This window comes from Rhamphochromis sp. 'chilingali' (genome assembly GCF_963969265.1).
Source record: "Rhamphochromis sp. 'chilingali' genome assembly, chromosome: 1".
NCBI lineage: Eukaryota > Metazoa > Chordata > Actinopteri > Cichliformes > Cichlidae > Rhamphochromis > Rhamphochromis sp. 'chilingali'.
The window spans coordinates 22736587-22808675 of record NC_137929.1 but is presented as its reverse complement, the minus strand read 5'-3'; the positions used below and the strand labels follow the sequence as shown (position 1 = coordinate 22808675).

The window sequence follows — 72089 nt, the reverse complement described above, 5'->3', positions numbered from 1 at the left end:
GCCTCAGCTGAAAAAAGCTATTTCTCACCACTGTATTTATCTTACGGTCATTGTTTTTCAGGGGTAGATAAATCTGACAGTCGTCTGCATTAAAATTAAATGAGACTTTCTGTTTTTTAATAATATGGCCACGGGGAAGTAAATGCTAAAAAAGAAGGGGCCCGAGGATGGATCCTTGAGGTACACCACATGGGAGGGGGCGGAGGATAATTAAAATTTCCCAATTGAGACAAAGAAACTTCTGTCACACTGGTATGACTTGAATCACTCCAAGGGAGTGCCTCTAATTCCAACATGATGTTCTAGGTGAGAAATTAATATGTTGTGATCTACTGTATCAAAACCTGCTGTGAGACCCAAAAGCACAAGTAAGACGGAATTCCCAGATTCAGCAGTTAGTAAGATATCATTTAAAAACTCTCAAAAGTGCAGACTCAGCTGTGAAGTGCTTTAATACCTGATTGAAATAGAATAGAATAGAATAGAATAGAATAGAATAGAATAGAATAGAATAGAATAGACCTTTATTATCCCACAGATGAGAAATTTCGGTGTTACGGAGCTCTTACAGTAAGGGAAAATAAAATATAAAAGGAGGGCTGTTAATGGAAAATTGTATTTAGTAGTCAGTATAATCTTTTAGTGATATAAGTTTGCATATGGTAGAATACTGCATGTAGTTATTTGTATTAGGAAATATTCAACCATGTATACTTAGAGGCATATAATTAATTGTGTGTGATCTCTAACAGGCTGCAAAGGCTTGGTGTGTATTCCACACTAGAATGCACACCCACATCCTGGGAGCACGAGAGAGGTCATACCTTCTCTTATTGTTTTACGGCAGGATTAACGTAGCTATGTCTGTTTTAGTTTAAGTGCTTCTTTACATATAGATGAACTGCTGGACTTCCTCACCATGTTATTTAGGGTGAGGGGGAGACTACCCTTTCCTGACCAAGGATGTACCTTTTGTGCTTTTATGACCCTTTGATCAGCAGGACACACACACACACACACACACACACACACACACACACACACACACACCACTGAAGTATAAATAAAGACCAGGGCAAAGCTCAGCGCGAGTCTCAGTCTGGAGGCTGCCCTTGCTAGCAAGAAGTTCTGTGTGTTTCTCTTCTCTGAGTCTTTGCTGAAGAAGTGTTTTAGAACATTTTCCCTAACATTGATTTGGTCCTTCGAGCCGGATCAGAAAATATCAGAACTGTTATCTGTGACTCTGTTCCAAGATCCAGCACCGAAGCCTGTGCACAGCCCTCTTGGACGAGGAGAGAGCCCCAGGACATTAAATTCGGGTCTGGGCCGGTGTTATAATCTGGTCCACGGCGGTGGGATTCAGTCCAATGATCTGAATCACCAGTGGGACGTCAGGGGTGAGAAACACTATTTGTTATATAAAGACGGCCGCAAAAGTTTAAAGAAATGTGATAAAAAAAATTAAAAAGGGGTTTAAGTTCGCCAAAAGACCTGTGTTTTGACCAGTTTTAGAGGTAGCTGAAATTATCTCGTGACAAATTAGGTTTAAGTTCGCCAAAAGGAACTGTGTTTTGACCAGTTTTAGAGGTAGCCGAAATTATCTCGTGATAAATTAGGTTTAAGTTTGGCAAAAGGAACTGTGTTTTGACCAGTTTTAGAGGTAGCTGAAATTATCTCGTGACAAATTAGGTTTAAGTTCGCCAAAAGGAACTGTGTTTTGACCAGTTTTAGAGGTAGCTGAAATTATCTCGTGACAAATTAGGTTTAAGTTTGGCAAAAGGAACTGTGTTTTGACCAGTTTTAGAGGTAGCTGAAATTATCTCGTGATAAATTAGCGCGCAAATGTTTATGTGTGTGTATGTGTCTGGAAGTAAGTTGATTTTACAGCACAATACGCTGCTGAACTACTTCCATTTTTTGTTTTCTTTGCTGAGGCTCACGTGCTGGTGACAAAGGAGAACGGTTGAGTCTCATCTCATAAAACTGATACCGCTTCACCGTTAGGGTGAAGTCGAAGGCCGTATCAGTAAACCACTCTGAAGTCAAGCGTGCCAGCGACGGCCCAGCAAAATCTTTGAAAATGGGGGATAAACAAGTAAAATTAACACCTGATGAGAAATGTCTAGAAAAACAGCAAGCCGGAGCAGGACTAATCCAAAAGAAAGAGAGAGGAATGCATCGTGGAAGAGCAAGAGGTAGAAGAAACAAAGTAGACAGTAACTCAGAATAGGATAGCAGCTCAGGTGAAGAGAGCAGTTCAGACTAGGAAGAACATAATAATCCCTCACCCAGTGAAAATTAGAGATCACAGTAGTTTGAAGTTGTTTAAAAAAGGGTTGGAAACAGACCCGACTGAATAGATATAAATGCAAGAGGAGTAAAGTAAAATAAACAAAAAGCTAAATTACAACTTAATTTTAATGCATTCAAACCAATAATAAAAAAGATAACAACCTATAAACTGGTATTAATAATGAAAGCAGATAATTCACACAAACAGAACTATGATAACTGTGATAACTGGAGCGTGCAGCGTTTCCGTGAGCAGTTTTCCTGCATTTTGACGTGTGTGTAGAGTGTTCATAGCATCAGCATTATGTTTTTGTTTATTTGTTTTGTTGGGTTGAAAAATAGTTAAATAAACTGGTGATCATATTTACGGATCACCATGGCACATATCATCAGCCATGTGATTTATTTTTGCAGATGACAAAGTGAGTGTGAATGTGTTTGACGTCACAGTGTTTTTGTGCGCTGTGTAAAAGTAATTGCCTTTGATTGTGAGAGCGGTGATTCTGCAGGTCACCAGCTATTGTAAAGAGGAAAAAAAAGAGTGAAAAAGAGACAAAATTTACATTGTAGATGAAAAATAATCATAGGAAAAAGGTTTTGTGTTGATCAGCCAAGAACAACTACAATCTTATTTTCTGCTTTTAAGAAAGGACTGTTTACAAAAGCAGAGAGAGAGAGATGTGTGTTGATTAAGCAGTGATGATAATAATGAAAGTCTCTCAGTCTGTCGTTTACAGGTGGGGAACAGACCTGGATCAATTCTCCACGGGCAGCAGTCGGAAGAAAATTATAGGTAGAAATCATTAGAAAAAATTAGAAACGCCCAGCCAGAATTTTTTGGCTGAATTGTTTTGCACCTTCCTGAACAAGCAAGCTCCAAGGAAACTAATCTCTCCCTGAAGACACCGAGTGCAGTTTCAGAAGCACGAGCATGAACATCAACAGTGGACAGGAGTCCAAGGGACAATACCAGAGTTCTGAGCAGAGAGGTCCAGCAGCGCTGTGGGCAAACGGCATCAGAAAGAGAAGAACCACCATCTAGATTGGATGGATGGAGATGCGTTTCCAGCAAGCTGCAACCTCACTGTGTGTGAAGGACTTTTGAGAAGACTGTCTGAGTTTGACATTTGCTATGTTTGGAGTGAGATGGCAATGAAAGAGACAGTGGGACAAAGAGAGACACGGGACAAAGCTGAAAAAACTGACTGCCATTGGACTGAAAAGTGGGAGAGAAGGAAAGGAGCAGAAGAGGGCTGAGGCGGCTGTTTTAGTGTGGGCAATCAAATTAGGTTAAGGAATCCGGGGAGACAAGCGACTGCCTGGAAGTGGAGGATTGACACAGTGTCCAGACCACCACAAAAGGGGGAGGAAGACAAGCACTGAGGTATGCAAGAGTACTGTTACAAAAATGGAAAGGTGACACCACACATGCAGATAATATGCACCAGAAAAAAAGAAAATCATACACAAAGTGTTACACATTAAAAGAGGGCATTTGTAGAAGGGGTTAACAACACACAGTGTGGTTGCCGATGGTAACCTGCAAGCATTTGGGGTTTAGCTGTGCCTGACTATGACAGAGTTTTTCATTTAGATGTTTCTGAAACAAAATTTGGAGTGAACGGAGTCTTGTTTCAGAAAAAGGGGGGAAGGTACATGAAAGGATACATAAAAACAGAAAATGTATTAACCCTACTAATACAAACACAAAATAACTCATGAAGATTAGACAACATCTTAAGCGTGTGAGTCTGTTTATCATCTTGTCCAAGTCACTTAGTGTGATGCAAAGACCAGTGGACTCATAGCACATTAGTTAAGAAATGATCAAATAATAGTAGAGAAGTGTGTAAGAAAGGCAGCTTTTAAGAACATGCTCTGCTGGATATGCAGCTCCACAGACATGCATTAAACCTGCCTAATAACAGAAACACATGTAATGAAAATTAGCTTGTTATCTTTCATCAGTGTTAAAATAGTGTCAATTTAGCAGACACTTGTTATCAAATACTGAATTTGACAAAAATTTGACTCTCTAGGTTGCAGGACAACAGTTTAACTTTTGTGGGAAAAAAGATCCTGGTTTGACCAACCAGTGATCAGACAATAAATTTAGTTGTTAATATAGTAAATTGGGAGAAGCTTCCTGCTTGATTGATGCAGCACAAGTAATTTACTGTATGAGGGAAATTGTCTTTTGTGATACTATTTTGAACATGCTTTTCTGTCGTCCTGTCAACTTAGTGGGTTAATAGCTGATATGCAAATTAGTTGATCGGTTTTAGATTAATGAAAGGTGACTGAATTCTAGCACGAGTGAATGGGATGTTTGTTGTGTGTTGAGTGGAGACTCTAAAACACTGAGTTTCCTGTTTTGATGTGTGAGTGAATCCTGTATTTAGATACACAACTCTGAATACGTCAGAACAAACTTCTTTTGTGAAGTGCATGACAGCATGTCACATGTTTTATGATGAAGGGAAAAAAGGAAAATTGAATAAAATAGATCTGTGGCCTAAATGAGTGAAGAGCACAGACCTGGTGATTAAACTCATAAGTTAAAGAAGACATTAGGGTTATGTTGTGTGTTGTGCAGCTGATGGTTGGTTTGGAGTGAATCTAGCTGATGATTCTTCTCCTGTTGTGAAGTTGATGAGGAGTTTGTGTCATGACTTAACAAGGCCTTTTTATTTTGATACTTTCACAGTGCACTGAGAGTTTGGTTTGATAATCTCTGTTATTTTTCATTTTTCATTTTTGAACAGGCACTGATTTTGTTTGTCAATTTCTTTTCTTTAAGCAGATCTGTACGTCGGGAATTAAAAGCGCTATACGACTCGTCGTCGAGAAAACTGTTGAAAGGTGAGCTTCTCCAAAATTAAAATGGGCTCAGGAGAAAGCTACTTATTTGGGACAATATTAAATGAAAGTCCCGGCCCAAAAAGGATTCAGCGATGTAATCCGATTTAAAGTTCTTTTTCTTTTTGAAATGACGTCATTTTGCTGAAAGTGGAAACTAAATGCGACGACAGGTTCCACTATCAGCAAAGAAAGAAAGAAAGAAAGAAAGAAAGAATGAATGAATGAATGAATGGAAATAAAAAACAAACTGACTGACTGGTAAAAGCTGACAGGACTTGACCACGACTCAAGGTTAACCTCCACCTAGACAGGACAAAAGGGTGGATGAATTTATGTGTTTCCTGTTACAGGAGCAGAAAGATGATAGCAACATTCGAGGTTGCGTGATGGTTTAACCTTTGAAATGCCATTTTCTGTGTCTGTGCATCTACCAGGGGTGTTATTCACTGCCTTGTGTTGCTTACAGAGGTAACGGTGACAAAGTATGCATATGCCTGCGCAGCGCTAACATTTGCATTTTCTTTTCTACAGCATTGCAGTTTTTCATGTGTTTGATCATGTGATTTATAAGAGGATTAGTTAATGTTTTTTTTACTATAGGATTTCTGGGTTTATATGTGAATGACATTCTTTCTACAGCTAGGGTTGGCTAACTTTATGGTGTTTTTATGGCACCTCTGGAATGTGGATGGCCGACGCCTGCCCACCAGGATAATCAATGTGTGTTGCTAATGTTTGTTTTTTGAGACTGCATGTACAAGATTCAGCAGAAGCGGACAAGTGACATGAGACAAACAAATAAGAGATGCGGTGTTATGGAATAGTTAATATGGGCTCATTTGCTGGCCACTCTTGAGCCCATAAATAATATATGAGTGGAGTGACTTTGCTTACGAGAAGTCACCGATTACATTACTGTTGACTGAGTACATGGGATGATCCATGTCTGAGGCAAATTATGGTAATAATTGTAGTTTACTGATTTGAGAAAACCTGCACATGACACTTGTCTTGCTAGTGCTGAATGCTTATTACTTTTGTGATATAATTGTTTATAGGTGTGAAGTTTGATTTCACTTCCAGATTTTGCTTTCCAGGCCATGATGGTGTGTATGCAGGCTCCTGGCAGAGCCAGGTGTTATGCAAAACACACTAACATTTTTATTGCAGGATTATAGGTCCAGGGTGGTGCTGCTCCAGAGGAGGAGATGCCCTGATGTTACCTGGGATATGATCTAGCTAATCTTTTTCTTTAAGACAGGAATCTGATTTTTGATGAGTTGACTCATGGGAGTGTCCATGTGTCAAAAGGAGGGATCCAGGATTAATATGAAACAATGAATTAACATTAAATTTTGGAATTAACATTAAATTTTGTTTTATATGATTTTTGCAGTGATTTGTGTGATTAACAGTTCATTCAATGGGTATTAAACCTATGCAAGTGATGCATCCATGTTCAGATGAGGCTTTGATGGCCTATAAGTGAAGTTCACTGAACTAAGGAATGTGGTTTGATGATTGTTGACATGCTCTCCAAATAGAAGTTTTTCCTCCTAGCAAGGAAATACAGGTGCAGCAGTAATCTCCTGAGAAATCTTCAGAGGCCCAGTGAGAAGCGAGAACCATTCCAGGCATAACTGATAGCCCAGGCAGTGATTGAGGTCAAAGGTCGAGCTGGTTGGGGCCCATCATGAGATCAGATTTTGGAGCCACAGCAAGGACCATGAAACTGCGTTGGAATGAGAGCTGTGCCAAGGGGGATCTCCAGAGGCTAACAGAGGAGATTGTGGACAACAGACGGGCACCTGAAGGATGAGGGGAGCGTGCCAAGCTCCATCGACAGCGCAGAGGGAGTCTAAGGATGGCATCATGATTCTGTGAAAGCACAGGAACCAGAAGCTATGGTGGTGATGACAGCAGTTTCCTATGAACATCACCTAATGCTGTGTCACTATACTGTGCATACGCTGGCACATTGAAAACTGCTGGGATCATAACGCCAGTAAGATAACTGGACCCAGCACCCTTTCTACAAAGAGGTTTTTCTGCAGAGGATGGACAGTAGAAGAGTCATAAGTATTCCTACCGCAGGATGAAGGCCTGAAGTGAGGTGATGGGGGTTGATAGAAGCCAATTCAACTGCCTGCAAAATACCGGAGAGACCCTCCTGGATTTATCAGAGCCACTGCAAAAAGGTCGAGGTCCCAGGAAACCCCAGCACCCTCAAGACAGCACAATAGAGAAATCTCACACTTGGTTGTTTCAGTGGTGAGGGGGGAGTGCTGATTGAGCCCCCGTAGGGTAAGCTCGCACTTCAACCTCCAGCCTCTGATCAACTCTAGGGCAACCAAGTGCGAGGCGTGACGGACCTGTGTGCAACCATGGGAAGGTGGACCCTCTTGGTTACCTTGACTACGACGCTCACTTTTACAGGACCCCAGCTGGTGCCGGAAACAGCTGAACCAGGAGGAAGGCAGAGAAGATGGACACACGACAACTCTCACCTAAGGGATATGACGCAAGACCACATCCCTCCGTGGATGAACAATGCCTGGTACCGTTATATTCACGACAGAACAAAAGCAGAATCGGCAAATACAGACTATTATGTCTGTTCCCATCTACCCAGCACGTCAACACACCCCACACTATATATGTTCCTGGACCAACTCTCAGGGAAGAATTACTCTATGATACTAGCAGAGAAAGGGGACTTTGTGTCCTCTTCAACAACACATGCTGCACTTACATACCAGACGATGTACATTCATCAAACATGACTGACGCCCTGAATGCTGTGAGACAGATCCAGCAGGCCCAAAAAATCAGGACTATGTAAGTGATACAAGTGACTGGTTTTCTTGGCTTTACACTGGCTCCTGGTTACAGGTGCTAAAAAGACTACTCATCGGAGTTGGGATATTTTTACTTTTATTTTGTGTCTTTGTAATGTGTATATTGCCATGTATAAAACTCATGATTAACCGCGTAATATTTTCTACTGTTGCTGCATAAATAGCTGTGACAAACGATGATGATAACTTTGGCCTGTTGGAACATGAAGACTTTGTGTGATTAATGACGATGTGACAGAAAATGTACAACAAGATGTTACAAACTGGTATCTCACTTAAAGTTTTACTGACAACAGGAGGGAATGTTAATGGAAAATTGTATTTAGTAGTCAGTATAATCTTTTAGTGATATAAGTTTGCATATGGTAGAATACTGCATGTAGTTATTTGTATTAGGAAATATTCAACCATGTATACTTAGAGGCATATAATTAATTGTGTGTGATCTCTAACAGGCTGCAAAGGCTTGGTGTGTATTCCACACTAGAATGCACACCCACATCCTGGGAGCACGAGAGAGGTCATACCTTCTCTTATTGTTTTACGGCAGGATTAAAGTAGCTATGTCTGTTTTAGTTTAAGTGCTTCTTTACATATAGATGAACTGCTGGACTTCCTCACCATGTTATTTAGGGTGAGGGGGAGACTACCCTTTCCTGACCAAGGATGCACCTTTTGTGCTTTTATGACCCTTTGATCAGCAGGACACACACACACACACACACACACACACACACACACACACACACACACACACACACACACACACACCACTGAAGTATAAATAAAGACCAGGGCAAAGCTCAGCGCGAGTCTCAGTCTGGAGGCTGCCCTTGCTAGCAAGAAGTTCTGTGTGTTTCTCTTCTCTGAGTCTTTGCTGAAGAAGTGTTTTAGAACATTTTCCCTAACAAGGGCACAAAGTGGTCCTATAAACATAAGCAACCGAAGTTTGCATGCACAGGTATATACAGGTAACAATATACAGAATATCTATAGAAAATTTTTAAAAAATTGTACAGAGATATGTTTAAAATGTGCAGGGTTATGTATAAAACCTACAGAGCTATGTATAAAATGTACAGTAAACGAACAAGCTGGTGAGTAAGATGACCAAAAGAATGTTAAGCTGCATTATAGAGTCTGACAGCTGCTGGTAAGAATGACCTGCGGTAGCGCTCCTTCCTACACTGTGGGTGTAAAAGTCTACTGCTGAGCGAGCTACTCAGTGCTCGTACAGTCTCATGTAGGGGGTGGGAGGTGTTGTCCATGATAGATGTTAGCTTAGAAAACATCTTCTCCTCCCCAACCTGCTTGATGGACTTCAGCGGACAGTCCAGGACAAAGCTGAACCTCCTGACCAGTTTGTTGAGTTTCCCCCTGTCCCTCTCTGCCATTCCACCACTCCAGCAGACCACAACATAGAAAATAGCAGACACCACCACAGTGTCATAAAATGTCCTTAGGAGTGTCCTTAAAACAGACAAAAACGAATACATCCAAAAAGTCTCTGAGCATGTCATTCACAAGCTCCTGGAAGACAGCGGGAGAATTAATTAACCCAAATGGCATAACGAGGTATTCAAAATGTCTCAGAGGTGTGTTAAACGCTGTCTTCCATTCATCTACTTTCCGTATCCGGACGAGGTGGTAAGCATTGTGGAGGTCTAACTTGGTGAAGACATTGGCTCCCTGGATTGACTCGAAAGCTGAGTAAATGAGTGGGAGTGGGTATTTATTCTTTATTGTGATGTCATTCATCCTTCTATAATCAATACGTGGCCGGAGAAACCCATCCCTTTTAGGCACAAAAAAGAAGCCAGCACCTTCCGGTGAAGAGGACAGTCTGATAATTCCTGCTGGCAGCGACTCCTGAATGTACTTCTCCATGGATTTGAGACAGGTTGTAAAGTCAGCCAGACAGCAGCAGACCTCTGGGTAATAGGTCAATAGCACAATCATATGGACGGTGAGGTGGGAGTTAGAGCATTTTATCCATACTGAATACTTCCTGTAAAATGATACTCAGAGGGTATACAGGAAAGACCAGGTGGCTGTGAGATCTGTGGGAAGGAGAACCCTGTGTTTACGGGAACGACTGATCTTAGTGCGGTTAGCGAGACAAAAAGACTCCAGCTAGCAATCGTTTTCCTGGCCCAGTGAATCTGTGGGTTGTGCTTTTGTAACCCTGGGAACCCATTGATGAGCGGAGTGTCCGGGGAGGGGAATGTGAAAAAGGAAATGGTTTCATTGTGATTGCCGGACGTAATATTACTGATGAGGTCTGGTCTGCCTCTTTCTTTCTTAAGACTTATTATTATTTTTATTTTTTGCTTTTAAATTAAACACAACATGCTTATACAGATTCAACTGAGGGCAATTACTACATTTAGCATTTGTGAACTTATAAGCATGAAAAAAAAAGGAGAAAAAAAGAGGAAGAAAAAATTATAACAATATTAACTAAATAAGGAGTAAAATAACATAAGAAAATTCACGCGGAGTGAGGCATGAATTATGATCAGTTAATTTTTAAGAATTCTAGAAATGGCTGCCAAATCATACAAAAACTCGCCGGTTTCCCCTTAGTCTCCCCTATCAAATCTTATCTGTTCCACCCAGGCCACAGACACCATCTCATTAAGCCACCTTTTAAAACACGGGGCCGAAGAAGACCGCCACTGTAAAAGAATAAGTTTCTTTGCAGCCAGCATACCCATTGTAATTATCTGTTTTTGTGAAAAGGAAAAAGATTCGATAGATGCAAATGATCCAAGTATAGCCAGTGTACCATCAAGTGGTACTTTTTTCCTAAACCACGTAAAAATCTGGCTCCAAAAAGCTTTCAAGACAGGGCAATGCCAAAATAGATGTGCAAGGGAACCTTCACCGATATTACATCTATCACATAAGGGGGATACAGAATTACAGATCTGGTTAAGTTTAAGTTTAGAAAAATGTAATCTGTGAATGACTTTAAACTGGATTAGTTCATATCTGGCACTTATTGAGCCTTTCTGAATATTGGACAAACAGTTTGATCATTGGTCCTCAGACAGAGATTCTTTCTTAATTCTTTCGTAATTCTCAGATATCAAGCTTCAAATGGAAAAAATGCAGACAATGATATCTAGAAGCACCTTACAGTTACCCAAATAAAGGCCAGCATATCACTTCCTATCTATCCTATCTATCTATACTATCACTTCACTCTGCTGAGAAGGTGATTGGCTGCAGACTCCCATCTTTGCAGGACCTGTACACCTCCAGGACATTGCGGCGTGCAGCTCGGATCTCAGCTGACCCTTCTCACCCTGGACACAGTCTGTTTGACCTGCTCCCCTCAATCAGGAGGCTCCGGTCCATTCGCACCAGAACCTCTCGCCATAAGAACAGTTTCTTCCCCTCTGCTGTTGGACACATGAACAATAACCATATGACTGTCCCCGCCACTAACACATTGTATTGTATTGTATTGTATCTTTATTTGTTTCAGACATATAAAACAAAAAACAATATATACACACTACATATATTTTCATTTACAGATACGAATATATATGTAGATATACACACACACACGTATGTGTTCAGATAAACAAAAAATATGACCCTACGCTGTGTTCACTGTATCATTCCATGTTTGGCACTGATCACCACCTGCACTCATGTATATATCTTTCAACGTAGCACTCTTAATTCTTACTCTCATGTATATATCTCATGTATATCTCACGCACATATCTTTCCACGTAGCACTTTTAATTCTTATCCCTACTTTTATTTTTTCCATGTCTATTTAAGTGTTATTTATGACACCATGTTTGCACTGAAGCACCGCAGCAATTTCCTAATGTTGTAAACCTGCTCAACATTTGGCAATAAACCCCATTCTGATTCTGATTCCAAATTTAGTATATCTTATGGGTGACATCCAATGTTCCCTCTAATTTTTCATGTGTCTGAGCGAACACACAAACTCCCTGAGCGGCCCCTTGGACCACTGTGAGCAATGAGCAATGAGTCTGCGGTCTGGGAGAGAGTCCTGTAACACTCTGTCTGCAAAATACAGTATATAATGACCAATGTTGGGTAATTAATTATATAGTTACTTCTTCAAAAAAGTAACAGAGTTTTGCAAACAACAAAGTTTTTTACAGCTGTTTACTTAAAAATGCAGCCAAGGCGTTTTTTAAAATAAACATTTCAAACTATTTACAGAACAATCAGCTGTTCTGCATCAAATTTGATGCCACACAAATCATTTGTGTCACTCCAAAAAGTAATTTCTGTCCACTATGAGATAAAGGAGAACAACAGCCTGATACCTGCAGGCCTGACAGCAGGAGATGTATCAATCCTGTAACACCTGTAACATTCAGCAGTCGCCTCATTGTTCTGACACACACAACAAAACTATTGACTACACTACACACTAACTACACAAGATTTACACTAAACGTAGCAAATCTCACATCTCAAAACACCGCCATCACTCCTAAAACTTCCCCCTTCCTAAATGTGGCGAGACGAGGTAGAAATAAAGTAAATACTCTTTACAGTTTTAAAAAGACAACGCCACCCTGGGAATTTCACCCAGAGAATACTGAAAGTAACACTAAGTCACCAGAAAGGCACTTAGGTTCGCTATACTCAATCCAGAGACGAGGTTCAATGATCAACAAATTAATAATTTATTAATAATTATTTGAAACACCATATAAAAGCACAATCATAAATATTCAAGTACAAATATGCTTAAAAAGGTATTCAGAGCTGAGGCTTACCAGTGGAGGGGCAGGGATGCCACACACAAACTAAAGAAAGAAAACACACCAACACACAGGTGCATCACACTATCACACACTCACACTAATAAACTAAACAAGGCGGGTGTGTACACTCAAGGGATCCCACCACCAAGGCACCCTAGTCTCCTCCACGTCGGCACTCCGCATCTGAATAAAAGAAACAAAGAAAATTTTAATATATTACAACAAACTAATGTGTAGCACCGGGGGATAACCCAACTGCAGGACCACACTGGTGATCTACAGCTAGAAAAAGGGCCTCCCACCAGTGGTATAACAAAAATCCAAACTACAAATCAAAAGCAATAAAACAACATACAATCTGGATAAAACTCTAAAATCTGGAGCAAACGGAATCGCCGTACTGCTCCAACTTGCCGTCACACGACGACAAGTTAACAGTCAATCAATATGCACGCCAGCTGACTCCGATAACCGGCATGCATATGGCCGTTGTCCACGCCGACGTCCACTGTAAAAGCTGACAGCAGCAGGGAAAGAAATCTCACAACGGGAACAGACGATAAAAGCACAGCAAGGCAAAACAGCAGCACTTCAGTTCGCGTAGCTTGGCGCAAAACTAAGGCCCACACTTCCTGCGAAACATAATAAATAATTACTATAAAAGAACAATAGAAGGCAGAGAGCGTAACAAAAGTTGATTACGTACCAAGTAAGCCGTGTCATAGAACGTAAGCAGAATAGCTCAGAGGAGGCTTCTATAGCTGCGACCAGCCGCAATGGAGACTTCAGAGGAGTAACCCACAAACGATCTCTACCACACCGAGGAAGTCAGGTGACCAAAAAGGAGATCACAGGCAAGCGATGCAGAGACACTCAAATGGCCACTATTTATACTAGCGCCCCCTAATAGGCCAGGCTCAAAGTGGGTTGGACCGAGGGATAACATTCATCCTGCCACATAAACAACTAAATGCCATGTTGCCATATCATTTTTTGATTGGTCGATATGGTCCTTTTTCGACCAGTAGGAAAGGGTGGGGTTTTCTGGTTTTGTTTTTGCTCACAGGCGGAGAGTGCTTTCGAGCATTTTCCTTATTAAATGCTGTTTTTACCGTTTCTTCCCGCAGTAAATATAAATAACGATAGCATTCAGGAAGAAAACCAAACATTACATTGTTTTTTCCCACTATGTGATCATGTTTCCTTAAAAAGACATACTGTGTCACTTCTGCTTGGCCAATCAGGCACAGTCTTCTGTAAGAAGAGTGAAGAAAGGTTTGAGATTCTTTTCATTCAGCATGATTATTTCAAGAAGATGACATCTGCGAAGTTTGTCATCTGTCTCACATGTTTGTTCTCGGGGGAAATGGGTGAGTTTGATTTTGAAAGTTTCAATGTATTTTCATGCTTTAAAGAGTCCATAACCTGCATTTGGTCTGTCTTTTATTTCACTTCAGCTCAGACAAACAACCTGAGTACCTCTTCTTCTGTTCCTCAAGAAAGACATTTCATATCAGTTAAAACTGGGGACAGCGTGACTTTGCATTGTTACAGTAAAGGTGATGGAGCTCCATGGTTTTACTGCTATAAGCAAACTTTGGGAGAGAAACCAAGACTCATTTCTACCTTCTATGTATATGAAAACAATCCCACATTTTATGATACATTCAAGAGTGATCCACGCTTCACCCTGGAATGACTTAATAATCTCAGATGTGTGCATTTCTGACTCAGGAACTTACTACTGTATATGTTCCAATTTGTACACATCAACATTTTCAGAGAGCATTACTGTTGGTGTTAAAGATTCAGATTTGAACATCAAGGCTGTGGTCCAACAATCAGCATCTGAAACCATCCAGCCAGGAAGCTCTGTGACTCTGAACTGTACAGTATACACTGGGACTTGTCCCACAACTTCACTTGTATGTGACACGAACGCTACAACAAAGGTGGGAGTTGTCATGATCTGCAGCTGCAGATTGTGTGAAGCAGAGAGAGGACCAAGGCGCAATAACACAAGAGAACAGGAACTAGTTTTAACCAAAGATGTGCTGTTTATTAGGTTGAATGTAAAAGTACAAATCAGACAACCCAACTAATAGCTAATCGAAACTGGGAAACACGAAGGAATAGAGACACAGGGGGGTAAGAACAGATGACCTGACAAGGAACAACAGGGAAACCCACACAATATATACACAAAAGGGTGATTAGGGAGAGTGGAGGCACATGGGAGCACAGGAGGGACAAATAACGAGACAGGGGAAGCAAAACTGAATGCACTGAATACTGAATACAGGGCGAGACACTGTCAAAATAAAACAGGAAGTAGCACGAACACAGAGACTCAAAAACACACACAAGCTTGACACCCAGATGGGGATACATGAAGATGGAACATGGGGGGGAGGACGACACAGGACACCAACACAAACATGAAAAACAGCACATGACCTGGGGGGAAACAAATAAACACAGAGGAGACGGCAGACTCTCACTGGAGACATGGGGATGATAACAAGAACCCATAAACCAGAGTACAAATAAACTCAGAGACATAACAAGAACTAAACTGAAGACAAAATAAAACGGAACTTAAACCTATATAATCTTCCTCAAGCCTAGAATATGAAAAAATAAACTCAAAATGCTTGGTCAAAGACGCAGCACCGTGACAGATGTCACGGTGATTTTATACCTGCTGCTTAATCTGTGGTACCTGGTATCAAGTATTATTGCCTAATGGAAAATCCTAAAAACCGTGTGGAGCTGTGCTGAGCTGATTGAAGCAAGTACTAATGGCAGTCTAAAGAGTGTGGATAGAAAGCGACTGGAGTTCTTTAAGTTTCATGAAGACATTTCACCTCTCATCCAACAGGCTTCTTTGGTTGTAAAACCAAATGGGGGAGTGTTCCAGGTACTTAAACCCTAGTGGTGGTTGTCACATGAGCCAAGGTGTGAAAAAAGATGTGGATCATTATCACCATAGGTCTTGGGTGAAACCATTGTGAGACTTTGCATCACCCTATCATGTGACCCATTGAGGTCACCGGACAAAAGATATGAGTGGGGGTTTAGATACCTGGGACAGGATCTCAAGACTAAATTGTAGGTGGCGGACAGTTGGTGTCGTAAACCACCCCCTCTGTTCAATGATGGTTGCTTTATGTTGTGCTTTACTTCTGAGCAAACTAAAAGTAACATAGTGTATGCTGTGCAGTGCAGCGAGGAGTGCTCAGACATTGGAGAAACTAAACTCCATAAACACATAAACACAGGGCACCTCATAGAAAAGCCAGCTCTTGTGATGACATCCAGTAATAGTAGAAGTGAGACATTTTTAACCCTTTAAAACTGGTCGGAGCGGCACGCTCTGTTTTGCATAACTATTTTTAAATCCCCGTAGAACCGGAACCACGTAAGCGAGCACAATAATCTTTTTTGCACATGAAACTGGAGGAGTTGTACTTACATCTTATGCCATCAGCTTGTCCTAAGTCAGGGTTTCTTTCCACATATGGCTTGGCAAAAACAACATAAAAAGCATTTTGCTCGTGGAGTCCTTTGGTGCTGCAGAGAGGCACCATCCAGGTACAGAGGGAGAAAATGTGGAGCTGTTGGCGACATGCAGCACTGTTGCTGAATTTTGGAAAGCAAATTACGTCCAGGCTTAGGTCTGTGTGTTGATGTTTAAACAATGGAAAATCCCTGCATCCTTAAAACTACAGAATCCTATATGTTCAAATTTACATTAATAAATATGGTGTATCTGAAGTAAGTACTGAAATAAAAACATGCTACAATAAATAGCTGTAAGAGATTAGCTTGGAATAATATGTGTCCCTGATGTTTAAAAAAAAGCCACCTCCTCTGTTTGCCTGTGGTACATACGGTTCCTCCTCTTCCTCCTCTTTCTAGGGTTTCTGTTGCCTGAGGTATTCACTGAGCACGCGGTCAGTTGGGGCCATCTTCCTGATGTATTCGTGGATGTAAACTGTCTCATCCTGGACTGTGGTGCTGACTCTCACCAGTCCCCGGCCTCCTTCCTTCCAGTTAGCATACACCTTCAGGGCGCTGGACTTGGGGTGAAACCTTCCATGCATGATCAGGAGCTTCCTGGTCTTGGTGTCAGTGGCTTCCATCTCCTCCTTTGGCCAGCTTATTATCCCAGCAGGGTACCTGATCACGGGCAGGGCGTAGATGTTTATAGCTTGGATCTTGTTCTTACCGTTCAGCTGACTCCTCAGGACTTGCCTAACCCTCTGCAGGTACTCAGTGGTTGCAGCTTGCATATCATTCTCGTCATGGTTCCCATTTGGCTGTGGGATCTGCAGGTACTTGTAGCTGTCCTCAATATTTACAATGTTGCCTTCTGGTAGTTCGATCTCCTCAGCTTTGACTACCTTCCCTCTCTTTGTTATTATCCAACTATACTTCTTCTGTCCGAATGATATTCCGATGTATATCCTGCTGGTGTGGATCAGTGAATCAATGTCTCATTTGCTCTTGGCATACAGCTTGATGTCATCAAGCTGTATGCAGGAGGTGGCTGACAGCTGCTCCATTCCGTAGTCTGTATCTGTAGCCAGTTCTCGCTGAGGGTTTTCAGACCTATATAATTTATGCTGCACTTGAGGAGCTCTACCATGCACTGAAGATTTATATATGCAAGTAGATATTAGATTTAATGTGAGAGTCTGACAGTATAGAAACTCATCCTTGAATGAGATTGGCCAAATTTAAATCAGGTATGTTTTTTGTCTTTATTGTTTAAATAATAAAGTAATAAATAAATACATAAATTAATACATAATTACAATATTTACTTTTAGTGTGTTCCTTTTCATTAGCACATGTATGCAGAGATGAATATTTATTGACTTTAAATCAACAAAGAAACTGGTTGATTTATTTCTTTAAACCAACATCAGATTCTTCGTTGTTGCTTACCTGGCATTCAGTTGAAATCCACAGGTATAGCATCGCTAGCAAAGTGACTGACTGTAAGATATGTATATATGTCAAGAGATTACATTTTATATAGCTCTCACCATGCAATATTTCTGAGACACTGAGCTCAACACTATAGGTAGCAGGTGACATGTGATCAAGTTTCCTTAACAGGACATACCATGTCACTTCTGCTTGGCCAATCAGACTCACTCTTCTCTCTTAAAAGAGGGTCAATACTCTTTACAATGAGCAGAACGATATGAGCACAATGACATCTGCACAGTTTGCCTTCTATTTGACATGTTTGTGCTTAGGGAAAATGGGTAAGTTTTTTTTGTGTTTTTGTGTGTGTTTGTGTTTGTGCGTGTATGTGTGTTTTATAAAATGCAGTTTGAATCTTTTAAAATGAATGACGATGATTTCATGAGACCATAATTGTGTTTACTTTGTCTTTCATTTCACTTCAGCTCTGACGAAAGACCTCAAATTCTCTTTTTCTGTTCATCAAGAAAGACGTTTCATAACATCTAACAGAGGGGACAGCGTGACTTTGACTTGTTTCTATGAAGGAGATGTTGCTGCGAGGTTTTACTGGTACAAGCTGACATTGGGACAGAAACCAAAGCTCATTTCTACTCTTTACAAGTTTGACACCAACGCCACCTTTAGTGATGAATTCAAGAGTGATCCACGATTTACAGTTGATGCTGAAAAAGGAAAAATCTACTTAAAAATAACAAATCTCGACATTTCAGACTCTGCTACTTACTATTGTGCAAGTAGCTATTCATTTAAGTTTAAATTTGGAGAGGGCACTATCATCAACATAAGAGGTTCAGAGTTGGATATCCCAACTTTAGTGCAGCAGTCAGCTTCTGAGACCATCCAACCAGGAGGCTCTGTGACTCTGAACTGTACAGTACACACTGGGACCTGTGATGAAGAACACAGTGTTTACTGGTTCAGAGACTCTGAAGAGTCTTTCCCAAGAATCATTTACACCCATGGAGGCAGGAATGATCAGTGTGAGAGGAAACTCAACACACAGACACACACATGTGTCTACAACCTACCAATGAAGAGCCTGAATACGGCTAATGCTGGGACCTACTACTGTGCTGTCGCCTCATGTGGACACATACTGTTTGGAAACAGGACCAAGCTGGACTTTAAGGGTGAGTAACTCGGATGGCTTATATTATAATATTTCATAGGAGCTAGCTGGAAGATATATAATGTTTGCTGGTGTCTTAATGTCCACAGATGATGGGAATGCTGTGTACTTCTTCAGTGGAGCTTTGGCATTCAGCACACTTCTAAATGTTTTAATGGCTTTCTTATTGTATATGGCCCACAAAAGAAACTGCACCAAGCACCAATGCCCAGGTACTGCAACTGCTATTGTTATTGTCAACATCTAGTCAACCAACATAGCATAATAGTAAGAACACTTTATCATTTTCTTTTCAGAGTCTCATTCAAGAATTTCCCCGCCTTCAACAAATGCAGAGGTAAATTTTGGTGTTGACTTTTGCACACTATCATTGTAAAACATTATTAGCCTGTTTTAAGTTGTATATTGTTATTTTGCAATTATATTTTATTATTAGGTCAAGCAAAATGAAGAAAACCTCCATTATGCAGCTTTAAGGCACCACAAGGCTGACAGACCAAGAAGACAGAGAAACAACAGCAAGGCTGAATGTGTCTACTCAAGTATAAAGCAGTAGAAATCAGTGTGTGTTTTTGTGTATTATAGTTATCTTGGTAGTTTTTATACTTAGTATATTTCTTCAAAGCCTTTAAATGCTAAAGAATAAGACACTGACACGATATAAGCATTGCAGTTTTGTAACTTCATGTTGAGTTTTTTCACCAAATAAAACACTTTTTACTGTGTGTGCTGGAATTCAACCTTTGAAGCATTTGTATGAGATGGTATCTGTTGGAAGTTGTTGCTTTCTTGAGTGTTTTATCTTTCTATAACACAATACTTTTACAGTGACAATAAATTCGGACAAATAATGAGCAGACCTTTTACTTTTTTAATACAAAAAAACGAATCAGTTTCTCTACTGTTTCTACAGACTAACCATAAAGAATAACCAATTCTATCACTTATTTCAAACAGGTCATATCTTGTCACTAAGTACAAGTATTGGTTCCTAACCTAACAGTTTCCTGTTCAAAACCTCCTTATAACTGCTGCTTACAACTACTTTACTAAGAAAATGGATGGAATTACAAATCACTACAGCCATGACATCAGGATGCCACTGATTTTAGCCAACATCTGTACAATTTGGCATTACCTGAAAAAAAGAAACAAAACAATGAGAAATGAGTGGGGAAGGAAACAATTGGCGTAAATAAATGAATTCAGGCACATCCTCATTTGTCAAACTGCCATATGCACACAAGAAAAGATTCATGCATCTGTGTGCGCACACACACACACACTGAGTTCCCTGGCAATTACTATGTACCCAGTAGACCCTTTCTTCCATTGACCTGAACAACATCCATTTCTTGTAGCTTTAGTGTATGTTTACTTGAGGCCTTGCCCACATGTCACTGTGTGGCAGCTGCAGTGCAGTCCTTACCTTTAAATCTAACCTGTCTTCTTCCTCTATTGTTCTGTCTTTATTGTCTTTCTCTATTTCTGAGTGAAGTTGGCTCTCTTTATTTTCTTTCCCTCTGAAATAAAGCAGCTGGACCTTAACTAGCAACATACTATGCGACAAACTGCACACAGTTTTGGTATTTTCTGATATTTGTTGACATGAAAGAAGCTTTTCATCTGAAATTACCTGCATGTTGGTCTGGGCTGGTTCTAGACAGGCATATATGAGGGGGCAGACAGAAATGTAAAGGGGGCACATAGAGGCAATCCAGGCAGGTAAGGGGTGGGGATTGGGTGAGGTGCTCTGGATAACTGTTTTTGTCATGTAATTGGGTTGCACTTTGTCAGGCCTCTACCCTAAGACATGACAGACTTCCCACATACCAGACAGGTGTGGCCCGGATCTGGTGTCAAGCAGGCACTACTGGCTGACTTCTGGCATGGTAAGTAGTATGTCATCCAGATAGGAGCCAGGCCTGGTGTTGATGGCACTGCATGCCATATCTGGCCTGATTGTGGTTTGGTTTATGTGGCCCAGGCTTATAGAAAACAGGTCTGGGTCGATTCTGGCATCAAGCTGGCAATTATGGCACTGTTTATGTTCCTATTTTAGTTAGAAGATCCAAATGCCATGTTGCAATACTATACCGCTATGATAGCCAACTTACAAATGCAGTTTTGACAGGTTTGAGTGTACACTTTATCCAAAACCTAGTGAGGGTTTACTCATGTTTACCACTAGGTGGCTGTAGCTCAGGATTTAGAGCAGGTCACCTACTGATCGGAAGGTTGGTGGGTCGATCCCTGGCTCCTCCAGTCTGTGTGTCAAGAGCGTGAACGTATTTAAGAAGCACTGAGTTTAGAGATAGTGTGTGTGACTCGGTGAATGTGCCATGTTGTATAAAGCATTTTGAGTAAACTTGGAGAGTAGAAGAGCGCAATACAAGAATCAGTCCATTCACTGTCTGAACAAACATGTTTCTTTTACTCTATTATGTTCCGGCACATGTTGTTATTACATGGCTCGATTAAGGTACATACGCCTGGAAACGGCAAATCACGTCAGACTAAAAGACCGGAATCCAAGTTCACCAACAGGATTGCTCAGCATCGTCATTGTGAGAAAAAATTAAAATAAAGGAAGTTAAATTTAGGAACGTCACTGTATCTTAAACATAAAAATATAATGCTACTTTAGCTTTTCTTACATCTTCAGTGAAAGTAATCAACTTAAACCATCATGCAACATCGTTTGCAATAACGCTGTTATGAAATTAAACCCAGCAAATAAAATTGTAGAAACATAAATACCTGCTTGTTGCGGTTTCAGGGAGCTCAAATTAACATAGACACATTAAGAGCACCACATTGCCTGCTGTAGCGTTCTTCACAGCTGCACTTCATCTCAGAGGTAGGTTAATAAATTGAATTGAACACACGAACACAGTGTACAGTCGAGTCTTAATAGCTTACTTACAACTGCGCTCGTCAGGCACTCTTTTTGGCTGCATTAGTTATTATTTTTACATGCTTCCATCTCCCACTCGGTGACAACTTGTACTTTTCCACTCACTCAACACTGAACACAGTGAACAGAAAAATGTGTTTAATTCCTAAACAGTTAATGCAAACCCTGACTGAAGTTTAACCCTTTAAAGCCGGTCGGAGCGGGCACGCTCCGTTTTGTGTAACTATTTTAAAATCCTGGTAGAACTGCAACCACGTAAGCTAGCGCAATAATTTTTTTTGCATATGAAACCGGAGGAGCTGTACTTACATCTTATGCAATCAGCTTTTCCTAGGTCACGGTTTCCTTCCACATATAGCTTTGCAAAAATTGTATTAAAAGTACTTGCAGTAACAAAAACATAATATTACAGAAACACGCTTTGCTGATCCGATTAGCTGTTCATAACACTTCCTATGTTGGAATAGATGTCAGCGAGAACTATCGCATATCCGCTATTACCTGCCCGAAACCGGACGTTATGTCATTTTCGCGGAAATGTAGTTTTTTACCTTCAGGATCCTATAAGCCTGTACTGGTGTTTTTAAAAGTTATGTTTGAATTTATGACTTTGTTTTTGTTTCTGGGATCCTTAGAACTCAAATTGCACTGCTGGAAATAGTTTATTTTGTTGCACATGCTGTTTTGTTTTTGCAAATTTGCATTATAATAGTTGTTTTAAGTTTTCCTGCAGTATATAAAAATTGGTGTATTTTAAAAATAAAACTATAAAAACTATTTTGTGCAACTTTTTTGTATTTACAGTTTTGAGGGATAAAGCTCTTAGATTTCTTATAACCTCTTATAACTAGAAATATATGTTAAAAAAACCAAAACGATTTTCAAGTTTTTTGTAGTTTATTGTCCTTTTTTGCAATTTATGTAATTACTATCCACTTAATGCAAAACATATTATTAAAATTCGGGCTATAATGGTTGTATTGATGTATAGCAACTTGAAATACTCCCCAAAATGGCACTACAGCATGTAAAAAATACAATATAAGCTCTGGTGGACTTGGTTCTATGGTACGTCTTAAAGGATTAATTTAAAAATCAGAGGCAAAAGTACAAAAAAATTGTATTCGTCCAAAGAAGTTCTTACTATGAAAACAGACAATAATGAACATTATATTTCACGTTTACTAAAAGTATGCTGCAAAAGAAACAGGTTATAGCCTTCTTTTACCATCATTTATGTTGTTTCCTAACAGTCCAGACACTGAGCTTAAGATATATGTGTCAGCCGACACGTGATCAAGCTCCCTAAATAGGACATGCTGTGTCATTTGTGGTTGGCCAGTCAAACACAGTCTTCTTTTAATGCACATGCGCCAACCAGCGTGCAGCCTGTTACAATCGCTCCTGCTTTTCTCTTAGTTTAGCTCTTTTTTCTTACGTATTCTTTTTTTTTCTGACTTGTATTTTCCTCCGTTTTCTATCTCTTACTCAATCATGTGGATTGAGAGAGTTTTTGTTCTTCTGGTGGCCGTGGAACTGTTACTTTTATCAAGGAACGGGACCGCGGCACATCTCCTACACGCACGGACTGTTTACTCCAGAGATCAGCTGATCGCCCTGATGCCGGCCGGCTCGCTGGCCAGGCCCGCAGAAGTACCAGCTGAAATTTGGAGGAAAACACATCGGGGATGCAGAGGTCAAGGACAGAAGAGAAGAAAAAAGGTGACGGTGAGACAGCGGAGGCTCGAAGCGAGGAGGAGGTTTAAACCGTGTCTGCCGTCTATCGTGACGGGAAATGTGCCATCGTTGGCAATTAAAATCGACGAGCTCTCAGCACTGGTACGGAGTCAGAGGGAATACCGAGAGTGTAGCCTGATGTGTTTCACCGAATCATGGCTGCACCAGGACATTCCCGATGAGAATGCTTCCGTGGAAGGCTTCCACACTGTTCGGGCGGACAGGGACAGCATCGCTAGCGGTAAGCGTAAAGGAGGTGGGCTTGCTGTTTTAGTTAACAACCGGTGGTGTAACCCTGCCAACATAACAATCAAAGAAAGGATTTGTTGCCCGGACACTGAACTGTGTGCTGTTGGACTCAGGCCGTATTATTTACCCAGGGAATTCTCTCACGTCATCTTGGTGGCTGTCTATGTTCCCCCCTCTGCTAACCCCACAGCTGCATGTGACACTATCCACTCTGCCATAGCTCGGCTACAGACTCAGCACCCGAGTGCCTTTATTGTGATCTCGGGTGACTTCAACCATGTATCACTGGACAATACACTACCAACATTCAAACAATATGTGGACTGTCCCACCAGGGGAGAGAAAACTTTAGACTTACTGTATGCTAACGTCAAGGATGCATACAGCTCCTCCTCCCTCCCCCCACTTGGTAGGTCAGATCATAACCTGATTCACCTCACCCCCCGCTATGTGCCAATTGTGAGGAGGGAACCTGTGACCACCAGGACTGTTAGGAGGTGGTCAGAGGAGGCAATAGCGGAACTACAGGGCTGTTTCGAGGTGACCAACTGGGAAACACTCTGTGAGCCTCACGCCGAGGACATCAATGGGCTTACTGAGTGTATCACAGGCTACATAACTTTCTGCACCGACTCCATTGTTCCAGCTCAGACTGTTCATTGTTACCCAAATAACAAGCCGTGGGTGACTAAGGACATCAAAGCCCTCCTCAACAACAAGAAGAGGGCTTTCAGAGGGGGCAACAAAGAGGAGGTGAGGAAGATCCAGGTGTTACTAAAGGACAAGATCAGAGAGGCTAAGGACAATTACAGGAGGAAGCTGGAGTGGAAACTCCAGCAGAACAGCATGAGAGAGGTGTGGAGGGGCATGAAGACCATCACTGGATTCAGGCCAACCAACAGCAGGGGAGCTGAGGGAGGTGAGAATAGAGCCGACAAGTTGAATCTGTTTTTCAATAGATTCGACACCACAGTGTCTGCTCCCACCCCCACAACCTCACCTGCAGTCAGCCTGGAATCCAGAGCCACACCACTGTGCCAGCCTCTCTCTTCACATGTTGCCTCCTGTGAGATTCCTGACACCCCTCCCCCACCCATCACCTTCACTCAATACCAGGTTGAGATGCAAATGAGGAGACTTCACTCAGGCAAGTCTGCTGGACCAGACGGAGGGAGTCCCCTTGTCCTCAAGACCTGTGCCCCCCAGCTGTGTGGAGTCTTTCATAAACTGTTTATGCTGAGTCTGAGTCTGCAGAGGGTCCCGGTGATGTGGAAGACATCATGCCTCGTCCCTGTACCAAAGACGCCTCGTCCCAGTGGCCCCCAGGATTACAGGCCCGTGGCACTGACCTCCCACAATATGAAGACCCTGGAAAGGCTCATCCTGGACCAGCTGCGACCCATAGTAAGACCACATCTGGATCCCCTTCAGTTCGCTTATCAGCCTCGTCTCGGAACAGAGGACGCCATCATCTACCTGCTCAATCGTGTCTACACCCATCTGGACCAGCCAGCGAGCACTGTGAGGGTCATGTTTTTTGACTTTTCCAGTGCTTTCAACACCATCAGGCCGACCCTCCTGGGTGATAAGTTAGCAGCGATGCAGGTGGATGCTTCTCTGGTGTCCTGGATTGTTGATTACCTGACAGGAAGACCACAATATGTACGTCTCCCACAGTGTGTGTCTGACAAGGTGATTAGCAACACAGGGGCACCACAGGGGACTGTCCTCTCCCCCTTCCTCTTCACCCTCTACACCACAGACTTCAGCCACTGCACAGAGACCTGCCATCTTCAGAAGTTTTCTGATGACTCTGCGGTGGTTGGATGCATCAGCAGGGATGATGAGACAGAGTACCGGGCTGTGGTCGACTCCTTTGTCACGTGGTGTGAGCAGAATCATCTGCAGCTCAACGTGGCAAAGACCAAGGAACTGATCGTGGACTTCAGGAAGACCAGGAAACACTTGACCCCTGTTTCAATCCAGGGGGTCAGTGTTGACATTGTGGAGGACTATAAATACCTTGGAGTACACATTGACAATAAACTGGACTGGGCTAAAAACACCACAGCACTTTACAGGAAGGGCCAGAGTCGTCTCTATTTTTTGAGGCGACTGAGGTCCTTCAACATCTGCCAGAAAATGCTGAGGATTTTCTATGAGTCTGTTGTGGCCAGTGCGATCCTCTATGCTGTTGCATGCTGGGGGAGCAGGCTGAGGGTCGCAGATGCCAACAGACTTAATAAACTGATCCGTAAGGCCAGCAATGTTGTGGGGATGGAGCTGGACTCCCTCAAGGTGGTGTCGGAGAGGCGGATGCTGTCCAAGATAAAGACAATGTTGGATAACACCTCCCACCCACTCCATGACATGTTGGTCAGTCACAGGAGCTCGTTCAGTGAGAGACTGAGATTACCGAAAAGCACCACTGAACGACACAGGAAATCATTCCTGCCTGTGGCCATCTCCCTGTACAACGCATCCACTTAACACACTGTTTGCTGCTACAGCTACACATGTTTCTTTTCCAACTATTTATTTATAAGTGACTTATGTATGTATGTATGTATATATATGTATATATTGTACTATTCTTAGTTAGCGTATTGTCTGTCTTGTCTTAATGTTGGTTTAAAATGGAGCACTGTAACAAAAAATAATTTCCCCCAGGGATCAATAAAGTATTCTGATTCTGATTCTTTGAAAAGCAAAGACAGGTTCAAGAATCTTTTCATTCAGCACCAGAGTCTGAACACGATGACACCTGCGCAGTTTGTCTTCTATCTGACATGTTTGTTCTTGGTGGAAACAGGTGAGTTTTTTAAAACTGGAGCATGAAACTTTTACCGTTCTTCCTTGTGTCTCAAATGTTCATTTACGTTCTTTCATTTTATTTCAGCTCACACAAATGACCTCAAATTCTCCTTGTCTGTTCATCAACAAAGACATTTTGTATCAGCTAATACTGGGGACGATGTGACTCTGCGCTGTTTCTATGAAAGTAACGATGTGGCAAGGCTTTACTGGTATAAGTTACATTTGGGAAAGGAGTCAAAGCTCATTAGTACTGTCAACACAGTGGACAATCAAGCCATGTTTCATGATGAATTCAAGAGTGATCCACGGTTCACTGTGAATTTTGAAAAAGGAAAGATTGACTTACAGATAAGTGATCTGCAAATTTTAGACTCTGCTACTTACTATTGTGCAAGCAGCTATGGGTACAGGTTTGCATTTGCAGAGGGTACTGTCATTGATGTAAAAGGTTCAGGGTCGAACATCCCAACTTTAGTGCAGCAGTCAGCATCTGAGACCATCCAACCAGGAGGCTCTGTGACTCTGAACTGTACAGTACACACTGGGACCTGTGATGAAGAACACAGTGTTTACTGGTTCAGAGACTCTGAAGAGTCTTTCCCAAGAATCATTTACACCCATGGAGGCAGGAATGATCAGTGTGATAGGAAACCCAACACACAGACACACACCTGTGTCTACAACCTGCCAATGAAGAGCCTAAATATGTCTCATGCTGGGACGTACTACTGTGCTGTCGCCTCATGTGGACACATACTGTTTGGAAACGGGACCAAGCTGGACTTAGAAGGTGAGTCGCATTCAAAAATATATTCAATTCCATTCTCAGCTCATTCCTATAATACAGCTGAAGATTCTGCATGTTCTTCTTCTCTTTCAATTTGCAGATGAGGTGGGATTTCTTTACTTGGTGCATGTCCTGAATGGAATTGTTGCATTCACTTGTGTCCTTAGTTTGTGTTTGATGTCCATATTGTTTGTAATGACAAAAAAGAAAAGCATCCACTTCACAGGTAAGTGTTGTTGTAAAGTTTATTCATGCATTGAATGTCATGTGCTAAAAAGATTTTCTTCTGTTTTTCAGAGTCTCATGGAAGCTTTTCAGAGGTAACTAAAAAAATGAAGATGTAATTTCTGTTTTGGTTCAGCAATTTTTATCCTTCAAAGAAGCACATTTGTGATTTACTTTTTTCCTTTACTAGGATCACCAGAACATTTTAAGGGAGAACAAAACAAACAGATCAAGAAGAGAGCGGGATGACACCTGGAGTGAATGCATCTACATTACTGTAAAGCAGAAGAGCTGAAAATGTTTCATCTTTGCTGTGATATACAGAGACAAAGTACAGAATTCCTTTATCTATAGTTTTGGTTTTATGATTTCACCTAAACGTGGTAACTGAAGAGATGTTCTTTCCAATAAATCTACTGAAAAAGCTTTTTAAAAACAAACATGCAAGTGCTTTTCCAGTTTATACCCATCCCAGCTATTCTGGTACTGTTTTATAGACAGAAAAAAATGAACAAATACTGTTATTCACTGGCAAACAACTACTTACTTTAAATAATAAGCATGGCACACTGTCAAACAACATAGAGATGTTAGGATCATTCTTTGTTTCAGTGTCAAAAGCTGATGCTTGATTGGTTTTTGTGAGGTTTTGCAGATATTGAGAACTATCTCCATGTGACCCATCATACCTGTGTAGTCATTCATCAACATTAAATTAAAATAAAAAATAATAATTACGGGATAACAAAGATCAGCCTTCACACTTTAAATGTTTTAATGAAGTTGATGATCCATGATTTGACTTTTCCATAATGTAATGAGCAACTGTGATATCAGGCTGTAAGAACAATCATATTTTTAACAGTACTGGAGAGTAAAATTTTACCTCCAATTCTTTGCATCAGCTGTCAATGAAAGCCTCTTGTTCCAGTATATCATAAAAATAAAGGACTGTAAAGAGTACACCGCTGCTGTCTTTTTAGTTTTCCTGATAATAACATGTTTATAATGAGCCCGAGCTTTCCAACCTGTTTATTTAAATTGTTTTTGTGCATCACAACATCACCCTGAACAGGAAAGAGAGGGGGGGGGGGGTTTGGTCATCATGTGCTCTTCAGATTGAAAGATTAAAGAAAGACAGATTTAGTCTGGGATCCATGGTTCATGAGTGTTTATGGAGTATATTTGCTGATCTGCCTTGGGGTGGCGCTCTATGGGCTCAAATTGTGGTCATAAATATTTTGTACTTGTAAATCAAATGCGTAGTTGTGAACTGAGTTTTGTAACCATGTAAACTGAAAGTGTTATGTTTGTGCATCTACATACATCCTGTTTGTATGTCTTCTTTGTGTGTGTGTTTGCAAAAAATATTTACACAAGTTACAAATTATTTTTGTTAAGGTCTGGTTACAGATCCAACTTGCAAGTAGTGATGTGTCGGTCACGAACAAAACAGCCCGGGTCTTTGAACTGAACGATGTGAGCCGACTCGTGGGTTGTTTTTTTTTTTCTTTCTCTCACCCTCTATCTCGCACTTTTTTCCGCTTCACTCCGCACACGAGCCTTGTGCTTTGCACTGGGCAGAGGGGGGAGGGGCAGTAGTTACACTCGCAGTAGCACAGGAACAGAGTGGGAGGGAGAGAGAGAGAACGAGAGCCAGGGACAACCAGCGTTGCTAACTTAGCGACTTTGTCGCTATATTTAGCGAGTTTTCAGACCCCTTAGCGACTTTTTTTCTAAAAAGAGTCGCTAAAAAAAGACGTGAAAGCACGTATCGCTTTTACTCTCAACAAGTAGCGGGTGCTGTAACGCAGTCAGTTCTTCTTTTACTCTTATGTTGTTTTGTGGATCACAAGGTTTAAAACTACTTATAAACACACACACACACAAAGTAACTCCACCAGAGTGTCTATTTCGGGTCACTTTTGCCGGTCCAAGCCTGGGTAAAGGAGCAGGGTTGGAATTGTGACATTAAAAAAAACAATAATTGCTAAAAGAATGATTTGTAGTTTTAATTTTAATTTGTAGTTCTAAATAAACTCTAAATGCATTTAGGACGTTTTTTACTCACTTACTCAATTCTCTTCCATGTTATTTCTCTCTCCAACAACATAGGTTACAATTAGACTAGCATGACCAATTATGCAAATTAGGCGATGACTACATTTAGCGACTTCTAGCGACTTTTAGGACAACCAATAGCGATTTTCTTTACTGAGGAGTTGGCAACACTGGGGACAACAACGTCACATTAGAAAGGTATAGTAATCATCCACAACTATTTTCAGTTGCAGATGATAAAGGATTCAGAAAGTTTATCCATGCGGGCCTATATGACAGAGAATGTGCATCTTCTTTTTGTTTTCATATTTTAATTTATATTTAATTGTGTTGTGGTTTGCAGTGTTTTGAGTTGTTTCACTTTAAATTTGTTTCAAAGGAAAGAGCTGAAAATTTAAACAATTAAAAGTTGAAATGTGAATAGTAGGGGTGCAACGCTACACAAAATTCACGGTTCAGTTTGATTCGATACTTTGGTGTCACGGTTCGATATTTTTTCGATACAAAAAAGAATGTTCATGCCTTTTTAATTTGTCATTTATTAAAATTATAAATATATATTTTAACTCAAAAGTACAGTTTTTAAATTTAATGTTGCTGAAACAAAGTAATAAAAAAATTAATCTATCTGATCCGGAAATCACTCGTCTTTGGAAAAGAGAGTTTATTACAGAGAAATGGCTCTTTCCAAAATAAAAGCTATACTATACGCTTCTTCTGGACTATATTCTCAGCAGCATATTAAACATATCAGGTCCCCATAAGGAGAATCATGTGCTAACGGCTGTCTAAATGACTCGGGTAAAGTTTGTAGCATGCAGGCTTGTTGTTTTTGTCTGCTTCCACTTGTCTTTGCACTAGGATGATATCAGCGTAAATGTGCAGTCATATTCGTTGTGTTCCCACTAGTGCTGTCAGCGTTAATCTGAAATGACGTTAACGCCACAACACGGCAAATCTCCGTTAACAAGCTACCGCGGATCGCCCTGTGTGTGGGGCTGGACGGCCAACACGTTAACAAGCTAACTGCGCTAACGCACTAGCTCCCACCCATGTAATTGAACATTGCGTGGCACATCCAACATACTCTTTTACTTTTTTCCATGACGCGCTTACCTTCAGGGTCATACGTCACATGAAAACCAAAATAGTTCCAAACGCCAGATCTGAATGAGGGTGGGGGAGGTTCAATTTGCCATGTTGCAACAGAGAGCTTAACTTCTGTCTTGCAAGCTTGCCCTGCGCTCAGTGAATCTGCGTTCGACTACTTCGCCTAGGCTGCACTGTCGAGCGCAGATCCACTGAGCGCTCAACACAGACAGCATCGTCAGAAGGAAAGTTGATAAAATACATAAAAAATGTTGTATTGTTCGATGCAAAAGCACTGTATTGAACGGTTCAATATTGATACAAGTATTGTTGCACCCCTAGTGCATAGTTGGTTTTTGTATTATATGATTTTGTCATGCTCCCCGTGTCTGCCCGGCGGACTCAGGTTGGCTACATATGTTTCTTGTTTACAACTGCCTCTCTCACGCTTGCCCTGTCTCACCGGGGCAGAGCTCATTGCAAGCTCACGCTCCTGGCCCTCGCACCTGAGATTGTATTGTATCTTTATTTCAGACATATACAGAAAAAAACAATATATACACAAGTACACATACTTGCATTTACAAATACAAATATATATGTAAATACACACACGTATGTGCTCAGATAAAACAAAAAAAAGAAAATAAATAAAATAAAACAGAGTCTAAATGACATGAAATGACAATTATTAGGTCTGAAATGGAGTAGGAAGAAGTATAACATACTTATTAATCCCTACCCCATGCTCAACATTCTTTTGAATCCCACTATTCCCATCATCACTTACCCCACACAATAAACAAGGAGAACATGTATAAACATAGCTACAGTGATAGATATAATTTAGATACAAATTATATTGTGGCTCATTGCGTAACCTCATCGACTACTTAAGGCAGTAATAATAATAATAATAATAATAATACATTTTATTTGAGGGCGCCTTTCAGAAACCCAAGGTCACCTTACAAAAACACAATTAATAAAAGGAACAATAGTCATAAAATACATAAAATAAGTTAAAATTACAAAACAGAGCGTGACAACAGATAAAATCAGCATTAAAGCGAATAAGCCAGTTTAAACAGATGTGTTTTGAGCTGTGTCTTAAATACGGAGAGGGAGTCAATATTTCTTAGTGCAGGAGGAAGAGAGTTCCAGAGCCGAGGAGCAGAGCGACTGAAAGCTCTGTTGCCCATAGTGATAAGGTGTGAGGACGGAACAGTAAGATGAATAGCAGATGATGATCTGAGAGTGCGGGAAACAGTGGTGATATGGAGCAGGTCACACAAATATGAAGGAGCAGATTTATGGATACACTTGTATGCAAGAAGTAAGATTTTAAAATTTTAAAATCCAGCAGTGGCTGGAAACATCTCGTTGCTGGATTATTGAGTAACCTCGGTAGTAATCTCCGGAGTACTAGTTCCTTGTTGTCTTTTCACGTCGCTGATTGATGAGATTAATCGCTTATTTTCCGTGAACAGGAATTCCGTTTCCCTTGGAGCCCTGGGTGTGCAAGATTGGTGATGTGCTGTGTTTTGTGGAGTCCCTCGTGTGTGAAGAGCTCCTTTTCCGGATTCCCCTGTGCCCTGTATCCCCCTTGCCCTCTCACTTGTATGAGAGGGCACCTGGTGTTGTATACCAATAAACGGAACTGTATTTTAGCTGCCTCGTCTGCGCTTGAGTCCATTCCACATCATGACAGATTTATTTATTACATTTTATGTGGAGTGAATAGATAAAAGTATATTTACTGTGGCCGCTAGAGACAAAGCACGTACGAACTCCATAGTATGTAAAAACTCAGAAGCACATAAAAACTCCAAAATGTAAAAACTCAGAAGCACGTAAAAACTCCAAAACACGTACAAAACACAACAGAAGTGCTCCAGGATGCTAGGCACAGTGTTGAGCTTTTGTTACCTAGCGGCTACACAAGCCACGAAGTACCAACGACCGGATTTGGTGTGTGGTAGTAACAGGTAAATAAACATTTTTTTATTTGAATGTATATGAGTGCTTGTGTATAAATACACAAACCATACACATATGCTTTCAATTGTGTAATTTAAGTGATCTCGGTAGCTCTGTTTTGGAAGTTCAGTTAACACTACAAATGTGTTTTGGAGTTTGTACGTGCTTTGTCTCTATGGGCCACCACATATATTTATATATAAACATATCTAAATAAAACCATGTTTCTTTTTTACATTAGTAATTCCTTTTGTGCATATTTTTATATTGTTGTTAATAATTAATTAATTAAAGCAACAAAACAACCTGAAGAGCTCTTTTTAGTGAGCTGACCTGAAAGAGCCGGTTCTCTAAAAAGAGCCAGAAATTCCGTCACTACTTGCAAGTATGAATTTTGACCCAGTTTTTCTTCCTTGCTGGTGATTGGTCAATGTAATGTCAATCCCAATTTTAACAATCCAATCAGAGAACAGATGGGTGTGGCTGTCGAAGGAGTGCTTTACTGAGCTTCAGGTCCTGGGACGGTAAATGTCCTTTCACCTGTCAGCATTTTTCACACAAAATTTGAAGGAATATATATATATATATATGTTCATAAATCACACCAACTGTCATGGTCCTCTAGACCTCCTGCCTCTCTCTCTGTCTGTATGGATGTGTGGTGGGATCCTTCTGGGATCTCCATCCTCCTCCTGGACGCACCTGAAGCAATCAAGCTCACCTGTTTGCGACGTCAATACATGTTTCATTAAAGACTTCCTGGATTTAACACACTCCAAAGCTTCGCCACTGTACATCCCATTACTGAAAGTTATCATCAGAGTTCTTGCTTTCTCTCTGGAGTCCTGCCTTTGGGTCCATCCCCTGAGAGAGCCAGCCTGCAACACCATGACCTTGAATTGGCTTATGGATGGACATATGCTGACATCAGCATGCTTTCATAACCACATCACAATTGTTGCTCATGACAGTTCAACTGTCCTGTGTTCCTTCTCTCACCCCAACCGGTCGCAGCAGATGGCCCCGCCCCTCCCTGAGCCTGGTTCTGCTGGAGGTTTCTTCCTGTTAAAAGGGAGTTTTTCCTCCCCACTGTCGCCAAAGTGCTTGTTCATAGGGGGTCATATGATTGTTGGGTTTTTCTCTGTACCTATGAAGCGCCTTGAGGCGACTTTTGTTGTGATTTGGCGCTATATAAATAAAATTGAATTGAATTGTGCAAGCAAATGAAAATTCTGAAAAGAAGTAAAGAATAATGGATAAGTCAGGAAAACAATTGTCTCTTCTTCTGTTACACTGTGTCATTGAACTAAAAATTTTTAGAACAGACACAAAAATACCTGTAAAATTGGGGGTATTGCAGCATTGTCATCAAGAATGCCAGGTCTCTCTTGGAAATGAGATTTTTAATCTCAATGAGATTTTTTACCTGGATAAATAAAGGATTAATAATAAAGAATCCCTCACCAAGCATACTCACCTGGTAGAGCGTGTCCCACATACTGATGGCTGTGTCCTGACTGTAGACAAATTTGTATGCACCCATCACCTCATGAAGTTGTAGTCTGCATCCATATTAGTCCTCTAGTTCACACGTATGTGAAATATATGTATTTCATGTAAAATAATTCAAAATGAATAATGCTGCAAAAAGATGTGAATTTTAAGTGAAGATTCAAAATATTTTATTCAAAACCAATATTTTGAACAACAAATTAAGAGTAAAGATAACATTTATTTAAAGCCTTTTTTAATTTTTTTTAAAAAGTGGTCACGTAAAAATAAAATCTGTCCAGCTTTACATAACTATACATCTTCCTGTGTTTAATTTAAAATACTATTATCTTCTTTTTGCATGTCTTAGTGTGTGATTCTGTATAAAGAAATCACACTACAGGAGTTGGAGTTGTAAATCAAATATTTGATGTTCAAATGAAAAAGCGTTAACTTTGTTTCTCATCAATCCAGAATCAAAGCTTAACACTATAGGTCTCAGTGGACATGTGATCAAGCTCCCTAAATAGCACATGCTGAGTCATCTCTGGTTGGCCAATAAAATGCATTCTTCTCTCTTAAAAGTGAAGACAGGATTGAGACTCTTTCCATTCACCACAACATGATGACATCGACACAGTTTGCCTTTTATCTCACATGTTTGTTTCTGGGGCAAATGGGTAAGTTTCTCTTTAAACTACCGTCTGAACCTTTTTGCCATGCCTTCATGTGTCCTGTGTACTTACTTGGTTCTCATTTTATTTCAGCTCACACAAATGATTTGAAATTGTCTGTTGATCAAGAAAGACGTTTTATATCAGTTAATACTGGGCAAAGTGTGACTTTGAATTGTTTTTATAACGGTAACGATGTGGCAAAGTTTTTCTGGTACAAGCTGAACTTGGGACACAAACTGAAGCTCATTTCTACTTTGTACAAGTACGGCACCAATGCTACGTTTCATGATGAATTCAAGAATGATTCACGATTCACAGCAGCTACTGAGGAAAGAAAAATCTACTTAAAGATAACAAAAGTGCAAATTTCAGACTCTGCTATTTACTACTGTGGAGCTTATGGCTACATGTTTGAGTTTGGAGAGGGTACTTTTGTTGATGTAAAGGGTTCAGGTTTGGACATCCCAACTTTAGTGCATCAGTCAGCATTTGAGACCATCCAACCAGGAGGCTCTGTGACTCTGAACTGTACAGTACACACTGGGACCTGTGATGAAGAACACAGTGTTTACTGGTTCAGAGACTCTGAAGAGTCTTTCCCAAGAATCATTTACACCCATGGAGGCAGGAATGATCAGTGTGAGAGGAAACCCAACACACAGACACATACCTGTGTCTACAACCTGCCAATGAAGAGCCTGAATACGGCTCATGCTGGGACCTACTACTGTGCTGTTGCCTCATGTGGACACATACTGTTTGGAAACAGGACCAAGCTGGACTTTAAGGGTGAGTAACTTGGCAATATTATTATAAAGTACATAAGAGTATAGTCAAGGATCTTTAATGTTTCCTGGTGTCTGTCCACAGATGAGGGGAACTGTTGTGTCTCTGTGTATTTCTTGAGTGGAGCGTTGGCATTCACCACACTTCTGAGTGTTTTAATGGCTTTTTTATTGTGTGTAACCCACAAGAGAAACAGCACCACGTGCACAGGTACTGCAACTGCTATTGTTACTATCAATATAAACTGAATCAACCCAGCATCATAGTCAGAGAACTTCATCCGTTGTTTTTTTTAGAGTCTCATCCAAGAACGTCTCCTCTTTCCTCAGCAGACACAGAGGTAATTTTTGTGTTGACATTCAAATGTTAACAACTGACTCAATTTATTTTCAGTCTTTTAAGTAATTTTATGCAACTGTATATATTTTATATTTTATTATCAGCACAATGAAGGAGACATCCATTATGCGGCTTTAAGGGATCCGAGAGCTGGCAGACCAAGAAGAAAGAGTAACAACAGCAAGGCTGAAAGTGTCTACTCTAGTATGAGGCAGTAGAACTGGATGAGTTTCTTATCTGTTTTTGTGCTTTTGTTATTTTTAACAGGCTTCAGCATTTAAAGACCTAAAGACATTTGTTGTCTGTGAACTTCCTGATATGAGTTTTGCAACTTTATATTAAGATGAGTTTGATTTTGTTCCAAACAAAACAGTTTTTAGCCTGTGTGCTGGAATCTGAAATTCACAGTGTTTATATGTAGTAGATCCTGTACTCAGCTCTGCATTTGATTTAAATGCTTATAAACAGTGTCATAAAAAATAATTGCCACTTTCCTGATTTCATTTCTTTTAGCGTTAGTCTTTTAACATTAGTCAAAGATTTTTTTTAAAAGTAAATACAACAAAATACAATACAATACAAACATATTAACTATGATTAACCAGATTTTTTGGACAGCTGAGTGGGTGAGAGATTGAAGTCCCCGTGGCCGCCCCCTGCCATCACAGCTGAGGTGGTAAAACAACTTGACACCCAGCCTTACGTGTTAAAAATGAAAATGAGTGCTAAAACAAAGCTTGCCTATCTGCTACTATGTAGATAATCTTTTTTTAAATCAAAGATAAATCAAAAATATATGTCTGCTCAATATGTTATCAAAGAAATGCAGATTGAGTAGTGGAAATTATTTCTGTAATTTCTAGATTTTAGGTGTGTAGACATGATCCACAGTTTAACTTTATTCATGTCTGGGACTGAGAAAAGGACTGTGTCGCCAACCCTAGCATCACCCATACTTTTGAACAAAAAGAATAGTTTTAAATGTTGCGAAAAGTTACGAATGATTTTAAAGACAGGCTTAATTCAGTCTCAAATTGTGATTGACAAACAGTTTTAAAGAGAAAAAGTATGTGGATTAAAAGGATTATGCTAAAGTGAATGTGCTAATGGAATCTAAACTGGATAAATCGTCATGTGAAGCTTATTCATATATGACTGAATGTTCTAATGTAATGAAATTTTCCATGTTAAAAGAGAGAAAATTATAAAGTGTTGTTGAAGATCAGTGACTGGATATTTAAGGTAGAAAGGTGGGCACTTGACAAAGTATAAACTGAAACGTCCGGAGACACTCTGCTGTTCCCTTCGTCTTCTGCGAGATGAGCAGTTCAGAAGATTGGATCCCAGAATTTCACTGCTGGAAATTCTAGCAGGGACAACAGAGGGATTAACCAGCTGGGCAGACTGGTGCTGGACACTGGTCGTGTCCATGGTTACTGGATGGACAAAGGAAGCAGTCATTAATCTCAGTCATTAATTTAAGATTCAAGATTTAAGGTCTTTATGGTCAGTAAAAAAATATACACAGTATACAGCGTACCGAAATGCCGTTTCACCCCAAGCTCCGCATGGTGCATTTATGAGAATATAAAACAAATTATCTCCAAGAGATATAAAACTATAATAAAATAAGAGCTAAAAAGGTACTATTACCAAATATATCTATGTACAATACACAAAGACAGTAACTATGTGACTGAGGTGTGCAGATAAGCATATTGTTCCCACGTCCAGTTTGTAGTAAATTTGTGGAATTTTGTGTTGGTTTTGAGTCTTTTTGGTGAGTTTTATGACGTGTTTGTAAAACTGTTTGTGTTTTTCGGTCCTTTGGTGGTAGTGAGTTGAGGGCTCTGAGTGCTTGGGGGCGGAAAGTTCTTGCAGTGTCTGGTCGTTACGGTTTTGATGCTGCGAAACCGTCTGCCAGATGGAAGGAGGGAAACAGTCCATGTGAGGGGTGGAAAGTGTCCTTCACTGTGTTGTGACCATCCAGCCAGGAGGCTCTGTGACTTTGAACTGCACGGTACACACTGGGACCTGTGATGAAGAACACAGTGTTTACTGGTTCAAAGAAACAGAAACATCTCGTCCAGGACTGATTTACACTTATGGAGGCAAAAATGATCATCGTAGGACGAAAACTAACCCACAAGCAGACGCCTGTGTCTACAACCTGACGCCTGTGTCTACAACCTGCCAATGAAGGATCTCAAATTCAAAAATTCAAATTCAAATTTTTATTTGTCACGTACACAGTCATACACAGTACGATATGTAGTGAAATGCTTGGACAACTGCTCGTGACCTAAAGAAAACAAAAAAGGAAAAGGCTATGAATAAGAAAGGAAATAAATATGAAAAATTAAAAAGGGTAAATTTAACTAGGAAGGAATAAAATATAAATTAAGGTTAAAAATGAAATAATTGTACAACACAAATTAGAATGAAGGGTAAATTTAACTGGGAAGAATCAGATAAAGATAAATATATAAATTAAAGTTGAAAATAAAATAACTGTACAACAAAATACACAATACACAATATAGAACTATATAAGAATGTATGAAGAAATCTAAATCTAAATAAATATATACACAATAACAGCAGCTGTACAAGTATTAACCGGAAATGAAGAATATAGTGACCAGTGTTGTGCAAAACCAAAGTCCAGAAAGTCCAGTGTGTGTGTAAGAACCATATGTGTGGGTCAGTACTGTGTGGTGGTGTGATTGAGAGACCGTATCGCCTGCGGGAAGAAGCTCCTCCTCAGTCTCTCTGTGTTGGTCTTCAGGGAGCGGAATCGCTTTCCTGACCTCAACAGAGAGAACAGTCTGTTGTTGGGATGGCTGAGGTCCTTCACGATCTTCCTGGCCTTGGTCCAGCACCGCCTGCTGTAGATTGAGTGCAGGTCAGGGAGCTCGGAGCGGATGGTGCGCTCAGCTGACCGCACAACCCTCTGTAGAGCTCGTCTGTCCTGCATGGTGCTGTTCCCGAACCAGGTTAAGATGTTTCCCACCAGGATGCTCTCTATGGTGCACGAGTAAAAGTTCCTGAGCACCTTGGAGGGCAGTTGGAAGTCTCTCAAGCGTCTGAGGTGGTAGAGACGCTGTCGGGCCTTTTTCACCACGGTGTTGATGTGACAGGACCATGACAGGTCCTGCGTGATGTGAACTCCGAGGTATTTGAAGCTGTCCACTCTCTCCACTGGGCACTCGTTGATGACGGGGGTCTGGTAGTTCCTCTCCTGCTTAGTGCTGAAGTCCACTATCAGCTCCTTTGTCTTACTGACGTTTAGAAGGAGGTTGTTCCTCTGGCACCAGTTCTCCAGATTCCTAATCTCCTTCAGGTAGGCCGTCTCGTTGTTATCAGAGATCAGGCCCACCACGACGGTGTCGTCAGCAAACTTGATGATGGTGGTGGAGCTGGTAGTGGCCACACAGTCATATGTGTACAAAGAGTACAGCAGGGGGCTCAGAACACACCCCTGGGGGGCTCCAGTGCTGAGAGTGGTGGAGGCTGAGACATGTCCGCCCATCCTTACTGCCTGTGGTCTGCCAGTTAGGAAGTTGGAGATCCACTGACACATAGATGAGCTGAGTCCCAGATGCTCCAGCTTGGTGGTGAGTGTGGAGGGAATTATGGTGTTAAATGCAGAGCTGTAGTCTATGAAGAGCATTTTAACATAATTCCCCCTTCTAGTGTCCAAGTGAGTGAGTGATGTGTGGAGGAGATGAGAGATGGCATCGTCTGTGGAACGATTTGGACGGTAAGCGAACTGTAGTGGGTCCAGTGTGTCTGGTAGTGAAGAAATGATGAAGTCTCTGACCAGGCGTTCAAAGCACTTCATCACTACTGAGGTGAGGGCTACAGGGCGATAGTCATTGAGAGAAGCAGGGTGGGGTTTCTTCGGGACAGGAACAATGATGGACTCTTTGAAGCATGTGGGGATCACCGACTGAGATAAAGAGATGTTGAATATCTCAGTGAACACAGGAGCTAGCTGGTATGCGCAGTCTCTTAGGATACGACCTGGGATGCCGTCTGGTCCTGCTGCTTTCCTGGTGTTCACTCTCTTGAAGGCTCTCCTTACTTCATGCTCGGAGATGACGAGCACGTTTCCGGTGCTGGCAGTATCTTCCTGTCTGCAGCCGTTAGCGCCGCTAACACTAGCATTGTTGGAGACCTTAGCTGCAGCCTCGAAGCGAGCATAGAAAGTGTTCAGCTCGTCTGCCAGAGTTAAGGCCGCGTTCGTCATACCGGTTGTTGGTGCTTTATAGTCCGTTATTGTCCTTAGTCCCCGCCACAGGCTCCTAGAGTCACTCTGTTGGAGTTGTGACTCTAGTTTCCTCCCGTAGCGCTGCTTCGCCTCTTTCACCGCCCTCCGCACGTTATATGACGCGGCTTTGTACGGGTCCATGTCCCCCGTCATGAGTCCCGTGTTGTAGGCAGCGGTGCAGGATCTCAGAGCGTTGCGGATGGTTTTATCCACCCACGGCTTCTGGTTGGGAAACGTTGTGATAGTCTTTGTCTCCACGGTATCATCCGCTAGTTTCCCGATGAATCCCACATCTGAATCTGTCTCATGCTGGGACCTACTACTGTGCTGTTGACTCATGTGGACACATAGTGTTTGGAAACGGGACCAAGCTGGACTTTGAAAGTAAGTACATTCAGGAAGAACATCTACTCCCACTCTAAATTTATACAGCTGAACGCAATTTTATTTCTCCTCCTTTATCTGCAGATAACATGGACTCCTTTGTCTTGAAAGGAGCTGTTGCATTCATGACCGTTCTGACTATATCATGGTTTCCACTTTGTGTGTGATCATCAAGATAAACAGCTGCTGCTGCCCAGAATGTCATCCAAGCTTTTCAAATTTCTCCATGAAACACAAAGAGGTAACTCTTAGGTTAAAAAACAACTTTGTTTCATAAGTCACAACAGATTATGAATATGTGAATGTTAGAAACTATAACACTTGAACATCGAAAAAAGGTGCTTGTGTGAATGGGTAAGTGAGGCATGTTGTACAAAAAGCGCTCTGAGCTGCATTTACCATCGAATGTGTAATTCAATCTTTGTACTTTGTTGTTACCAGGAGAACAAGAGCAAGACTGGTGACTTCTGGAGTGAATGTGTGTACTTCAGCTTCAAGCAGTAAAACTGAAAATGTTTCATCTTTGTTTCTTTATAACAGAGCAGAACCTCATATTTTCACTTTTTAAAGTTTATCATGACTTTTCTAAAGTTTTATTTTTTAAGATTTCAGCTAAATGTGATGACTTTAGATTGCTGCTTTTCAATAAAACTCTTAAACAATTCATACAAGTGTGTTTGCAGTTCATATTTACCTCAGGATTTCTGATACTGACAGAAAAAATAAAAAACTTCTGAAATAAACTGGGTGCAACTGTATTACTCAAGAAAGTGTTTGCAGCTCTACCAGCTCCACTGCAGAATTAGAAATGTTTCGGAAAAAATTCTCTGCTCCACAAAATAGTGTTGGGGGCCAAACTACACAAAACAGGTGAGGAGGGCAGAAAGAAGGACACAGGAAAGTCTTAGAGAATATTTCAAATTATAGACCACATGCAGACAAGACCATCAGCTTCTTAAAAACTCCTGATTTGATTTGATAGAACAAAACTGTGTCAGAGACTAAAGTCACTGATATGAAAAGGTTGCTTTTTCACATCATTAGACATATGAGTACCATTCACTAATAGCAATCACATTTGCCATGGGTAGTTTCCAGACGCATCAAAACAAGTTTGTTTTTCCACTGTGGTTAGAGCATGCGGCAGACCTCAGTGTACCTCTGTTGCTAAAAGTCAGGATCCCGACTTCACTTCAGAAACTTCGACAGAAAAGCTGAGCAAGCAAGCCGGCTTTCTTGTCCTACTTTGTTGGTTTCAGTGGGTTTATGAAAATACAGATTCACGGGAGCTTCGCTTTTGTGCCACCTTACCTCGCTCCAGCTTCTTCACTGTACTTCTCTGCTAAAATGACTAATGCTCTATTGCTAACAAGTCCTTTCTTTTAAATGACTTGTTCTGTCGTGAGAAGTTGGATTTTATTTTTATCTCTAAGATGTGGCAGCGTGAGAATGAAGTTGCACATCTTTTAGGACTGTGTCCTGGAGACGGTTCATTTTGAGGCAGAACTGCTGTTATTTTTAAAAATACATTTTTATGCCACACTGTTCTCAGAAGCTCTTATATCAATTTTGGGATGATAATGACTAAAATCGGAAGCAATGAGCTTTTGTAAAGTGTTTTAATATTGTCCATCTGGGTCTGCTACCTCTTTTCTCTCAGATTTTCAAGAACCTTTATGTTCCACAATTAAACTAGGCAGGATCATTACTGTTGGAGCATGGAAAATGTGCGGATTGGAAAAAATGGATTATCTGTTGCATGAACTGCTAAGCTAACAATATATACAGTAACTTTTAATAACGAGCCTCCACTGTGTGTTTTACCTTGAATGCACAGAAAGCTGCCAGAAAAAGACTACTTGATGTTTGCCAGATGTGAAGTGGTCATCGTGCTGTTACTATGCATGTCCATACAGATTCATACAAATTTTAGACTTTCAAAGAATTCAGTTCCTGATCGCAATACCTTACAATGGAAAGTGAGAACACTGAGAAGCTCATTGGAGCCTCTCTACCTTCCATCACAGACACTTATTGCACCGGCTGCATCCGCAAAGCAAGACTTTTTGCACAATACTCAGTCTTTTGCACATTTCTACTGCACTGTTGTGTCTGTATCACGTGGTTTTGCACTGTCTTTGTTTTGGTTTTTTTGCGATTTTTGCAGATTGCACTTTATGCAGTCCTGTGTTGATTGTCTGTTATATGTCATATGTAGCATCATGGTGTTGGAGAAACATCGTCTTGTTTCACTGAGACCTGCTAACCGCCTTAACATTCTTTTGTTTTCTTCTGTTAGTGTGGCAGATGTGTGTGTGTGTGTGTGTGTGGGGGGGGGGGGGGGGGGGGGGGGGGGGCTTCACTGGAGGTGTGAGTAAACTCGTGACATTTTCTATATGGGCGCATGATTAGCTAACTATCTTGTGTAAAGATTTAATGGCAGTAAAATTTATTTTCTTTCAACACAGCAACACAGTGACATTGCCAGGCATAAATCTGAAATGTTTTATCTTTGGCAATATAGGTATGTTATGACTAGCGCTGACAATAAATAAAAAAAAATAACTAATGAATCTCACAATTTTCTATCATTAATTGCAAATAACTGCAATTACTTGATCAATAGCCTGGCTGCAATTACACTTTTTCAACTTTATACTTAAGCTTGTAACTGACATTCATGCAATACAGTGGCTTGCAAAAGTATTTGGAACTTCTGAACTTTTCCACATTTTGTCACATTACAGCCACAAACATGAATCAATTTTATTGGAATTCCACGTGAAAGACCAACACAAAGTGGTGTACACGTGAGAAGTGGGATGAAAATCATACATGATTCCAAACGTGAAAAAGTTCAAGGGGGGCGAATACTTTTGCAAGCCATTGTATAATGCAGTACATGGAGAATAAACACAAAGAATGTATGCTTAAATTCAAAGAGAATTTGAATAATTTTCTTTAATCTTTTAACACTGGTTATCTCCTGTGAAATACAACTTTTAAAAAAACTTATATACTAATAGGTAATAGGCATAATATATATTAGTGCTGTCAAACAATTACAATTTTTTAACAGCTCCATCACTGGGTTACTGTGGATTAATTTTGATTAATCACGATTAAATATCATTTAATTTTTATTCTATATTAATCACATTTCATTTTACATGAGCAAACAGACTAAAGAAAAAAGGGAAAATATACGCACTTAACATGTTTATTGAACATCTTGAACATTCATATTAACAAAAAACTCTGTAAACATTTATGCTCTCCCTCTGTCACTCTTGGAGGCACTTCTAGTCCAAGAAAGCATCCTAGAAAAGTCCTAGAAATGTGGAACCAAAGATATGTAAAGTGCGTGTTCTCAACAAAATTAACATGGATGCAGTTTGTCGCAATCCACTTGGCAATTGTATCAGTCAACATGTCTGAGGTACTTATTGAGCCCCCAATGCTCCGTGAGTGGTTTGTTGCAAGCTGGGTGACGCCTTAGCCAAAGTCCTAGCAGCATGCCCAACTAAAGTATGCTTCGCATCAATGGGATATTTTAAGCTGGAAGTGCTTTGGTGAAAAGAAAAATCCTTCTTACACAATGTGCGTAATACTTTAAACCGGTCGACCGTTCAGTCTTGTTTTTTAATACTCAAATTTCCCATCGAGAGGGCCAATGTGCATTTATCATCTTCCATATTGAGTTGATTGGTTCACCTGCCCGTCACTACCACTACTATCGTGGCTCAAGAGTTGGGAGTTCGCCTTGTAATCGGAAGGTTGCCGGTTCGAGCCCCGGCTTGGACAGTCTCGGTCGTTGTCTCCTTGGGTAAGATCCTTCACCCGTTGCTTACCGGTGGTGTTCAGGGGGCCCGGTGGCATTAGTGACCGGCAGCCTCTCCTCTGTCAGTGCACCCCCAGGGTGGCTGTGGCTACAATGTAGCTTGCCATCACCAGTGTGTGAATGGGTGGATGACTGGATGTGTAAAGTGCTTTGGGGTCCTTAGCGACTAGTAAAGTGCTATACAAATACAGGCCATTTACCAGATCAGCTGCCCATTTGCGCATGTGCATAGGTAACTCTACTTGGACAAACTGTCCAAAACGCGTTGACATAAACACTTGAGGGATTTCGAGTCATTCTGCACTCTAAATGCGTTAATAGTGTTAACATTTTTCATGATGACGGCTTAATCTGTGTTAACGCATTAATTTTGACACACACAAACACACAGTTGTGGTCATAGTTTATACAGCTCTTGTCCTCAACCTCAAACATTTGAGGACTATGACAAAAAGGCTTGAAAAAAAGGTGCATGGATACTAACCAATGTAAATAAACTATATTATGTGTGAGCGCTCAAATATCCAAACAGAATTATGCCTGTCTGTCTGAGCTTAACAGTATCAGAAGGGCATCATCAAGTTTTTTTTTATAAAAAGCATATCGTGTCAATTCTAGTTATCCAGTCAGTCTTAGTTTTAAAGCGAAAAAAGTATTAAGGATTTCTTCATATAGCACAGCAGTTTGAGTAAAATGACATCTGCACGATTTGCCTTCTGATATGTTTCTTCTTGGCTGTTGTCAGGGTGTGTTGTGTGGCAGGCAGGAGATTGGACCCAAATACACGACTCGGTAACAAAGGATAGAACTTAGGGTGCAGCTTTATTGCCGGATGATGATCTTCATGGAAATAAACACTTAAAAAAATAAACCAAAACCTCAAGTGTGAAACATAAACTAAACTGGCACTGGAAACTAGACACAAGGAAGCACAGACTTGAAACACAGCACAAAAAGAGGGTATGAAGATTAATGACGTGAGAACAGGCTATGAATGATGGAGGACTGAAATACACCACAGAGTAATCAGGGAAACCTGAGAAAAACAAACCCGAAGTGAGAGCAAGGATATTTCCTGGAACACGAGGGGGGAAAACACAGCACGGACAGAGTGTACGACGCGACAACAGACTGAGGACTAAACTACACAGGCAGGATAACGAGAGGATGGGGAACAGGTGGAAACATGGCGGGGACTAATCAGATGTAAAGAGACGCAGGAAGCAAAGCAGACTCCACTGACAGAGGACAAAGACTATCAAAATAAAAACAGGAAACACACAGACTGACAAGATGCGTACACTTAACACAGTAACATATTCTATGAGAAGGTGTGAAGTGGTTATACTGCATTTAACCCATACATTCTAATTTTATGTAACACATAAACTTTTAGATCAGAAGTTTATACCACTTGTTGTATGAGCACTTGTTGATGCATACCGCTTGTTTTGAGATTTAATGATTAGGATTATTAATATGTAACCTTGAATTATGTTATTGCTTATTGTGACAAGAGATGGGCAGAGTACAGTAACATGTTACTGTAATCTGATTACTTTTTTCAAGTAACGAGGATATTAAGGGATTAGAAAAGGTAATTGGATTACCGTTACTTTCCCGTAAGCACGCTGCGTTACTATGTTACTAATACCGTGATTTTCTTGTGAGAGTGTCTCATGACAATGATGTAAGCGAGTGCGACGTTCGTGGCAACAGCTGTGTGCAGATCAACAATGGACAATATATCGAGTGTGGGAGAGAGTATGATAGTGCAACTTTTAAAGCGTGGAAGTACTGAGTTTGATTCCGTAAAAAGTGACAAAAACATTAGCGTAGGGCTGCTCAATTAATCGAATTTTAATCACGATTACGATCTGGGCTTTCAACGATCATTAAAAATGACTGAGCCGATTATTAGCCCCTCCCTCATTTATCCGCGACACCTTAAAGGCCGGTCCGTGAAAATATTGTCGGGCATAAACCGGTCCGTGGCGCAAAAAAGGTTGGAGACCGCTGATTAAGAGGACCCGAGGGAAGCTCGGAAAGCTAAGCAGAAGTTATTTGGAGAGGAGAGTGACTGCCGTTGGTTGAAAAGAGAGGTAAAAAAAACTTCAGTGGTGTTGCACACTATTTTATATTATTTTTTAAAGTCATTGTTAACCCTTTAAAGCCGGTCAGAGCAGTACGCTCCATTTTGTGTAACTATTATTAAATCCCTGTAGAACCTGAACCGTGTAAGCTAGCGCAATAATTTGTTTTGCATATGAAACCGGAGGAGTTGTACTTACATCTGATGCCATCAGCTTGTCCTCGGTCACGGTTTCCTTCCATATAAAGCTTTGCAAAAATTGCATAAAAAGTGCTTGCAGGAACAAAAACATAATATTCCAGAAACACGCTTTGCCGATCCGATCAGCTGTTCGTAACACTTCCCACAGTGAAACAGACGTCAGCGCGAAAGATCGCATGTCCGCCATTTCCTGGCCGAAACCGGAAGTGACGTCATTTTCGCGGAAAATGTAGTTTTTTATTTGTAGGCCTTAAAAGCCTATACTGGTCATGTTTGAGTTTTCTGAATAGTTTCTGGGATGCTTAGAACTCGAATTGCACTGCTGGAAATAGTTTATTTTGATGCACCTGCTGTTTTCTTTGCAAATTTGCATCATATGATTGTTTTTTCGTTTTTCCTGCAGTATATAAAAATTGGTGTATCTCCAAAATAAAACTATGAAGACACTCAAAATAAATTTCCTGTTGTTGTAAACTATTTTTTGCAACTTTTTTGTATTTAAAGTTTTGAGGGATAAACCTCTTAAATTTCTCCAAGTAGAAATATATGTAAAAAAAACCAAAAACGATTTTCAATTTTTTTGTAGTTTATTGCACTTTTTTGCAATTAATGTAGTTACTATGGACTTAATGCATACATAGTATTAAAATATGGGCTATAACAGTTGTATAGCAACTTGAAATGCTCCCACAAATGGCACTACAACATGTAAAAAAATAATATAAGCTCTGGCGGACTTGGTTCTATAGTAGGTCTTAAAGGGTTAAATAAATATCGTCAAATAATCGAGATCTCAATTTCAGTGAAAATAATCGTGATTATCATTTTTGCCATAATCGAGCAGCCCTACATTAGCGTCAGCTGTTCACTGCGAGGGAAGAAAACTTCTTTTTACAGCGAAAAACCCCGTAACTTCCAAGCAAGTACGCTAGCACGGAATGGGAAATTCACAGACAAACTTGCGGATTCTTCCACTGACCGCTGCGGCACACCTGCACCAGGGCAAACCTCCGCCTAATATACTCCGCCGGTGAAAATAGAGCAACAGGACCGCTGAGTCTTTGATTTTATTTATTTTCTGCTGTGTTTTACTTGCATTTATTTGAAAAAGTGTAAACACAAAAACCTATTTTATGTTATGTGCTGGAATGTACAGAAAATAGGTTTAAATATTAAACAAATTTCTTCCAGTCAGAGAATGTTGCATATAATTAAATTTTTGCTTGATGCATGAAGTTAAAAGATTAAAACTAATAAAACAAGTTTTAAAAAGAGACTTTTTCCATTTGAATACATTTTATGTGATGAATTGTGCAGAAAAAGTAGAATTGGGCTGAAAGATCTATCGCTTTATCACCTATTCAGGTTGTAAATCATGTTTTTAAAAAGTAACTAGGTAATTAATTCCTTTTAAAAATAAGTAATCAGTAAAGTAACAGGATTACATTTGGGGGGAGTAATCAGTAATTAGTTACTGATTACTTTTTTCAAGTAACCTGACCAACACTGATTGTGACAAAACAAGACAGAGGGTTAGCCAGAGTTAGCCCATCAGAAGATGCACCTGGCCTTGCACCTGTTGAAAGTCTAAACTTTAATGACACGTTGATTGTTTAATTTAAAGGTTCTAATATAAAAACAGCCAATACTGAACATCATATCTAAAAAAGAAAATGAAGCTTGGTAAAAGTATGCTGCAAAAAAATATGTAATGAAATGGTTAACAAGAAACACAGGTCCTCGAAAATGCAGTAACCTGCTGTCCCTTACTGAGCTATATACCTTCTTTTACCATCATTTATGTTGTTTCCTAACAGTCCAGACACTGAGCTTAACATATAGACGTCAGTTGACACATGATCAAACTCCCTAAATAGGACATGCTGTGTCATTTGTGGTTGGCCAATCAAACACAGTCTTCTTTGAAAAGCAAAGACAGGTTCAAGAATCTTTTCATTCAGCACCAGAGTCTGAACACGATGGCATCTGCGCAGTTTGTCTTCTATCTGACATGTTTGTTCTTGGGGGAAACAGGTGAGTTTTTAAAAACTGCAGTATAAAACTTTTACCATCCTTTCATGTGTCTCAAATGTTCATTTACGTTCTTTCATTTTATTTCAGCTCACACAAATGACCTCAAATTCTCCTTGTCTCTTCATCAAGAAAGACATTTTGTATCAGCTAATACTGGGGACGATGTGACTCTGCGCTGTTTCTATGAAGGTAACGATGTGGCAAGGCTTTACTGGTATAAGTTACATTTGGGAAAGGAATCAAAGCTCATTTGCACTATCACAGTGGACAATCAAGCCATGTTTAATGATGAATTCAAGAGTGATCCACGATTCACAGTGAATTCTGAAAAAGGAAACATTGACTTAAAGATAGAAGATCTGGACATTTCAGACTCTGCTACTTACTATTGTGCAAGCAGCTATGGGTACATGTTTGCATTTGCAGAGGGTACTGTCATTGATGTAAAAGGTTCAGGGTCGAACATCCCAACTTTAGTGCAGCAGTCAGCATCTGAGACCATCCAACCAGGAGGCTCTGTGACTCTGAACTGTACAGTACACACTGGGACCTGTGATGAAGAACACAGTGTTTACTGGTTCAGAGACTCTGAAGATTCTTTCCCAAGAATCATTTACACCCATGGAGGCAGGAATGATCAGTGTGAGAGGAAACCCAACACACAGACACACACCTGTGTCTACAACCTGCCAATGAAGAGCCTGCCTCATGCTGGGACCTACTACTGTGCTGTGGCTTCATGTGGACACATACTGTTTGGAAATGGGACCAAGCTGGAGTGTGAGTAACTGTTTTTTTAATATATATTACAATATTACATAGCAGCAAGCTACAGGATCTATAATATTTTGTGGTGTCTGTCCACAGATGAGAGGAACTGTTGTGTCTTTGTGTATTTCTTGAGTGGAGCGTTGGCATTCACCACACTTCTAAATGTTTTAATGGCTTTCATATTGTATGTGACCCACAAGAGAAACAGCACTAAACACGCAGGTACTGCAACCTTTATTGTTATTGACATTATCTAATCATTACTGACAGAGCTTTACAGTAAGAACATTTTATTTGTTCTTTTCAGAGTCTCGTTCAAGAATTTCTCCTGTTTCTTCAGCAGTCGCACAGGTAATTTTTTTGGGGGTTAACATTAAAATGTTAACATAACCAGAACATTTTGGATTCAGTTTGTTTTCATTTTTATTTATTTTGAGCAATTTTAAATAATTTTGCATTTGATATTTTATAATCAGGTTGCTCAAAATGAAGAAAACATCCATTATGCCGCTTTGAGGCACCACAAGGCTGACAGACCAAGAAGACTGAGAAACAACAGCAAGGCTGAATGTGTCTACTCAAGCATAAAGCAATAGAAGTGGATGTGTTTCTTATCTATATCAATACTTTCGATGTCTTGAAAACATTTGCTTTCTGTTTGTCTGTACATATTATGAGCAGGCAAGCTCTGTATTAACCTTAGTTACATTTTTACCAAATACAAAACAGTTTTTGCTTTTAACATAGGTAAGAGTTTTAAATCTGGGCAGGATTCAAAAGTTTGCAATGCATTTTGAGGTTGAATACACAGAAGTGAAGCCATATTTACCTTTAAATTCATTTTTTTTAATGAAAACTTTTTACTGTAGCAGTCTTATTGATGAGTGATTAAAACTGTCTATTCTCTTAGACGTAAAACAAGGAAAGTACATGACACAATGTTAACTATGCTGTGCAGAGAATCTGCATTGGGCTGTCTCATATTCATGACTTCAGTTCCATGACAATATTTGAAAAGGCTCATAATTTCTCACTACAAAAGCTAATAAATAACACAGGCTTTTCCAAAATGGCTACTATACACGACTCATATTTCTACCAGCCTGGAAAATAGATGACACACTTTATTATATTTATATAATAATGTTTAGGGGTTTTTCCCCATGGTAACATTGGGCATCGGACACTGATTATACTGGATTTGTATGTGTTCACAAATGGCATTGGGAGCAATTGCTTCATCTGTGGAGTGGATGGACTAGTTTGAAATTAGATGTGTGAGTATTACAAATGACTATAGATTTTCTCTACGTGACTATCTGCTGATTTCTGGGTTGTCTCTTTAATGAGACGTTCAATAGCTGATCACATAGTAATGTATAATTTGCATAAAGGCAATATTAAACCCGATGAGCTGTTTTGTTCTGCTCTGTTTTTTCCTTGTCTTTTGTCTTTATTTACTTTTTCAAGGAAATTATAAAAAATTCAAATAAAAAAATTTAAAAATACAGTTAAGGAAAAAAAAAATCCTTTCAAACTCTTTTCATAAAGCTGCTAACCACAAATTTTAAGCAAAGATGCTTCCTAAGTTTGAGAGTGTGAATTTAGAAAAAGAAAACTGTTTTGTTGTTTTTTACATTATGCTTTAGAAGTGTAATTTTGTATATATTTGTATATATTTCTCACCATCCAGCCAAGCAGAATGCTTCAATCCTTTACAATTGACACTGCTTTCACTTGATTTAAGCGTCATTTATTTACTTATTTTTTTCCAGGCTTACTGACCTGTAATACAGCTCAGCTTTATATTTATATGGAGGGTCAAAAAACATAGGTTTTTCTTAGAAGATCCCCCATAGACATTTTCAAAACCACAATAATTAATAATCATAACATTTTATTTTTCCACCTCCCGCTATGAAAGTCTTCTTTTTTTAATTTCTGTGAAATTATGAAAACTTTATATTATATAATTACAGCATAGTCTAAGCAATGAGCTGGCAGAAATGGTTGTTTTTCTGGAAGGTTCTCCTTTCTCCACAGAGCAATGCTGGAGCTCTGTCAGAGTGACCATTGGGTTCTTGATCACCTCCTTGACTAAGACCCCAGATAGAATAGAATAATCCTTTAATTGTCCCACAAGGGGAAATTTGGATGTAACAGCAGCCAGAAAGACATATACAAACAAACAGTACACAAGACACAGAACAGAAACATACACATTTTTTTACATATTTACATCAAGGGCAATGGTTACCGAAGACAGAGTACTGTCCCGTTATTAAATTAAATTAAATTAAATACAGAGAAGAAGTAAATCCAGGTTGTAGTGTGAATCAGTTGATAAAATAGTTCAAGTTACAGCGCTGATGTAAACCTCTATGTTTGTTGGGAGCAGTTCAGATTGTACAGTCTGACAGCTGCAGGGAGGAAGGACCTGCAGAAATGCTCCTTCATGCATCTAGGATGTAGCAGTCTGTCACTGAAGCAGCTCTGCAGTTCAGCAACATTTACATGCATGGGGTGGGAGACTCTGTCCATCAGAGATGTTATTTTGGCCAGAGTCCTTCTGTCTCCCACCACCTGCACTGGGTCCAGGGTGCATCCCAGAACAGAGCTGGCCTTCCTGTTGAGTTTATCCAACCTCTTCCTCTCAGCTGCTGATAAACTGCTGCTCCAACATACAACACTGTAGAAAATGTAAAAAAAAAAGTCTGCTCTGACCCTTCCTGTAAAGAGCATCATTGTTGAGGCTCCAGTCCGGTTTCTTATTCAGGTTATTATTATCCGATGCAGTCCTGTCTCAGAGGATTGTCTTCTTGCACATTCTTCTTGTTTCATTGATTCATATAGATTTAGGCCTTTAACAGCTATCAAATAATTCCCCACATCTGAACCTTATTTGTTGTTAAAAGTATAGTCCTGTTGCCTCATTAACTGGGCTACTGATAACAGCCTCATAATATATCTGAGGTTTCTAACCTGTTCGTTTGAAATATTCTTCCTGGTGGTTACTTTTATATAAGCCATTGTGTCACTGGGATCTTCATTGCTGCATTTTTTTCTGTAAACTTCTCCAGACCTGTGCGGGTTCTAACCTTAAACTGAAACATAAATACCAACCACAATCTTATAAAGCAGCAGGTAAAATATTATTGTAAATGACAGAGATTATTTCATGAACAATGCCAAAGATCCTGTTGACTGATTAGAAAACATTCATACACTGTCTGCTAGCTTATATGCCTTTTCAGCTTGTAACTTTTGCGTCATAACTTTTGCACTGTCCACTTCCTGCTGTGACAAAACAAATTCCCCACGTGTGGGACTAATAAAGGTTATCTTATCTTATCTTATCTTATCTTATCTTATCTTAACAAGTCAACGCCACTTCTATTGCACAACACAGTCTTTTGCACCGCAGCTAGCTGAGTTGAACACATTATATTTTCTTGCTGGTTAATTTTTGCACATTGTCACAGCTGTAGTTTAATGTTTGTCAGTCCTCAGGTCCACACACTGGCCTTGGGCCATGAGCTGTTGTCTGTCTTGCCTGTTAGGAAGAAACACGTTTGCAGATAACTTCTGAAGCAACCTGTAGTACACTAATTTGGTGTTGTTCAAAGGTTGACAGCTATGCAGGCAAGTTTAAATTACTGTACTGTAGTGAGGTTTACAGACATGCACTATACTCAGCTTGTACAGAACAGGGTGGTGTTGATGGTCGCTGTGAGGTTACATCAAGCATAGCAGACATCAATACATATTTAATATAATGAAGCTGATAAAATTCACTCACCAAATTCTGCCTGTTATACTGTCCTTATAGTGTCCAGGGGCTGGAAATCAGCCACAAAGCTTACATAACTGTTATATCTTTATATTTTGTTGAATTTAGATGGCTTAATCAATGAACAGCAGGAAAAGTGCAGCAGCACAGGTCAGTTGATCACAGTCTTTACATGACTAAAAACTACTGGAGATTCCAAAACAACTTAGTATGTGAGCAGTTTGAATCCACTCTTAGTGCTCCTGCACCTGCTGAAACCCACTTTAAAATCATGGAGGTACAGCTGCCAGGGTGGCAGGGACCAGGAGCTGCTCTGCATCTTGTTGCTGTGTCATTTTAAATTGGTCATGTGATGTTGACGCGCCGGCATGTCCGTCGACCCAGAGTATTAATAATTACTTTCTTGAACTGTCTACTGCAGGCTTTGACTGAGCGTCTTGGAGGTGAGACATATGTCTCATGTTCAGTGGTTTTACCTGCTTTCTGCCACCTGGATCACACCATGGAGGTCTTCGATGAAGACTCGAACTATATGGTCAAATTTAAGACCGCCTTCACAGAGGACCTACCCTAACGTGTAGCTACACTCAACTGTCAGTGGCTCAAGATACCTACTGTGCTTGACCCACGCTTTAAGGATTTAAAGTGTCTTGAAAAGGGAGAGCGAGAAGAGGTGTAGACCTTTCCCATCCCCTGCTGCAGGAACAGTGTAAACAGTGGCGGTTCTTGATATGGGCGACATGGACGGTTGCCCAGGATGGCAACGTGGCATCATGGCATCGGCGAAAAAAAAGTTACTCGCACCTATGCTGCCCCGATAGCATGCAAGTGCATTTTGCGGATTGCATAGGCACTGATTGTATTTCTATTATCCATTTGCGAGGAGTAAGGGCGCCCTCTGTTTGTGAGGTGCACCTGCTGCTTGCTGCACAGGTAGGAGAGGGGCGGGGCAGCGGGGGATTCTCTGGCTGGCTGGAGTGGCATCTAATAACTAAAATAAAACAAAATAAAAACAAACCAACAAACTAGGGCTGTCAGCGTTAACGCCATCAACACTATTAACACGATTAAAAATGTTAACTCAATTAATCCATATGGAGCGTAGAATGACTCAAAATCCCCGAAATTCCTCTGACAACGCATTTCGGGCAGTTCGTCCAAAGTTTGTCCATTTTGCACTCCAGATGGGTTGATTGCCTTAAATAGTTTAATCGCATTAATCGTGATGACGGTGTTAAAGCGTTAACGTTGACAGCCCTACAACAAACACAAAAACTGAAGACATTATGACAGGCCGTCAGTTTGGAAAAAAAGGGTGAAGGGAGTATCTGCCATCAAACAGACAGCCGCATGTAACTACGACGGTGTTTGCTAGTTCACCTTACATGCATTAATTTAATAACATGGTTAGCCTACTCAACGTAAATTACACACGAACAACATTAAGGTACTTGCCCAGAGAAGAACGGCTGCTGCTGCCATCATCATCCGTCATCATTTCTGCTACACTGGCAGGGCTAGGGGCCAGGACTCTCCTTTTCGGGTTCTTGGGGGATGTTGCTAACTCCGGGTCCGATAACAGGAGCACACCCGCAGTAGATGTGCCCGGTGTGAGGTCTCACAGCAAGCTATCAAATATGGTGCTTTTCTCGGCTTTTAACAAAACGCTATGCGTTTCAACAGATTCGACAAAAAGCGTTTCAAGCGTGGAAGTACTGACCTTACTTTGAGTTTGATTCCATAAAAAGTGACAAAAACATTAGAGTCCGTTGTGCGTGGGAAGAAAACTTCTCTTTACGACGAAAAAAACCCCCTAAACTTCCAAGCAAGCACCGAGTACGCGACCACGTAATGGGAAATTCACAGAGAAACTCGTGGACTCTTCCACTGACCGCTGCGGCACACCTGCACCAGGGCAAACCTCCGCCTACCTCACTCCTGCTTTACAGGTGAAAATAGAGCAAAAGGACCGCTAGTCTTTGATTTTATTTATTTTCTGCTGTGTTTTACTTGCATCTATTTGAAAGAGTGAGTGTAAATGCAAAAAAATATATATTTTATTTTATGTGCTGGAAAGTGCAGAAAAAAGGTTTAAATGTTAAACAAATTTCTTCCAGTCAGTGAATGTTGCATATAATTTAATGTTTGCTTGATACATAAAGTCAAAAGATTAAAACTAATAAAGCAAATTTTAAAAAGAGACTTTTCCATCTGATTACATTTTGCATGATGGATTATGCAGAAAAAGTAGAATTGGGCTGAAAGATCTATTTCTTTATTCTTTATTTATTCAGGTTGTAAATCATGTTTTTAAAAAGTAACTAAGTAATTAGTTACTTAGTAAGCCTGTTGCATAGACTGCCAAGCTAACAACATATGGAGTAAGTAACTTTTAAGCTCGAGTCTCCACTGTGAAAATGTTTTACCTTGAATGAAGAAAAAGCTGCTAGAAAAAGACCACTTGATGTTTGCCAACTACCAAGTGGTCATCTTGCGATTTATATGCATGTCTATGTAGATTCATACAAATTGCAGACTTGTATATACCAAAGTTTATACTATGAAAAGCAGCCGGTATTGAACACCATATTTCAAAAAGGAAATGACACTTACTAAAAGTATTCTGCAAAAAACATGGAATAGGGTGGTATAATGGAAACAAAGGTCATCTAGAACATGGGTTTTAGATTACTAGGGAAGACTAGATTGGTCTTCCCTTACCCAACTAGTCTTTTGCGATCATTTATGTTGTTTCCTAACAGTCCAGACACTGAGCTTAACATATAGACGTCAGTTGACACGTGATCAAACTCCCTAAATAAGACATGATGTGTCATTTGTGGTTGACCAATCAAACACAGTCTTCTTTGAAAAGCAAAGACAGGTTCAAGAATCTTTTCATTCAGCACCAGAGTCTGAACACGATGGCATCTGCGCAGTTTGTCTTCTATCTGACATGTTTGTTCTTGGGGGAAACAGGTGAGTTTTTTAAAACTGCAGTATAAAACTTTTACCATCCTTTCATGTGTCTCAAATGTTCATTTACGTTCTTTCATTTTATTTCAGCTCACACAAATGACCTCAAATTCTCCTTGTCTGTTCATCAAGAAAGACATTTTGTATCAGCTAATACTGGGGACGATGTGACTCTGCGCTGTTTCTATGAAGGTAACGATGTGGCAAGGCTTTACTGGTATAAGTTACATTTGGGAAAGGAGTCAAAGCTCATTTGCACTATCACAGTGGACAATCAAGCCATTTTTAATGATGAATTCAAGAGTGATCCACGGTTCACTGTGAATTCTGAAAAAGGAAAAATTGACTTAAAGATAGAAGATCTGGACATTTCAGACTCTGCTACTTACTATTGTGCAAGCAGCTATGGGTACATGTTTGCATTTGCAGAAGGTACTGTTATTGATGTAAAAGGTTCAGGGTCGAACATCCCAACTTTAGTGCAGCAGTCAGCATCTGAGACCATCCAACCAGGAGGCTCTGTGACTCTGAACTGTACAGTACACACTGGGACCTGTGATGAAGAACACAGTGTTTACTGGTTCAGAGACTCTGAAGAGTCTTTCCCAAGAATCATTTACACCCATGGAGGCAGGAATGATCAGTGTGAGAGGAAACCCAACACACAGACACACACCTGTGTCTACAGCCAATGAAGAGCCTGAATATGTCTCATGCTGGGACCTACTACTGTGCTGTCGCCTCATGTGGACACATACTGTTTGGAAACAGGACCAAGCTGGAGTGTGAGTAACTGTTTTGTTTATATATTACAATCTTACATAGCAGCAAGCTACAGGATCTATAATATTTCCTGGTGTCTGTCCACAGATGAGAGGAACTGTTGTGTCTTTGTGTATTTCTTGAGTGGAGCGTTGGCATTCACCACACTTCTAAATGTTTTAATGGCTTTCATATTGTATGTGACCCACAAGAGAAACAGCACCAAACACGCAGGTACTGCAACCTTTATTGTTATTGACATTAACTACTCAGTACTGACAGAGCTTTACAGTAAGAACATTTTATTTGTTTTTCTTCAGAGTCTCGTTCAAGAATTTCTCCTGTTTCTTCAGCAGTCGCACAGGTAATTTTTTGGGGGTTAACATTAAAATGTTAACATAACTGGAACATTTTGGACTCAGTTTGTTTTCATTTTTATTTATTTTGAGCAATTTTAAATAATTTTGCATTTGATATTTTATAATCAGGTCGCTCAAAATGAAGAAAACATCCATTATGCCGCTTTGAAGCACCACAAGGCTGACAGACCAAGAAGACTGAGAAACAACAGCAAGGCTGAATGTGTCTACTCAAGCATAAAGCAGTAGAAGTGGACGTGTTTCTTATCTATATCAATACTTTAGATGTCTTTAAAGCGTTTGTTGTTTGTTTGTCTGTTCATAAGATGAGCAGTCCAGCTCTGTATCAGTCTCTACCAAATACAAAACAGTTTTTGCTTTTAACATAGGTAAGAGTTTTGAAGCTGGACTGGAGGTCAGAGTTAGATCACATCAAGTGTAGTGAAGGTTAATATGACTTTTAACTGATGATGCTTAGAGTCATTCACTTAATTCCACCCTTATTCCGTTATAATTTCTAAAAAAAAAAGACAGTATAAAAAGTGTCAGTGTAGAGGATACAAATCAGCCACAACATCTCATGAAACATCTGCTTACATCTTGTGAAATTCAGTTATGTATATTCACAAAGAGCAGTAAATGTCATAGCAGCAGGAGCCCAGATCGACTGATCGCATTCTGTACACTAAGAAAATCTAATATAAATTACTGTTATGTGTGCAGAGAATCTGCATCGGGCAGTGTTTCATAGTCATGACTTAAATCCATTTGCATTGGAAAATATATTTAAAAAGGATGATAATTTTTCACTACAAAAGTTCATGGACGAGTTGAAGGTATTACTGTTATACATGACCTGTATTTTTACATAGATGAAAATAGAACCTTCCCAAATTTAGGATTTTTTTTTTTTACATGGTTACATTGGGCACTGATTATACTGGCGTTGGTGTATGTCGTATGTGATCAGCTATTGAACATGTGCATTTTATTCTATTAAGCCTGGTGAGCAGTTTTGTTCTGCTCTGTTTTTGCTTGTTTGATGTTTTTGTTTACATTTCAAAAGTGGAATTATTAAAAGAAATGTAAAAATACAGTTAACAAAAAAATATTTCCATTTAACACTGTTTTCATAAAGCTGCTAAACACAATGTTTGAGAGCATGAATGTAATAAATTTTTGACATTGTGTTTTAGAACTGTAATCTTCTACAATCTTTCTCATTACTTTTACCATATTAACATTCAGATTTAGGACTTGATATTGCTTTATATGCACTATATGGATTCAAATATGGGGCCAACTAAACATTGCTGCAGGAGCTGCTCATCCATGGAAATACATGCCACAAAACTCCCAGTACGCATTTGTTCTGTCAGCATTCATGCTAGACGAGGATTGAAACTCTTCTTGATTATGTAGAGCATTAGCAACCTTCATGCACTATGCGCCGCTCAGGTCACACACTTTGTTCTCAATGTGTATCTCTCATCACGTTTTGACACTATGCTGTGAATATGAAGCTCTTTCTTTGCATACAGTGTGACTTTAAATCAGCCAATCAAATACAGTCTTGCCCCTGAAGACACTATGAACAGAAAGATTCTTTCCATTCAAGTCACGGATTTGAACATGATGATATCTCCACCATCTGTTTTCTATTTGATGCTTTTGTTCTTTGGGGAAATGGGTGAGTTGTGTTTTTTTCTCTGTAACGTTTATCTTTTAGAGATCAAGGTCACTGTCAGTGATGTTCCTACGTGTTTCTAAATCAGTTGTCTTTGCTTTTTTCCTTCTATCATTTCAGCTCAGAAGAGTCATCAACTCTCATCTGTTCGTCAAGACAGAGTTTTTATATCCACTAATGTCGGGGAGAGTGTAACTTTGCAGTGTTTCTATGAAGGTGAAGTGGTAGCAAGGTTTTACTGGTATAAGCAAACACTAGGCGAGAAGCCAAGACTCATTTCTAGCTTCTATTCGTATGATAAAAATGGCACTTTCTATGATGAATGTGAGAACAATCCACGCTTCACACTGTCTACTGAAAAAGCTCAAAACCATTTGACGATAAAAAATCTTCAGGTTTCGGACTCAGCTACCTATTTCTGCGCGAGTAGCTTTTCGGTAAGTCTTGAATTTGCAGAAGGAATCACTGTGAGTGTTAAAGGTTCAGGTTTGAACAGCCGGCCTTTAATTCAGCAGTCTGCATCTAAGACCATCCAACCAGGAGGCTCTGTGACTCTGAACTGTACAGTACACACTGGGACCTGTGATGAAGAACACAGTGTTTATTGGTTCAGAAACTCTGAAGAGTCTCATTCAGGACTCATTTACACCCATGGAGGCAGGAATGATGAGTGTGAGAGGAAACCAAAGACACACACAAACACCTGTGTCTACAGCCTGCCAATGAAGAACCTGGATGTTTCTCATGCTGGGATCTACTACTGTGCTGTTGCCTCGTGTGGATACATGCTTTTTGGAAACGGGACCAAGCTGGACTTTGAGGGTAAGTACAGTTAAGAAAAGTTTTTACTCCCACTTTGAAGTCAATATTTTAACAAAGTTGAAAACTCCGTAATGTCTCCTGCTGTTTGAATATGTAGACAAGCTGGACTCTCTTCTCTTGGCGTATGTCTTACATGGAGCAGTCGCATTCAATACAATCCTGATTGTATTTCTAATTTCCTCAATGAGTTTGAAGAAGATAAAACACTGTCTCTGCACAGGTAACTTGTGCTGTAATGTATGCATATATACAAGATGCATATACACTGAATTTCATGTTACTTTGATATCAAATCTATTCTTTGGCTTTCCAGAATCTCACAGAAGATTTTCAGATCTCACCATGACAAATGAAATGGTAATGTCTTCTTGGATTGATGGGAAATTGTGTTGTTGTTTTTCCCCCACTAACCACATTTGTGATTTTCATCTTTTCTTTACCAGGGCTACGAAAGTGTTTTAAGGGCGAACAAGATCAACAACACAGGAAGACAGGGGGATGACACCTGGAGTGAATGTGTTTACTTCAGTGTAAATTAGTGTTTCATCTGTGTTTAACAGAACAAGAGATCATGCTTTCTCATTTTAAAGTATATCATGGTAAAGTTTTCAAACATCTGTGATGACTGTAGAGTTTTGCGTCAAAAAATTATTAAACAAACCTTTCAAAAAAAAAATGAACACAAGTGGATTTCTGATATACACTCACTTGTCAGTTGGAGACAACTTTTTGCCTTCAGAGCTGCCTTACATGCTGTTTATATTCTAGGCCTTCACAAGACTCATAAATGTATACAACAGATTTTGAGCTACAGATCAATTAAAATGTATAAATACCCTGTCTGACATGAATAAATGTATGATTAATCCTAGTGTGTGGTGACTTTTACAGAAAGCTAAGCATGATGATTACAGGTGGACCACCACTGACCGCTTTCATGAGCTCAGAAACACAGACCTGGATTTTGAGTTTATTAAAATATATAAATAACAACAAAATCAGCTGAATGAAATGGTTTGAACAGTGTGTGATGGATAAAATCTACAGGGGACAAAATAAAAAATTAAGCTTGTTAAACACTTTACATTCAGACATTCTCATAGATGCTAATCTAACGTGTCTGTTTTATTAAACTGGACACAGTCAGACCAGCCATCCCCTCTCCATCACGCTCAGCTTCCTTTGCAAACATACTAAAGGAGGTACTAACAACTTTTTTACCCTCCAGCTTCTTTACATCAGACATGTTGGCCAAGGTGATTGGCAAGAAGAAACTCATCTGTTATGATGATGCCTCAGTTGCTAATGCTAATGCAACACAAAGCACAGATCATGGATCGACAAACACTGGAAACAGAGCCATTCCCAGCTTGCCTAGCATGCTGGTGTCCCATGAGTTTACCTTGAATGACAAGCGGTTTTTGCACAATGAACATGCACAAACCACAAGAAAAAAGCTGCTGACCTCAGTCATTACAGTCAATTTTGAATGTATCACTATGAATATAGCGGAGATTTCATCAACAAATCTGACTATGGACAAATGATGGTAGAAATGTAAAAGATTGACAGGAGAGGAGCTGTATGACAGCACTGCCTGAGATGAAAGGTGAAAGGTGAAAGACTGATTTTCTTTGGTACTTTTAATTTATGCCGATTTTTAGAGAAAAACATTTATGTTCAAACAATTTCATGTTCTGTTTTTTCATAAGATATAAAAACATAACAACCATAATGGTTTAATTATATTTTACCTAAAGTTGGAGAGAACATTCTAGAAATGCTGTGATTTATTAAACAAAACCTTTTTAACTACCATCTATAATAACCAATATCAGTTCAACATAGTGATGTTCGATTCGTGAACAAATCGTTCAATACTCGAGAATCACTTTACTGACTCGTGAATCATGATTCACAAGCCCAACTGACTCACTGACTCATCCCTGTTTCGGTTAGCAAACGAATTCACTTAGTAGAAATATATCTAGCTTATAATTAAAATTGTGGGGGGGGGGAACAACAGCCAGTTTCTTAACAAAAGCATTTCTGCTCTGAACTGGAAGAAAAAACCCTGAGTAGATGCTCACATCAAGAAAATAGCTCCTCGGTTCACAGTAGCATCGCTCTGCTAACATGCTAACAGCACATTTGAGCTACTCACCGTTGTCACTACCCGATCCGTACCGGAAACCCGATCGGTACCCCGCATGCGCAAATCTTACGTCACTTCCTCTCTTTGCCAACATTGCGACATTTAATATATTTGAATGATACGGTTAGCGCCCAGTTAGCTCCTAGCATTTCTCAACAGCTCTGCCTCCTTTTCGACTGCCCGGGACATTTAAACAATGGACACCTCAAACAAATTCATGCTTTTCTCCTCAACAGAGAGCGTCCCCTGATTGAACAACAGCGCCGTAAAATAAGAAGAATGGCGCCTAATTATAGACTTAATAATATTGACTTAGCAATGTGTCACGTGAAGATTCATCAGCCGGATTAAGTGTTTACTGACAATTGACAGTGATAGCGGACATCATCATCACTATTCCAGTCAATCCTCTCCACACAGACAAGCATAAACACACTCGACTATCACTAAATCAAATTTAACACACGTTTGTAATGACGCCAATTCAGTTTACAATAGGGTTCATTCGCTCGGTCAGCAGGTGGCAGTATCCTCGTACACTGGGGAGTAAACTGCCATTAAACGAACAGAAGAAGAAGAAAACATCTGCACATGCACGGTACGGATCGGGTAGACCCGATTTGTACGGTCCGACTTTGCACATGCGCAGTAAGGATCGGGGAGTCCCGATCCTTAAGTATCTTTTTATTTTTCGTTTTTGTCTACATTGTACTGAAATGCTTCATTATTGCAAATATTTTAAGATATACTTATTATTCTTAACATCTTAACAGATACTCTGACCCATAACTATTGTAAAATGCTACGACCGGAAGTAGACACCTTTCGCGCATGCGTGGTACCGATCGGGTTTCCGGTACGGATGGGGTAGTGAAAACCCCCTCCCTTCCTGTGTTGAATCGTAAGCGTAAGCAAATCACTCAGGACTCGCTCACCCCCTCCCTCCTGTGCTGAATCATAGAGCGAACGAACAAATCACTCACTCACTCACTCACCCCCTCCCTCCTGGCTCACAGCTTCTTCTTCTTCTTGGTTGGCAACCAATGTTAAGGCGCATTACCGCCCCCTGGCTCACAGCTCAGTGGACATTTAGATGAGAAAATATATATTTAACACATTTAAGGAAAATACTAATAAAATAAAAATAAACAAAATAAATGTTTATTAAGCAATTTTGATAGGAAATTGCTTAATTTTAGAAATGTTTTTGCTCTTTTTTGCTCTATAAAATAGTTGGTTTTTTTTAGAATCATTCATCTTAGCAGTGGGATTTACATGAAAAGAGAAACAAATTAAGTTTGAGTGAAAATGTAAATTTTTTGCACTCTCTGTAAATCCCACTGCTAAGATGAATGATTTTCAGTGAATCAAATGACTCAAAAAACCCGATTCACTTTGGTGAGTGACTCATTAAAACTCGATTCAGTAAAAAGAATCAAATTTACCATCACTAGTTCAACATTAGTTAGAGAAAACAAAATGTTTGCTTATTGTTATCTAGTCTGTGCATTTAAAACAGCTGTGGGAAATCTGTGTTTGGGATTTGCAAATACTTCCCACATCATTATTACTATTATTATCATTGTTGTTGTTGTTCACAATTAAGTGTAGTCCATTAATAATAGCTATAGCCAATACCTATAAACAGAATGGCATTTGGCTGGGAAGTAAACTCCAGATGTTGGCTTCCATTAACATTCTCACCACAACTGAAAGACTGTAGCTATGCTGTCATCTCAGATATAAAGATGAAGGCTTGGGTGGCTCTCTGAGGGACCAGAGTGAGATGAGGATGAGGAAGAAGAAGAGCACAAAAATGTAAAGCACACAGAATAGAAGCTGACTGACTCACAGAAGGTGGGCCAAAAAAATATTGGACTACAGTAATAATGTCAGTATTGAATAAGAAGAACAGACTAACATCCAAATATCCACGAATTGCTGCAGTGTAACAATCCCACCAATAACCAGTGACTGCACGAAGATCAGTAAAGCACACTGCAATGAAACTGACAGACTCATTGAAGGTGGGATAGAAAGTGATTGGGCTGGGATTTGCAACAGTCCCAGTATATGTTATTGTCGTCTGCCATTTTACTTCTTTTTCACCGACTAACAGACCATTCATATTTCAAAGCGACTGGCTCAATTGTGTGCTGTGTGTCTCTATTCAGATTTTCAAAATTTTGTACTGTCTATTGGCTTAATGGCAGATTTGACACACTCTGTTCTCTCTTGTATGTTGATAGTTGTGAGTTCAAATGCAGCATAAAACATCTTTCACCATGCCGTCTTTCTTTTTGTGTGTTATGTTGTGTATTACATATCAACACAGTTTTTAGAAAAAAAAATTTTCTCCTTATAATGTAAAGCACAAACTGTCATTTCCCCATGTACACAATTATTTCATGCTGCAGAGGAACAGCTTTACTACAACAAGGTAAATGACCCTGAACAGTGAAGGCGACTACACTTTGAATACAAATCAAAGGTGGCATCAAGAGAGGCTGAAGTCAAACAGAGTTGTAAGGAGAAAAAGTAATAGAATGAATTCCTCTGTGATTTAGTTGAAAAGGAATTATGCTAAAATGAATGTTCATGTGAGAATCTGCTAAAGACAAATCTAATTGAAGTAGTGATGAAAAAAGGGATGAAATGATTTTCAAGTTTAAACTTTGTTTTAAAACATGTATGTGGGGAAATAGAGAGAGAGAATGATAGGGTTTGGCTGGACAGCAGAAGATTTCATGTAAACAACATGATTGTCTGTCTAGATAAGGGGGAGAGGTGTGTGGGCTCTTGACAGAGCATACATTAAAGCACCCATAAACATTCTTGAACGGTTCCCTGCGCCTTCTGTAAGATGAGCAGTTGGAAATTCCAGCAGAGATGCCAGTGGGATCATTCACTGCCCAGATGGTGGATTTCCAAATTGGACTTTGGCTCTGCTCATCATCATCATTGGTGTTTTGGATTGTATTTCTGAGAAGAATTTGTACTTTCATTGCTTACATGGTGGATTGCAGCTTCCCAAGCTTCTCGCAGCCTTTCCCAACTATGTGAAGATTTGGGATCCCACTGTATTCCTGAAGGGCTAAATATCCACAAAGTCCTGCTTTCCTGTTAGATTATTTTGTTTAACATTGAACGATGAGATAAAATACATCTCTAGAGCTCTCTCCTCCAAGCTTGCTCCAAGTAAAAGTAAAAATGTGAATCTTATGAATCCTACACCAGCCCTTTAAAAATAACAGTCCCATGGCCATACAAATCCAGGCCTCTAAAATCAGCCCAGAAATTCCAAGGACCACAACTGAGAGGGGAGTTCCTGGTAACGGGTGTGGCTTATCAGATGAAACAGGGAAGACACACCTGGACTTCTAGGCAGTGAGAACTGGGCGAGTCCTCTCACCCACACCAGTTCCATCTGAACTCTGCATTGCCTTGGCTAGTACTCATAGGGTCAGAGGATGGGATGCTTTAAACAGAGAGCCGACACAGGCATGTTGCATTGGGGTGCTGGTTCTGCAGATCTACACTACACTGTAAAAAAAAAAATCCTAAAAAAACAGTAATATTCCGGCAGCCAAAATAATACCAGAAAATAACAGAAAATAACTTTCTCATAAAAATACGGTCATTTTCAGTAATGACAATACAGTTTGTTGCCCTAATTTTACATGGGATTTTGCCTTTTTCAAGTGCTTTTAAACATTAAATTAGGAACATTTTAATGTGATTAAACAATGAAATTACCTATAAACAAGGTCAATGAATGCAGCAATATGAATAATAATACTTAAATGTACAGAAATATACAGTTAACAGTTGGTTTAAATAATAATGGATTGCTTGCCCTGGGACAGAGGCGAGGCTGCCATATCGCACCATCGGCCCCTCTGGCATCACTAGTAGGCGGTAGGTGAAGTGTCTTGACCAAGGACGCAACGACCGAGACGGTCCGAGCCGGGGCTCGAACCAGCAACCTTCTGATTACAAGATGAACTGCCAACTCTTGAGCCACGATCGCACTAAATAACAATAATAATAATAATTATTTGATGTAAAAAACAGTTACAATCATGTAATCATCAGTTAGAATCATGTTATATATTTTTCCATAGCATTTCATTTGAATTTAACACTTCAATCTTTGAAATAACGGACAAATATTTGTGAAATTATGATACATTCGTGAATGTATTTTAACAATCTAAATATGCATATGTACAGACAAATACGTTTAAAAAACAAGAAAATTGTTTTTTCATTTTATGTTAATTTACATTTGAAATGTAAAATCACAGTTTCTTTATGTAATTTTAATGATATTCTAAAAAAACAGTACAAAACTGTAAAATACACAGTAAAATACTATTTTTATATTATATATATTTTTTACAGTGTAGTAAATAGCACAAAGAAAAAACCACAGGATCATACAGTGACATTTCCCAAATAGCACTTCTTCAGTTCCTCGTTCTAATTTCTTTCTTTGACTCATCTCCTAACATCTAGCAGTACTATACTCACTTTAGAGTAATGTCAATTAATATAATATTTGACAAATGCATCAAAGATCGGAAAAAAAACATTGATAAAATTGGTCATCATGTATAACTGTGGATAAATATGATTTATCTTGCTGGAACCAGTATGGATTTATTTTTAACCCTGTTAAAAAATAAGCTGGTTTTAAGATACACAAAATATTGCAGGTTAAAGCGTGAAATATTTTGCATTTTTCAAGGAAATGAAGAACTGAAAAAAATTCTAAATCTCTTAAATGCATTTAAAAATAACCTTCAGTTTACTTATGAATAGAATAAACAAACTGTACACTTCCTTGATATGTAGGTTACATGTAAGAGTGGCGAATTGATCACTTTCTTATATAGTAAAGATGGTGATAGAAATACATTATTTTTAGCCACTAGTGCAAATCCAAAGTCACTTCAGACATGCTTATCTGAAAGTTTCCTTATGCTCTTATTTGATCCAAGGTGTTTTTTGTTTAATATGCATTTTTTTCCCCAATGAACCTCCTCTCTTGATTTGAACTAGTTACAAAAAAATGTCAATAACAACATGTAAGAACATGCACACAGAAAAGGGTAAAGATTATAAGTTTAGGCAGTGGCGAAGGAAATTGGTACTGCCAGCAGTGTCCTTCACCACTGAGCTATTTGTTGTACAAACAACACTTACACTAAGTTGAAGTTGCTACATTTTCCTGTACTAGACTAGATATTAAAAAATAATATTTAGATCAGTGAGATCCGTGAAGTGCAATCCGAGTAAGACTGAGTGGTCAGTTAAATTTCAATAACTTGAAGTTCAGTGGAAAGTTCAAGAGCCACTTTGTTGTCCATGTGAATCTCTCATCACGTTTTGACACTATGCTGTGAATGTGAAGCTGTTTCCTTGCATACAGTGTGACTTTAAATCAGCCAATCAAATACAGTCTTGCCCCTGAAGACACTATGAACAGAAAGATTCTTTCCATTCAAGTCACGGATTTGAACATGATGATATCTCCACCATCTGTTTTCTATTTGATGCTTTTGTTCTTTGGGGAAATGGGTGAGTTGTGTTTTTTCCTCAGTAACTTTTATCTTTTAGAGATTAAGGTCACTCAGTGACATGAGTTCTACTTTTTTTTAAATCAGTTTTCTTTGTTTTGTTTTTTTCCTTCTATCATTTCAGCTCAGAAGAGTCATCAACTCTCGTCTGTTCGTCAAGACAGAGTTTTTATATCCACTAATGTCGGGGAGAGTGTAACTTTGCAGTGTTTCTATGAAGGTGAAGTGGTAGCAAGGTTTTACTGGTATAAGCAAACACTGGGAGAGAAGCCAAGGCTCATTTCTAGCTTCTATTCGTATGATAAAAATGGCACTTTCTATGATGAATGTGAGAACAATCCACGCTTCACACTGTCTACTGAAAAAGCTCAAAACCATTTGATGATAAAAAATCTTCAAGTTTCGGACTCAGCTACCTATTTCTGCGCGAGTAGCTTTTCGGTAAGTTTTGAATTTGCAGAAGGAATCACTGTAAATGTTAAAGGTTCAGGTTTGAACAGCCGGCCTTTAATTCAGCAGTCTGCATCTAAGACCATCCAACCAGGAGGCTCTGTGACTCTGAACTGTACAGTACACACTGGGACCTGTGATGAAGAACACAGTGTTTACTGGTTCAGAGACTCTGAAGAGTCTCATTCAGGACTCATTTACAGCCATGGAGGCAGGAATGATGAGTGTGAGAGGAAACCAAAGACACACACAAACACCTGTGTGTACAGCCTGCCAATGAAGAACCTGGATGTTTCTCATGCTGGGATCTACTACTGTGCTGTTGCCTCGTGTGGATACATGCTTTTTGGAAAAGGGACCGAGCTGGATTTTGGGTGTGAGTAGAAGCTTAGCACACATTTCTTTTACTGATGAATAGTTCTGTTTACAATTAAAATGTTATTACAAATTGGAAAAGCTGCTAACATAATATCTTATTGTCATATTTGTTACTGCAGCTCAGGAGACTTTTCTTCTCTCTGTGTATTTCTTAATTGCTGCCTTGGCATTCACCACAATCCTGATCTTTATACTGGCTTTCTTAATTTATGGTATAAGCAGACGGCAGTGTACAGGTAAATGTTGCTGTTCATATATTGTTTATATAAAATTACCATCCAGTATGGTTGAAATATGATTTGTGTGTCTGTGTGTTTGTTTCAGGGTCTAATGCAAGATTTTCAGCTTCCTCTATAACAAACACAGAGGTAGAATAATACAATTCTAAATCATTTTGTTATTATGACAAATATCTGTCATTTTTAAAATTTTATAACATGTGCCATATTGTGATTTGTGGATTTATTTCATTATCAGAATTGTGAACCTGAAGAAACCCTTCATTATGCTGCTTTGAGGGTAAAAAAGACCAGCAGATCTACAAGAAAAAGAGAGAATCCAGAGGATAAATGTCTGTATTCTAGTATCAAATAATAAAACTTTACATGTTTACTTCTGTTTAAATAGCCTTAAGCGTAGCAGTGTCATGTGTAATTTTGTCTCACATATGACTAGTTTAAAAGTACATTGGTTGCTGTATTTCTCTTCTTTTTCTCATTTATTGCTAATATAAATTACAACTGAAAAGTTGATTATAACATCGCAATATTTGCTGAATGTCCGAACATTAAATGCTTGTTTTCTTTTTTTATTCACAGAGTCTATATTTCCTAATTGGCTGATAAATTATTGACATACTAAAACGGTATCATTTTAATATGAAATTTGTTATGTCAATATCCAGTATTTGCTACATACATAAATATATGTAACAAATACTCTTGGGCAAGATACTAATGCCAAGTTGCTCCCCAATGCATTCACTGAAGTATGAATGTGTGTGAATGTTAAATAGAAAGCATTTACATTGTGTAAATGTGTGAATATGGCACGTTGTGTAAAGTGCTTTGAGTGTTCAGTTAGAGTTGTATCAAGTTGTACAGAATATCATTACAGTTCATGTCAAAGACAAACAGTTTCTATTAAAGTGTCGATCTGAGCAACCAACATTAAGTTGTTGATTTCCACAAGTTTTATACTTATTTATAATAATAATGATAATATTTGTATAAGTATGAGTATAATAATATTTGACAAAAAAGTACTTAAGTATTTGGAGGTTTTGTTAGTTTTATCACTAATTTTGATCATTCTATTATAGATCGTAAAATTAAAATTAGAATAGAATAAATAAACGGTATACAAACGCCACAGCCAACACATCTGAAGATGTTATTTTTGCAGAAGAACATTATGAAAAGTTCAAAATTGATTTTGAATAATTTGTGGAATTTGTTTCACAATAAATGTTCTGTTTTTATACCATCTTTATTTTATTTGCAACTATCTGAATGGCTTTATTTTAAAACTGACCTTACAGCTGGTTTTAAAATGTTAAATGATTATTATAAAACGACGACTAGGGATGGGTATCATTTAGGTTTTATCCGATACCGGTGCCAAATCGGTACTTTTGAAACGGTGCCGGTGCTTAAACGGTGCTCGAACCGGTGCTTAAAGAATGGAGAACACAAACTTTGTCCAAAAACCTCTCATGTTCAGCTGTTTTTTTTTGTAAAAAGATAACAATGTGTGCCTTTTCTGCAGCTATGTGGCATATATGGCATCACTCTTGGCTGGAAGCAGTGCTTAAACAATGGAAAAACCACAAACTTAAACCCTCTCATGTTTAACTGTTTCCCACTTTTTCTTTGGTCATTTTAGCCTTTTTGGCCAGGGTGAAGGGAGTATCTGCCATCAAACAAGAAGACAGCCGCATGTAGCTATGATTATGTTTGCTAGTTCACCTTACATGCATTAATGTAATAACGTGGTTAGCCTACTCAACGTAAATTACACACGAACAACATGAAGCTACTCACGCAGAGAAGAACGGCTGCTGCTGCCATCCTCATCCTCATCATTTCTGCTACACTGGCAGGGCTAGGGGCCAGGACTCTATTCTTCGGGTTTTTGGGGGATGTTGCTCCGGGTCCGATAACTGGCAACCCACCCGACGTGCACGGTGTGAGGTCTCGCAGCAAGCTATCAAATACGGCGCATTTCTCGGCTTTTAAAAAAACCGCTATGCGTCGCCAGCTGTTTAATCGGATTCTTGGTGTTACCTCCTTTGACAGTATCACAGTATCAGCTTAAAGCACTTGTTGCAGGCTGCGGAGTTTGCATATTTTGCTGTGAAGTACAGCCAGACTTTTGACCGCTTCGCCTTGGACATTTTTAATCTGTAGCTCTGCTCTAACAGAACGTACGTACCTGGCCCCGCCTACTATCCTCGGAAACGTAAAATGATTGGCTAGAAGTGTATCACAGCTCAGGAAAAAAAAGCACCGAAATAAAGCACCGAAATGTGCGCTGCTTTTCGGTCTGGTTACTACCGTTTATGTCAGAACCGGTGCCATCATGGCACCGGACACCGGTACCCATCCCTAACGACGACAGTCAGGGTTTATCATCTCATCCACATCTGCCTGACTATTAACCCGGCAGCTTCTCTTCTGCAATGCACGCCGTTCTGCCTCAGTCGACAGCTTCACCTTCTCGGCTCTTATGCTCAGGCCTGAAACTGTCAAATTTTGATCATTCTGCTCTAGATTACCAAGTCCGGCATCGTAATTAATATGTGATGGGAACACTACCACAAAGGTAACGGTTGACGCAACAATATAAATGCTGCTCAGTCTGTGGCTTTTAGTCAGACTCTTGGAAACCCCGGGCGAGCATGTACTAAAAAAGTACCTGGTACACAGCAAATCCAGTATACACAAATTAACACTGTCAGATTTGATTTCAACACTATTAAAGTGTCTATATGGGTCCACACCAAAGAGTGTGAATTTAAATCTTTTTGGAGAGTTGGTATCTTAACTCAGATTTAGTGTTAAATACCAAATCTGTCTGGAGTTGATAATTTAACACTTATTAATGCTAACTAGGTGTTAAGAGTTTAGATATTAAGTCTCACAGAGTATTTTATTTTAACTACATAAGAGTTATCTTCTAATTAATTCTAAAAGGTTTAAATTTTACTCTTCTGAACTTTCAGAAATTCCTTGGGAAATACACATTTATTAAAAAGAGCCAATGTTTTTCTGAAAAACATTTATTTTGAACTGTGAACCACAATTTTCAAACATTTTCTAAAACATGGAACAGTGTACACGCTCTCATTGGAATATTGTTTATCAAAGGGTCTGACATAAGTGTGCTGGTCAATGCAAATAACAGCATGTTCATTACTCTTTTCTTCAATACAATATGCATGTCCTCCATTCATCACTTTGTG

The 72089-nt window shown here is 39.6% G+C and overlaps 6 protein-coding genes across 6 annotated transcripts; all 6 read left to right on the top strand.

The window, feature by feature from the left end:
• Nucleotides 1-18059: 18059 nt before the first annotated feature.
• LOC308407546 (immunoglobulin kappa light chain-like) lies at nucleotides 18060-18923 on the top strand (the record flags this gene model as incomplete). The annotated part of the gene is made up of 2 exons (XM_080899272.1): nucleotides 18060-18063; nucleotides 18208-18923. The coding sequence occupies 2 exons, from the start codon at nucleotides 18060-18062 to the stop codon at nucleotides 18921-18923; spliced, it is 720 nt and encodes a 239-aa protein (XP_080755398.1).
• A 7651-nt stretch (nucleotides 18924-26574) lies between these two features.
• LOC308407542 (immunoglobulin kappa light chain-like) lies at nucleotides 26575-27745 on the top strand (the record flags this gene model as incomplete). Its single annotated transcript, XM_080899259.1, has 4 exons — nucleotides 26575-26629; nucleotides 26717-27424; nucleotides 27522-27526; nucleotides 27719-27745. 4 exons carry the CDS (start codon nucleotides 26575-26577, stop codon nucleotides 27743-27745), a joined length of 795 nt encoding a protein of 264 aa, XP_080755385.1.
• Nucleotides 27746-34896: 7151 nt separating this feature from the next.
• LOC308406533 (uncharacterized protein) lies at nucleotides 34897-36492 on the top strand. The gene is made up of 5 exons (XM_080897608.1): nucleotides 34897-34947; nucleotides 35035-35733; nucleotides 35815-35940; nucleotides 36027-36070; nucleotides 36174-36492. The coding sequence occupies exons 1-5, from the start codon at nucleotides 34944-34946 to the stop codon at nucleotides 36285-36287; spliced, it is 987 nt and encodes a 328-aa protein (XP_080753734.1). The 5' UTR covers nucleotides 34897-34943; the 3' UTR covers nucleotides 36288-36492.
• Nucleotides 36493-57136: 20644 nt separating this feature from the next.
• On the top strand, nucleotides 57137-58022 carry LOC308402929 (uncharacterized protein). The gene is made up of 4 exons (XM_080892098.1): nucleotides 57137-57216; nucleotides 57302-57427; nucleotides 57514-57557; nucleotides 57682-58022. Exons 1-4 carry the CDS (start codon nucleotides 57138-57140, stop codon nucleotides 57799-57801), a joined length of 369 nt encoding a protein of 122 aa, XP_080748224.1. The 5' UTR covers nucleotide 57137; the 3' UTR covers nucleotides 57802-58022.
• A 1069-nt stretch (nucleotides 58023-59091) lies between these two features.
• Nucleotides 59092-60075, top strand: LOC308391708 (immunoglobulin kappa light chain-like; the record flags this gene model as incomplete). Its single annotated transcript, XM_080874402.1, has 2 exons — nucleotides 59092-59242; nucleotides 59360-60075. The coding sequence occupies exons 1-2, from the start codon at nucleotides 59143-59145 to the stop codon at nucleotides 60073-60075; spliced, it is 816 nt and encodes a 271-aa protein (XP_080730528.1). The 5' UTR covers nucleotides 59092-59142.
• Nucleotides 60076-67699: 7624 nt separating this feature from the next.
• LOC308406520 (uncharacterized protein) lies at nucleotides 67700-68957 on the top strand (the record flags this gene model as incomplete). Its single annotated transcript, XM_080897570.1, has 4 exons — nucleotides 67700-67799; nucleotides 67923-68622; nucleotides 68746-68862; nucleotides 68951-68957. The coding sequence occupies 4 exons, from the start codon at nucleotides 67700-67702 to the stop codon at nucleotides 68955-68957; spliced, it is 924 nt and encodes a 307-aa protein (XP_080753696.1).
• Between the last annotated feature and the right edge of the window lie 3132 nt (nucleotides 68958-72089).

Coding starts and splice junctions, on each gene's coding strand:
- LOC308406533 (XM_080897608.1), top strand. Junction 35,734..35,814: donor GACCAAGCTGGACTTTAAGG/GTGAGTAACTTG, acceptor GTCTGTCCACAG/ATGAGGGGAACTGTTGTGTC. Junction 35,941..36,026: donor AAACAGCACCACGTGCACAG/GTACTGCAACTG, acceptor TGTTTTTTTTAG/AGTCTCATCCAAGAACGTCT.
- LOC308402929 (XM_080892098.1), top strand. CDS start 57,138: ATGTCTCATGCTGGGACCTACTACTGTGCTGTCGCCTCATGTGGACAC. Junction 57,217..57,301: donor AAACAGGACCAAGCTGGAGT/GTGAGTAACTGT, acceptor GTCTGTCCACAG/ATGAGAGGAACTGTTGTGTC. Junction 57,558..57,681: donor TTTCTTCAGCAGTCGCACAG/GTAATTTTTTGG, acceptor TTTTATAATCAG/GTCGCTCAAAATGAAGAAAA.